Source organism: Phoxinus phoxinus, assembly GCF_949152265.1.
Source record: "Phoxinus phoxinus genome assembly, chromosome: 13".
Taxonomy (NCBI): Eukaryota; Metazoa; Chordata; class Actinopteri; order Cypriniformes; family Leuciscidae; genus Phoxinus; species Phoxinus phoxinus.
Window position 1 is genome coordinate 33,562,125 of NC_136888.1, and position 72,089 is coordinate 33,634,213.

General features: G+C 39.3%; 5 protein-coding genes and 1 long non-coding RNA gene across 7 annotated transcripts in view; all 6 read left to right on the forward strand.

Annotated features, from left to right (window-relative positions):
- Window positions 1-3,163, forward strand: part of LOC307009324 (uncharacterized protein) — a 4,178-nt gene extending 1,015 nt beyond the window's left edge. The window contains exon 2 of one of the 2 annotated variants that reach the window (XM_079633008.1): window positions 1-3,163. This exon is cut by the window's left edge and continues 180 nt beyond it. The gene's annotated coding sequence lies outside the window, so the exon portion shown is untranslated. The other variant, XM_079633009.1, reaches the window with a different exon arrangement.
- Window positions 3,164-8,808: 5,645 nt separating this feature from the next.
- LOC307009478 lies at window positions 8,809-10,177 on the forward strand. Its single transcript, XR_013800047.1, has 2 exons — window positions 8,809-9,358; window positions 9,446-10,177. It is a non-coding gene; the product is annotated as an uncharacterized lncRNA (long non-coding RNA).
- Window positions 10,178-20,155: 9,978 nt separating this feature from the next.
- Window positions 20,156-26,429, forward strand: bdkrb2 (bradykinin receptor B2). The gene is made up of 2 exons (XM_079633274.1): window positions 20,156-20,327; window positions 23,859-26,429. The coding sequence occupies exons 1-2, from the start codon at window positions 20,215-20,217 to the stop codon at window positions 24,937-24,939; spliced, it is 1,194 nt and encodes a 397-aa protein (XP_079489400.1). The 5' UTR covers window positions 20,156-20,214; the 3' UTR covers window positions 24,940-26,429.
- Window positions 26,430-38,057: 11,628 nt separating this feature from the next.
- On the forward strand, window positions 38,058-39,137 carry bdkrb1 (bradykinin receptor B1; the record flags this gene model as incomplete). Its single annotated transcript, XM_079632176.1, has 1 exon — window positions 38,058-39,137. The coding sequence occupies one exon, from the start codon at window positions 38,058-38,060 to the stop codon at window positions 39,135-39,137; it is 1,080 nt and encodes a 359-aa protein (XP_079488302.1).
- Window positions 39,138-52,734: 13,597 nt separating this feature from the next.
- Window positions 52,735-53,619, forward strand: LOC307008900 (G-protein coupled receptor 4-like; the record flags this gene model as incomplete). The annotated part of the gene is made up of 1 exon (XM_079632177.1): window positions 52,735-53,619. One exon carries the CDS (start codon window positions 52,735-52,737, stop codon window positions 53,617-53,619), a length of 885 nt encoding a protein of 294 aa, XP_079488303.1.
- Window positions 53,620-59,483: 5,864 nt separating this feature from the next.
- On the forward strand, window positions 59,484-61,098 carry gpr65 (G protein-coupled receptor 65). Its single transcript, XM_079633484.1, has 2 exons — window positions 59,484-59,607; window positions 59,860-61,098. Exon 2 carries the CDS (start codon window positions 59,870-59,872, stop codon window positions 60,896-60,898), a length of 1,029 nt encoding a protein of 342 aa, XP_079489610.1. The 5' UTR covers window positions 59,484-59,607; window positions 59,860-59,869; the 3' UTR covers window positions 60,899-61,098.
- The last annotated feature ends 10,991 nt before the right edge of the window (window positions 61,099-72,089 follow it).

The window sequence follows — 72,089 nt, forward strand, 5'->3', positions numbered from 1 at the left end:
TCCTCGTTTAGTGAGGCCAAACAATAAATCTACTGCAGGATCTAAGAAAAATCTAATTGTGATTAAACCAGAAAATCTCAATATTAGTGAACAAAAACCATTTCTAAAGCTAGGTCTTCTAAACATTAGATCGCTTACACCTAAGGCGGTTATTGTAAATGAAATGGTCACTGATAATAGCTTTGATGTACTCTGCCTTACTGAAACCTGGCTTAAACCAAATGATTATTTCGGTCTTAATGAGTCCACTCCACCAGGATACGGTTATAAGCATGAGCCCCGTCTGATTGGTCGTGGCGGCGGTGTTGCAACAATCTATAGAGATATTCTTAATGTTACTCAGAAAACAGGCCACAGGTTTAATTCGTTTGAAGTACTTGTGCTAAATGTTACGCTCCTAGATGTAAGAAAGAAATCCCTATTATCTCTAGCCTTGGCTACTGTATATAGACCGCCAGGGCCTTACGCTGATTTCCTAAAAGAGTTTGCAGATTTTCTCTCAGATCTATTGGTCAATGCCGATAAGGCAATAATTGTTGGAGATTTCAACATACACGTTGATAACACAAATGATGCGTTAGGAGCTGCGTTTACAGATTTATTAAACTCCTTTGGGGTCAAGCAAAACGTTAGTGGTCCCACTCATCGTCTTAATCATACTCTAGATTTAATTATATCATATGGAACCGATCCAACCGATATAGATATTATACCGCAAAGTGATGATGTCACTGATCATTACATGGTAACTTGCATACTACGTACGGCTGAAATGTGTCATGTTGCGCCACGTTATCGACCAGGCAGAACAATCCTTCCAACCACTATAGATAGATTCTTGAATAGCTTACCTGATCTATCTCCGCTCCTCAGTGAACCCAAACAAACAGATGAACTAGAGGAAATGACTAGCAGTATGAGCACCATTTTCTCTAGTACATTAGAAATTGTTGCACCAATTAGATTAAAAAAGGTTAGAGAGAAAACTAAAGCACCATGGTACAACAGTGCTACGCATGTTATCAAGAGAGAAACTCGTAACTTAGAGCGCAAATGGAAACAAACTAATTTAGAGGTCTTTAGAATCGCGTGGAAAGACAGTATGTCACGTTATAAAAAGGCTCTAAAAGCAGCCAGGGCTGAGCATCTCCGCAAACTAATAGAAAATAACCAAAACAATCCAAGGTTTTTATTTAACACTGTGGCTAGATTAACAAATAAACAGACATCACCTGAACAAAATATTCCGTTACATTTTAATAGTAATGATTTCATGAATTTCTTCACTGAGAAAATAGAAAGCATCAGAAACACAATTGTAAATGTACAATCTTTGACAGCGTCTTATGATTCAGCCTCAATTATCGCCCCTCAACAACAACTACAGCGCTTTACAACTATAGGACAGGAAGAGCTAAATAAACTTATCACTGCATCTAAACCAACAACATGTTTATTAGATCCAATACCCACTAAACTACTGAAAGAAGTGTTACCTGTAGTGGAAGAGCCTCTTCTCAATATTATTAACTCGTCTCTATCTTTAGGACATGTTCCAAAAACATTTAAGCTGGCAGTTATAAAACCTCTTATTAAGAAACCACAATTAGATCCAAATAACCTAGCAAATTACAGACCCATTTCAAATCTTCCATTTATGTCTAAAATACTAGAAAAAGTTGTGTCCGCTCAATTGTGCTCTTTCTTGCAAGAAAACGATATCTATGAAAAGTTTCAGTCAGGATTCAGGCCACATCATAGCACAGAAACTGCGCTGGTTAAAATTACAAATGATTTACTTTTAGCTTCTGACCAAGGCTGTATCTCAATACTAGTTTTACTCGATCTTAGTGCTGCATTTGACACTATAGATCATAAAATACTCTTAGATCGACTTCAAAATTACACTGGTGTTCAGGGACAGGCATTAAGCTGGTTTAGATCGTACCTATCAGACCGTTACCATTTTGTCCATTTAAATGGGGAAAAATCAAAGATAACGTCAGTAAATTATGGAGTGCCGCAGGGATCTGTATTAGGCCCCCTGCTATTCTCAATTTATATGCTGCCACTTGGTAATATTATAAGAAAACATGGAATAAGTTTCCACTGTTATGCTGATGACACTCAATTATATATTTCATCTAGACCAGATGATAACACTAAATTATCTAAAATGACAGAGTGTGTTAAAGATATAAAATATTGGATGACGTGTAATTTTCTTCTATTAAATTCAGATAAAACGGAGGTATTACTGATTGGTCCAAAAAACTGCCCACAAAACCTCTTACAATACAACCTTAATCTAGATGGACGTCCTGTTACTTTATCCTCTACAGTAAAAGACCTGGGTGTTATACTAGACCGCAACTTGTCTTTTGAAAATCATATTTCAAATGTCACAAGAACAGCCTTTTTCCACCTTAGAAACATTGCTAAGCTACGTAATATGCTATCAGTTTCTGATGCAGAAAAGTTAGTTCATGCATTCATGACCTCGAGACTAGATTACTGTAATGCTCTATTAGCTGGTTGTCCTGCATCCTCCGTAAACAAGCTACAGTTAGTCCAAAATGCAGCCGCTAGAGTTCTTACTAGGTCAAGAAAATATGATCATATAACACCAATTTTATCATCTCTACACTGGTTACCTATTAAGTTCCGTATCAATTACAAAGTATTGTTACTGACCTATAAAGCCCTAAATGGTTTAGCTCCTGTGTATTTAAGAGATCTTCTATCGCCATATATTCCATCGCGCTCTTTAAGATCGCTAAATTCGAGGCTTCTGGTCGTACCTAGGATATCTAAGTCCACTAAAGGAGGGAGGGCGTTTTCACATCTAGCTCCTAAACTCTGGAATAGCCTTCCTGATACTGTCCGAGGCTCAGACTCGCTCTCCCAGTTTAAAACTAGATTAAAGACGCATCTCTTTAGCCAAGCATTCACATGATGCATCTCATACCTTTTATACTACAGTTAAATCAGATCAAATGCATTCATATTAAGAACAGCAGCTACGCTAATTATTTCCCATCTGCCTTTTTTGTTGTTATCTCGGGACGCCTGTCCCGAGATAACTCAAATAGAGTTTGTCAGCTCCAGTTAGTATCCAGCCTCTCATGGAGACTTCAGATGCCCCAACGCCTGTGATGAGACGACTCGTGTTATGGAAATTTTACATTTAGATGTGTTTCTTTTGCTTTTGTATGGGTACAACTTGTATTAACGTTGAACTTTCATTTACTCATGAGAATTTAAAGGAATATAATCATATAAGCAAAAAGCACATTATTAAAGATATAAAATAAAGCTTTTTTAGAAATGCATAAGGTTAGAACAAGCTTGAAGGAACAAAATGTTCACTGGGTTATGTGAAGACTATGTGTGGAAAATGTGTGCGCAGCTTTGATCGAACTAAAGATAGACAAGATGTGTGAACAAGAGCAGCAGCTAACAAACAGGAAACTTTTGCAGACATGACGTTGCTCAGACCAGTTAGAATTTGGGTTGGACATGAGCTAATGAGCTAAGACATCTCCATTTAAGGTAACAAAGGATTTTTACACAGGGTGTGTTAGGGTATATAACCTGGGCGAAAGGGACTAGCCTTCGCCTTCTCATGTCAGATGCTCTCTGCGTGAGAATGCCATGGGCCTTCTCATACTTAGACACTGTCTGTATGTTGAACGCCTATTTCTTGCAAGAAATAAAATACTTTGTTTAATCTTTTGAGAATCGACTTTGTCTCCTTCATCCAGGTTTTAATATTGAGGTAATTTTCCACAACAAATGGCGACGAGTATGCGATTGCAAAACCGATGATCGTCGTGAGGGGAACAGTTGACTGGCCATCCCGAGAGAACACTCTACGGCTCGAAATCCTCAAGTTTAAGGAAAGAGAATTGTTCAACTCCTCACGACGACCTAGGTGGACGCAATTCCAAGAACTCACAGACAGTGAGACTCACAAGACGGTGAGAAGAAAATTATTTACGTAGTAAATAAGAAAATTATTTGCGTATTAAAGTTTCGCCTAAAAGAGTCACGTTTTGGGATAAGCCTAGTAAATTCCCAAAACACCAGACATAGGTTGTCTGGGAAAGACCTACATTGACGAATTTAGGCAAGTTTGAAAGACCTGCATCGACGGATGTTGGCGGGGGCGTGGGTGACCGCGCGAGGGAAATTTAATACGTAGAAGAGAGCGTGGGTGGCTGCGCGAGGAAAATTGATTAGCAAATATAAATTAACAAAATTATAGGGAAATTGAACAAACAAAATTGTTTAAGTAAAAATGGATAACGGAAATTCAAAAAAGAAGGATGGAGAACAGGTTGATTTCTCGAAGGGTTCATACAAAATAATGGACAAAGTAATAGGAATTTGGTATCATGAATATGTGCCGTATTTAAAAGAAAATTATGGGTTCAATGGGGGTTTAAGCGTGTCACATTTGACAAAAACCAAAGAGAATTGGTCGAATCACGTTCTCAAGGGGAACAAAGAAAGACATTATAAATACTGTGGGATAGTCATAGAAAGATGGTTGGAAGAGGCAACGCGCAGACAACAGAAACAAGTCTGCCGAGCCATCGCACCATCATTCTCTGACGAAGACAGAAAAAGCGCATCAAGAAAAGCGCTATCTAATCTTAAAAATGACTGCTCTGACATTGCTTTTTCTTCCTCCCCTTTTGACATCTGCTGTGCGAGACTGAGAGAGGAGGACGGGACGTATCCGGCTCATCTTCCACCTCCTGGCAATCCTAACCTGATTCCGGCTGACGCAGTGACACGGGGACATGCAGTTCCGAATGCTCCACTCCTACAACCACCACCGCTCTACAGTCCTCGCCAAGATGAAAGTAACAACGAAAGTGAACTTCAGGCACCTATGCTTGAGGTGGCGGGAGCAGCGGGACCCATTCTGGTCATGCGACCATGGACACAAGAAGAACTGAAAAGCGCGTCTCAACATCTGCCTAACCTAGAAGCGGGTGGGGCAAAACTGGGCGCTGATCTAGCCATTTTCTGCCAGGAGTTTAGACCGACTCTGGGGGAACTGTGGAGATTGATGGTTCTGAAATACGGACCAGTCCAAATGGCGAAGCTGTCAGGTAAATGGCCCGCTGATTCCCGTTTGAAGAACATCGAGTACAGCCACGAAGATAATGCTGATTATGTGGGTAAGGTCAATTCAATCATTTCAGCACTTTCTGAGGCGTTTCCACGAACTCTAGACGTACAGAAAATCCGTCAGTGCACCCAAGAAAAAGATGAAAATACGGAAGCATTTTTTGTACGGCTGAAGGAGTGCTTTGATCGTTATGGTGGTATTGATAAAAGACCCCCTGCAGCGGAACCAGCAGGAGAAGCCGTGGGGTCAGACCCGTACGATGACTACCTAAAGACTTTGTTTTTAGATGGCTTGGACAGTGACATTTCAAAAGCAATTCAAAAGAGCTGTGTCGGATGGCAACTTGCCTCTACAGCAGAAATTCGACGACATGCAAAACATCATGAAGACGTCATGAAAGCACAGCGAAAAATCAAAGCAGCCAAGCAAGATAAAGACTTTGCGTTAGCCCTAGTGACAATGCAAGGTGTGCACATGAACAACAACAATTCTCAGTATCACCAACAGAACCAGAGAGGCAGAGGAAGGGGTCGTGGAAGAGGACGAAGCTTTCCACAAATGAGACGAGGACAAAATGATTCGGACATATGCTTTAACTGCAGACGTAAAGGACATTGGCGGGATGAGTGCCCACACGGTGAAGGCGGGGGTCAGGCGGATTGAAAGGAGAAGGGGGTGAGCGACGGGGTTCCTGTCTCTCCAGCAGATGAGTATAATTTACCTTTATTTTCTGATTTCTGCTCTATGCAATGAAGACTTGCTTGCTAGGGTTTTTCTATAAGGCTAATTTTTCTTTACCCTTGATAGAAATGACTGTTAATGACGTATCTTTACTATTTCTGCTTGACACGGGAGCTTCCAATTTGGTAATTAAAGCGACAAAGTTTGAAAAACCAGTTCCACTATCTGGGAAGACGACTTCTTCCAAAAGTGCAACTGGTCATGTGGTCATAGAACAATATTCGAAAACACTTGAGTGTTCAATTGAAGGGAAAAAATAAAATAATAATGTGCATTGTTTTTTAATTACTAAGTTATGCCCAGTGAATTTAATGCGAAGGGATTTACTTTGTAAGTAGGGTGTTTTTGTTTACTGTGGTGATCAGGGCTTATCAGCTGACATGAGAATGACGCATGAAACTGAAAGCACAGAGGATTTTTCTCTGTTTGTATATGAATGGCAAATTTCTGACACATGTCTGACCACAAAGCGGCTCATGACAGAGTGTTGCCATCTTCTGAATCTATGAGAGACTCAGATTTACATTGCACTTCTCATGTAAGCACTGATCATGATGATGAATATGCGCAGCGATGATTTAATGTTGACATTGATAATGTTGACATAGAAATTGTGACGACTGACTATGTGTATGGGACTGACCAATGGTGTGTTTTGAATGTGAAATTGACTGACAAACAGACAGTGTTTTATGACATGGAAAATGCACAAGCCTCATATCGCTGGCCAAACCAGTGAAGGCTGAATGGCGTGACGCGGGTCCCTTCATGGCCAGGTGCCATGAACTGACCGACTGGGTCATAATAGATCAAAAAAAAAGAATGATCTGCCAAAATGAAGGTACCAAAAATAGCCATGTCATGAAAACACAGAAGTTTGGGAGCAGTCACAGTGTTGGATGAGGAAGTGAAACTAAACAGACTGAGTTTAACACAACTCCCTGTCATAACAGACGGGTTGGAGAGAGTTTCCAAAATGTTTATGGGCTACTGATAAAAATGATGTCTGATTGCAGATTGTGAGCCGATTAAAATAAAGACCAAATCCGACTATAGACCAAAAATAAAATGCAGTATCCACTAAAAAGGAAGTGGCAGTTTGTAAGTGCCAGGCTCATACTTCGGGTAGTGATGACGTTTCTAAGGAAAACAGGGTGTCAGAGTTTAGCAGCGAAGGCTGTAGCTCGACTTCCTGTTCAGATAACCATAGCAATACAGCTGAATGAGGAACTAGGTGACAGAAGCGATGAAACAACAACGCTTCTGCCTATGATAAAGAGAAATGGAAGAAGGCAGGCCGTGAATATAAGAATGGACAATGGGGCCCCAGCTAATAATAATAAACCATGTTTACCTTCTCATTTCTTTCAGGTATATGCTAAACTGTCGCATTGGATTGGATCACCCAGAAACAAATGGAGATGTTTACTATTATGCAAAATAACTGATTGACCAAAGTTTTTCCACAGTGGCAGCAGATTTTTGCAGCAGATGTTTGATTTGTGGTATTAACAATGTGGGCAGGGGTCAGGCAATGAGACAGGGGGGCATCCCAGGCCGCAGAGACCATTCTCAAATGTAATGCTCGATTATATTGAATTATCAAAATCTGACAAAAAGAGATACTGCATAGTGGCAGTCGACATGTTTTCAGAATGGGTAGAAGCCATGCCAACAACAAAGGCAGATTCAAAAGGAATGGCAAAACTATTCCTACAAGAAATTATCCCACCATGGGAATTTCAAATCCTGAAAATTATTAAGTGGCAATGGTTCACATTTTGTAAACAGTGCAATTTCAGCAGTTGAAGCATTCCTGGGTACATCCGGAAGCGGGAGGAGCTAACTTACATGAGAATGAGAAAGAGGGGACGCGCACAGCTCTCACCATTTGAGATTCTGTTTGCTCGCCCACCTCAGATGGACTGGGAGGCACGAAATCCTCGAACATTGCCTGACACCACTATTTGTGAGCATGACATGTGGCAATATTGTGTTGAGCTGGATAAGGTGTTCTGTGATATCTCAAAACAGGTCCAGGCAGCAGTTCCAGAGCCAGCTGAGACGGCCCTGCACAGCATCCGAGGAGAGTTCGTGTTGATAAAGGATCTGAGACGAAAGCATGAGAAGGCGAAAAGGTGACAGGGACCATTCCAGGTTTTGCTGACAACTCAAAATGCGGTGAAAGTCGAGAAGCATCAGCTCATGCGGCTAGCTGCAACGGAAGAAGAATCCCACTCAAAGCTAACGAGTGCCAAACAGAGATCAGACTAACCAGAGACGTGTCATCCCGTAGGTCACCAATTTGAAAACCACCGTCACTGGAGAGCAGACGAATCAATAGTAAGAGACGATTGTGCAATTTCAGGAGTGGTCAGAACTGTATCAAGGACTTTGTGGAACTTTAACGGCGTGGGCATTGAAATAACCTGTCTGATCATATCAACTAGACCTGCCCTGAGACCGAAAATACATCGAGAAACGGGACTGATATCGTCCAAACAAGAACATTTTCTCGCCTGACAAGGTTGTAATGTGTGGCAATAGGTCACTAAATCTTATCCTCTTAATTAGTGTGGCTGTAAGCCTAGCATGAGATGATAGCATATAGAGGTGAAAATGACAAAGGGAAAATGGGGTAAGACCATGTATTTTTGTAAGGATCCATGTCAAGGGCAATATGTGTACGGGGGTAATCAGGATGCTATCAGAGAGGGTCTATTGACCAAGGCGGGGTATGTCTCACTTCAGGGTGATTAAATTAGAATATTAGAGTGATGCCAGAGTTTTTGGAATTAGAAGAAATCACTGAAAATTTAGGAGAATTAATAGGGTTAATTCCATGTACTATGTAGAAATTACTGAATGTGAAAATTCTATAGAAATCAAATTATCTCCAAAGAAAGTCAAAAGTCAAAAGAGACTTTGACAATGTATGGGCAGTGAAACCACAATTAGGCGACGTATGTTTATGTAAATTAGGGACCCAACAAGGGGCAATAATGGCTGGTACAGCACACTGTAAAACCACGATAATCATGAATAATAACAAATGTATAACATCTAATGGTACAAATATCACATGTCCAGGTGACGACGATGACCTCGGAGAGACAACAGCTTGAAAAGTATGTGCACACCCTTCCTAAGAAATGGATGGGGTGCTATTATCCAGGACTTTTAGATGTAGGAACGGAGGTTTATTTGAAAATATGCAAAATATTAGTAACCTCTTGTTGTTTTAATTTGACTGACGTCTTTCAAAATGTATCAGACATAATAGAACACATGAAAATGGCCATAGCCACTCCAGATGAAATGTAATCTTCACTAGATAATTGGTTCTTGGGCCTGCAGGGGTGGACGAAATTGTTAATAAGTACCATTATGCCAATCGGATGTTTGATTTTCATTTTGATTTTTCTTTTGATGATTCCATGTTTAATGAATTGTATTTCTAGAATCACGGCTAAGGCAGTGACTGTAACAATGATGAGTATGAGAATGAGTCCAGGGGAATACACAACAGTGATAAGTAGAGCACCAGAGGACGAAGTTAAGGTGTTAGTGGCTGATGATGATGAGGATTATGAGAACAAGAGCGAACATGAGTTTGACTAGGAAATTAAGTAACCATGGGAAAATTTACCTGTTGTGAATTACTATGATTATGGAAGAGTAAATGTAAAATTGTGTGTATGTTCTTTGAATGAACATATGGGGGATTGTTATGGAAATTTTACATTTAGATGTGTTTCTTTTGCTTTTGTATGGGTACAACTTGTATTAACGTTGAACTTTCATTTACTCATGAGAATTTAAAGGAATATAATCATATAAGCAAAAAGCACATTATTAAAGATATAAAATAAAGCTTTTTTAGAAATGCATAAGGTTAGAACAAGCTTGAAGGAACAAAATGTTCACTGGGTTATGTGAAGACTATGTGTGGAAAATGTGTGCGCAGCTTTGATCGAACTAAAGATAGACAAGATGTGTGAACAAGAGCAGCAGCTAACAAACAGGAAACTTTTGCAGACATTAAGTTGCTCAGACCAGTTAGAATTTGGGTTGGACATGAGCTAATGAGCTAAGACATCTCCATTTAAGGTAACAAAGGATTTTTACACAGGGTGTGTTAGGGTATATAACCTGGGCGAAAGGGACTAGCCTTCGCCTTCTCATGTCAGATGCTCTCTGCGTGAGAATGCCATGGGCCTTCTCATACTTAGACACTGTCTGTATGTTGAACGCCTATTTCTTGCAAGAAATAAAATACTTTGTTTAATCTTTTGAGAATCGACTTTGTCTCCTTCATCCAGGTTTTAATATTGAGGTAATTTTCCACAACACTCGACGCCTGTGAAGAGACGACCCAACGCCGGCGATATGTTATGCCCTAAATTTCATGATTAACTAACTGTATTTTTGTATGTATATTTTTGAAATGCATTTTCTGTAAAGCTGCTTTGAAACAATGTGTATTGTGAAAAGCGCTATACAAATAAACTTGAATTGAATTGAATTGAATAAGTCATAAAAAAAAATTTTTTTACAGTGTATAGCAACATTTTTTTTAAACATATAAGGCTGCAAATTCCATTTAAACCATTTAAAAATCATAATAAAGCATAGAGCTATTGTGAAATCACAAAGTCTGTGATTCAATTAAATAAATATATGTGCTGTGGGTTAAATTGTTTACATGTAATAATAAATTGTATTTATAATGCACTTTTCATTTGCGAACAAATCCCAAAGTGCTACAGCAAACATATTTCAGAAGTAAAAACAGGGACAAGAATAAGAAAACATTAAATATAAAAACAAATCAATTTTGCATTAATTGTAGCTATTTTTAAATAGAAAAATCTTTAAGTCTTTTTTAAAGTGGTCAACTGACTGTGGAACCCTCAGGTGGTCTGGCAATGAGTTCCACAGTCGCGGGGCAACAGAGGAGAAAGCACGGTCTCCCATGGTCCGGAGTTTGGTTCTGGGAGGACGGAGAAGATTGCCATTTTGCGAGCGGAGGTTTCTGGTTGTTGTTTGCTGGGTGAGAAGTTCCTTGAGGTAGGGTGGAGCATTTCCATGGATGCATTGGTGGGTGAGGAGAGTGATTTTGTATTGAATCCTGGCGGAGATGGGGAGCCAGTGAAGTGCTTGAAGGATGGGGGTTATGTGTTCATATTTACGCACTCTCATTAGGATCCTAGCAGCACTGTTCTGTATGTGTTGGAGTTTCTGCAAACTCTTGCTAGAGATCCCATAGAGAAGTGCGTTGCAATAGTCCAGCCTGGAGGAGACAAAGGCATGGACAAGTTTTGTGGCGTCGGAAAGAGTGTGGGACGGAGTTTGGCAATATTCCTGAGGTGGAAAAAGGATGATTTGCACAGATGTTTGATATGGTTGTCAAATGTGAGGTGAGGGTCAAGTTTTACACCGAGGTTGGTTACTGTTGATGAGAGAGGGATGTCTTTTCCGGAAAAGGTAGAGGTTATCAGGGACGACTGGACCTGCTGAGGAGTGCCGACAAGAATTGCCTCAGTTTTGGAATAGTTTACCTGAAGGAAGTTCTGGCTCACCCAGGCCTTAATCTCCTCCAGGCAGGTGGTCAGTAGGAGTGGTGTGGAAGAAGATGAAGGCAGAGCAGCCGGGAGGTGGGGGTTTAAGTTTATTTTGAGGTAAAGTTGTGTGTCATCAGCGTAGCAATGGAAGGAGATACCATGCTGGCTAATGATGCGGCCAAGGGAGAGCATGTAAAGAATGAAGAGAGTTGGACCAAGTACCGACCCTTGGGGAATTTGATAGTCCTATATCACTGTGGAGGCGGTCGAGAGGGAAGTTGTGGTCGACAGTGTCAAAAGCTGCAGTGAGGTCAAGAAGGATAAGAAGTGAGGGGGAGCCAGCATCGGCTGCCATCAGAAGGTCATTCGTGACTCTGACCAGAGCTGTTTCTGTGCTGTGGACGGACCGGAAGCCTGACTGAAACTTATCATACATGTTGTGACGTTGAAGATGGTCCTGGAGCTGAGCAGCAACTGCTTTTTCCAATACTTTGGAAAAGAATGGAAGTTTGGATATGGGCCTGAAGTTGGCAAGGTTTTCCGGATCCAAACTGGGTTTTTTAAGAAGTGGTGTGATAGCCGCAATTTTGAGGGGGGAAGGAACATGGCCAGACTGGAGGGAATGGTTTATTGTTTTTGTGATGAGGGGACTTATGGCAGAGAGAATTGATTTTATCAGGATAGTGGGAAAGGGGTACAGGGCACAGGAAGATGATTTCATTTTTTTGATGATTCCCTCAATTTCAAGTTGTGAAACTTCAGAGAAGCAATGAAGAGAGTGGAAGAAACCAGACTGTGAACTGACAGAAGGGACCAGAGAGATGCGATCGGATGGAGTCTATTTTTGTTCTAAAGAAAGTGATACAGTTGTTGCAGCGTTCCCCTTTGTTTTCTGTGTGAGTTTTTGTCTGAGGTTTAAGAAGATGGTTTATTGTAGAGAAGAGCAGCTTGGAGTTACCAGGATTGTTGTTGATGATGTCCGAAAAGAACTGTGACCGTGCATCTTGAAGTGACTTGGAGTAGGCTTGTTGGTGTTCTCTATAGGCTAGTCTATGTACAGTTAGTGCAGATGTTTTGAAACGACGCTCAAGGATACGGCCAAGTGCCTTCATTTTCCGCAGCTCCAAGGTGTACCATGGGGCTGAGCGTACGAAGGACACTGTTTTGGTCTTGATGGGGGCGTGAAGATCCAGAAGTTTGCAGAGTGAATTATTGTAAAACGTGACTGATTCGCTGGCTGATGAGAGATTGGCAGAGGAGAGATGCTGGAGATCCAGGGTCAAAGTGTCTGGGTCAATGTTTTTAATGTTACGAAAGCAGATTTGGCGTTTAGGATTGGAGTGAGGGGGCAAGAATGGCAGTTCCATCGAAATTAACTTATGGTCAGATAAGCCAAGATCATGCACTTGCAGGTTATTAATGGAAGCAGAATCAGTGATGACCAGATCAAGAGTATGCCCTCTAGTGTGTGTTGGGACATCAACATGCTGTGTAAGATTCAAGCAGTCTAGTAATTGTAAAAATTCAGCAGCTGAGCGACAAGAGGCGGAGTCAACGTGAATATTCATGTCTCCAAGTATTAAAAGCTTGGCAGATGTGGAACCAAGTGTTGTGAGTAGATTGTGCATCTCATCGACAAAGGCTGAGTTTGGTTTTGGTGGGCGGTAAATCAGTAATATTGTCATCAGAAAAGGAGGTTTGCATTTGAAAGCTAAGCATTCAAATGAGGAAAACTCAGGTAATGACAAGGCGGACAGTTTGAATTTAGTTTGGTGTATTATCACAAGACCACCACCACGTCCAGTGCTGCGAGCTTTCTGCAGGTAGGTGTAAGCAGAAGGACAGGCTTCGTTTATGGCAGAATAAACCTCTGGCTGATGCCAAGTTTCAGTGAGGCACATAAAGTCCGTCCGATTTTCCAAGATGTGATCATGTATGAAGCTTACTTTTCCTGTCAAGGATTGTGTATTTAAAAGTTCTATTTTAATGTATGAAGAGTTTGCGATTTTCTGCACGGGTCTGAGCAGGCTGTGATCCGCTCCTGGTTTTCTGACCCACTCAGTGTGCCTCGCAGTGTTTCCAAGGACACTAGACCAAGCAGTAACAGCGCTCTGATGACGTAACAGTGGTGCGACGTTGCGCTCAGCTGACCAGATAGATGTAGTAGAAGACCTGGTGTAAACAAACTTTCCGCGGGAACTTTTGTGGATGTAACGTGGCCTGCGCAGGAGTCCAGACTGTTTGATGGCTGAGATGCATACTGAAGTAGAGTAGTTGTTATATTTCAGCAGTTGCAGATCGGAGTATATCAACATCATGCCGATCGCGTTGAATGTTCGCCTGATGATTGCCGTTTGCCACAAGTTGGCGGCGCAGAGATGGAAGCTGGGCAGGTGATCCGAGGCAAAACAATGCCAATCCTCACCGAAAACAGCTGAAGGACTGTCCGGGACAAAGCCACTAACAGTGGGAGCTAGAAAGCGCCGGGATTGTCCGGGTCGGTGCCTCTTTTTGCGAGAGAACGATTTGCTGTAAGCCAATATGAGCGAAGAAAGCAGCAGGTAAGCTACACAGTCATACAAATCCAGTGGACAACCGGTCCAAAAAACGGGTAAATGCTTCACCCAGCGATAGCTACAAAGACATATAAGACAGAACTCAAAAAGTTAAAAATCTAAAATCTAGGGTTAAAAATCTAATATCTAAAATCAGCCAAAGTCAGGAGCAGAAGCGGCGAACAATCAGCGTCAGCGTCCTCTGTCTCCTGTCAGAGACAGTCCACACACATGTGTGCTTACAGCTTATGAAAACCTTTTCACAATATTCTAATTTTGAATTTGGGGTTTTCGCTGTAAGCCATAATCATCAAAATTATGACAAATAAAGGCTTGAAATATCTCACTTTGCATGTAATGAGTCTATATAATATATTAGTTTCACCTTTTAAGTTGAATTACTGAAATAAAGGAACTCTTGCACCATATTCTCATTTTTTGAGTTTCACCTGTAAACGAACAGCACAACACTTCTCTATGAAACGCAAAGTGCGTCAGACTTTATATGCGTTCCCAAAATGCAGATTATTTGAAACCCAAACAACAGCATTTAGTGTGAACGGAGCCGCTCTGAGAAACATGTAACCTGCACACATGTAAACAATTAAACCCACAGCACATATATGTATTTAATTGAATCACAGACTTTGTGATTTCACAATAGCACTATGCTATATTACGATTTTTAAATCATAATAGGTTTCACCTGTACATGCATGGAGCGTCTCAAACTCCATCTCTATGGAGTGAATTTGGTTTGCTTTATAACATTCATCTGGGAACGCAACATACGCCCTTTCATCAGATTTGTAACGTAAATAATGTATAAACCGATGCCAAAACAGGAGAATACATCAATATGTTTCCAAATATGTGAATTGTTGCTTTTTTGAGATTTTAAAATAAAAGTTTAAACCCTCACTGTAGCATTTCTACGGTAAGTTGTTATATATTAAATATTATGTGGACATTTGAATTAAATGTTGTTTGGACAATATTAAACGAGGATTTGATCTGCTGTAATGTGTAACAACAACAACAATCACATAATACATTATGTATATAAGTTGATTGTTTATATTATGTATATTACGTTATGTATTTTAACAGTTGTTCAATAAAACCATATGATTACTTGAACCAATTACTGTGTCATTGTTGCTATATAGGCCTATGTATTAAGTCATTTTAAAGGATATTTTTTACTTGATTACTCGTCAAATTAATCGACAGATTACTCGATTACCAATATCATTAGTGACAGCCCTAATTTCTATTTAAAATAAATGCTGTTCTTTTGAACTTTGTTCATCAAAGAATCCTCAAAAAAACACCTGGGTATCCACACAAATGTGAAGCAGCTCAACTGTTTTCAACATTGATAATAATCATAAAATGTAAATCCTCATATTATACTCAGGGTTCCTACGGGGTTTGGAAAAGTATGGAATTTGATTTGAGTAATTTCCAGGTCTGGAAAAGTTTGGAAAAAAGAAAGCAGAGTATGGAAAAATATTTGCATTTCCAGACTATTGCCCCTGTTTAGTTTTCTATTATAGAAAATCTAATAATTTAATACTAATACTAATAAATCTAATACTATTTAAAATAATAATAATAAAAAAATGCAGTGCATTCACGAGTTCACACATACATGAAATCAGATATAGTAATTTATCCCCTCTTTGACTGGGATATAAAACCAGCCAAGAGTGAGGTGATGGGGTGGTGGAGGGATGCTGTGAAACTGCCATGATGGGACACGGACGTGATACCGGCTTAAATCCACTTTTGGGGTGAAAATACTGACATGCCTAAGACTTTTGCACAGTAGTGTATATGATAAACTTTTTTGTGCCCTCGAGAAACTATTCACATGTGCACGTGAATTGTTTTGCATGCTTGCGCATTACAATTTCTGGTTTTATATATAACCTATGTCTACTGACACTACAGCAGAATATATAAATAACTGGCTTAAAATCATTTTTGCTGGGTGAAAATCCTAATTTTGCTTTGGAGGTCTCCTACAAAAAACGCTTTCCTTTTCTCATAATATACATTGCACATCACCACATGTTTCATGATTCTCACACAGGTTCGATGATTCAGTCTATTTAAATCCCTCCTTGTCACGAGCCTACTCTGCTGTGATTGGTCTACACCTTACAGTGCTTATCGGAAGCCCACACCACTACTAAACCTACCCTAACCTACCCATTCGTATTCTATGCACGTAAAAACTAATTCTCGCGTATAAATTGCACGGTAAAAACACAATAGGTGCTAGGGACGCATTTAGTGTGACCGGGTTGGTTACCCAGTGACTTGTAGCCGTCACGGAAGTGGGATTCAAATTCCTGATGACTCGTTTTAAGTGGTTCAAAGTCGATTCTTTCTTTTTAGATACAATAACTTAATTTATTGCGTGCTCTTTCATTTTCATACCTTTGCAGAGAGCTGCATTACACATTGCATGAAAGGGAATATTTGAAAAAGCATAATAGGGGCACTTTTAATATGGTCTGAAAATCTATAGAGAAGATTTGAAATTTGAGTCTGGAAAAGTATGGAATTTTGAAATGGAAAATGTGTAGGAACCCTGTATACTGATTTCTGAAGGATCATGTGACACTGAAGACTGGAGTAATGATGCTGAAAATTCAGCTTTGATCACAGGAATAAATTACACTTTACATTACACACACACTCACACACACACACACACACACACAAACACACTCCAGATCTGATGAAGGACCTGAGCCAGGACACGACGACAACAGTCCTGAAGTGTCTACTAGTCTCTCCCCTGTGAAGGCCTCCTTCTCTTCCCTTTACCTCTGTACAGATAAAACGTTGTCAAAATAGTTCTGGATCACATGGACACGTGGAAGCGATAAATAATTCTGTATTATACATTTTTAAGGCCAGACAAGTAATTTGTTAAGGTCAATTTGTAAAGAAAGACTACACGGCCTGTGCACATATATATTCAAACTAGAGATGCACCGATTGATCGGCTGGTGACCGGAATTGGCCGATTTTCCCATGACCGGCGACCGCCCGCATGATTAACATCGCGCAACATCAGCATCACATGTGCACACCGAACGCACAGGTAGGAAACTGGTGAATTACGGCCGTTTCACACCGCAAGCAGCACGTATTTTTTCTGCTGTGCATGTTAATCAATGAGTGCGTTCACACCGCGAGCAGGAGCAGCGCGCGAGCGTCGCGTGAGCAGCAGTGAAGCGCGGGTTTCGGCACAGAGTCTATTTTTGCTGCGCAACTCACAGTCAATCAAAGTGAAAGCACACTTTTGATGGACAAAATTGAAATATGAAATATGATTTCACACACAGAACTGGAGTAGGCTATGTCAGAAAAGAAAATGAAGACTCAAAAATATTTATAGAAAATGTATCCATTTAAACTTTTAAAACTCAGTTTGGGTAAAAGTATATGGTGTTATATAAAAAAATATATATAGAAAATAAATAAAAATATTAATATTTATCGGCTAAAATCGGTATTGGCAGCTCAAACTCAATGAAAAATCGGAATCGGTCATTCAAACGCGCATACCTACAGTATAAACTAAACACGTAATATGCATGTGCACGATGTCATGGTTTTCACATGTTTGTGTTTTTAAAGCTTGCGCAGATATATATATATATATATATATATATATTTTCTTTTTTTTTTCAAGGCTTGCATCAAGGTTTGTGTTCTCGAGCCACCAAACATTGTTGTTGTGCGGATGAGCGGCGGAGTGCGTTAAGAGTTTTCAGTTAACGCGTGCCGTGTTAGCGTGTAACCCCTAAGTTAATAACTAATGATCTTTGCAACGGAAGCGAATCAATCAAAACGAACTTTAGCTAGACAATAACTTTATTCTAGAGCTGATGTAAAGCCAAAACAATCTCGGTTACTTTAATTTCCTATTATAAAAGCGCTATATAAATGAAGGTGACTTGACTTTACAATATATTCATATAGAAAACCGTTATTTTAAATATAATATATAAATTTTACTGTTTTTACTTTGTTTTTCATCTAATAAATGCAGCCTTGGTAGAGACTACAGTTTGAATGTTTATCATTGCATTATGTATACACTTTAGTACACACCACAGTATGTATTCTGAACACAGCTAATTTAATTTAATTTAAAAGCAGTTTTGCTCACCTGATATTGACCCACTATCAGAGATGCATTAGTGCGATTTACATTAGTGAATGTCCGAAGGCTGCATATCCTCAACAGAGCAATGAAACCACTAACATCATACCAGTAAGTGTTCAGTAAGAGCTAAATGGCGCTCTCATTTGGGCCTATGAGACACTTTTGAGTTTTGAGAAGTGATTTTAATCTTGAGGTTCATAAACTAACAGCTCGGCCTCAATAATATTTTTGTGCTGTCCTCTTGCCTCCGTTGTGTTTTGGAGTTGATTCAAATAAACACTGAATCTTATAGGATTCAGACCTCCATTCAAAACAAACACAGAAACTCTTCCCATCAGAGCTGAGCTTTCATTTTTGAAGATAGCAATGCTCTAGGAAAACTATATTATGATTCTACTAAACGTTTTAAACATTTGTTGTATTTTGGATTGTTTATCACTGACACAGATTTAAAGAACTGATATTAAGATGATCAGCTTTATTGTGCTCATCAGCAACTAGATATTTACATGGTCTGAATAAAATGTGTTGCGGGTCAATTTGACCCGTTTCGATTTTCTAGTCGTTGGAAATACTGGCTAACCTATGTTTTTTTCTTGATATTTTGTGACTTTTTTTTTCTCGTTTATCATCATGAACATGCATGCAAAGTTTCAACATGCTGATGTGTTTTGGCATATACAAACAAAATTACTATTACGTTCGTGATGTTCGCGGGTCAATTTGACCTACATATTTTAACGCTCTAAGCAAGGCAACTGTACCGACCCAAAATAATAACATTTATTGGTCATGTTTTGTTATTGTGGCTTTTTACTACCTTATGAAGCTAAAAAATGAGCTTTTCCATACTTATTTCAATACAGAAAAATATTTTGTCAGCCACAGATTGTAAAAATGATCAATCATTTATTTTTTCAAGCTACCTGAAATAAAATTAAACCTTTGTTTTTTTTTTCTTGATATTTTGTGACTTTTTCTCATTTATCATCATGAACATGCATGCAAAGTTTCAACATGCTGATGTGTTTTGACATATACAAACAAAATTACTATACGTTCGTACTATTACTAATAGTGTCAATTTGACCCTCATAGGCAGCTATTCAAAATAAACTGTACAGACACAAAATAAAAACATTTATTTGATGTATGGCAGGGCACTTGTGATGGTGTGCCCATCCAACTGCGAGAGCAAAACCAGCACGGTGTGTGAAGTGCAAGAAATTCATATGCAGAAAACACACACTTGCTGTGTGCTCATCATGTCAGAAGTAACTTCTTGACTTTATGAAATGAGTCTACAAAACAAAAGTTTAGCCAACTTAGGAAAAGTAAACATTATTTTCACTATGTTCTAAGCATAAAATGTAAAAAAAATATATATATATGAAAAAAAAAAAAAAAAAAAAAACAGTAAACTGTTAATCAATAATAATAAAATTTTGTCAAAACAAAACTGTTTTAAAAAATGGTTAAAAAACATTTTCATAAATCATATGTTCATATTTTTTTTGTTTTTGTAATGTTTGACAAATGTTGATATTAAAAGTTTACAATTTGTACCTGAATCTTTGTTGTTTTTCATAGTGTGATTTTTGAGGAATTGTATTGAATCCAATTAGGGTGAATTTGACCCGCACCATAAAGGGTGTACACAGAAATCGAACAGTGCACAAGGGTTTGTTTCGTAAAACTCAACGCAACAGTGTATTGGGGAAAAAAACAGCACAAAAACACCCCCATAATGATGTCAGCAGCAGCTGGGATGTTGTTGGATTTGTAAACACACTTTCACAAGGTCACATTTTTCTGATACGCAGCATTAAATCTGACTAATAAACATTAAAGAAAGAGTTGAGGGGTCACAGACACACCCCAGGACCCTTCTGACTGTCTTGACCAATAAAGGGACATCCGCTTTATTTATTTAAATCCAGACGGCTGTTTCTGTGTCTTCCAGTAAAAGAACAGAAGGAAAAAAGCAGGAGGGAGGAGAGCAGGTCTGACATCAGAGTAATGTGGAGCTCACACTCATTTAAGAGTCAGGCCGTGCCGAGCGTTCGACATACAGCACACAGCACATCCGCAGCAGAACACACACATCTGGATCTGCTTTTGGAGAAGTTGAGGTAAGATTCAATTACAAGACCGTGTGTCTGCCAACAACATGTCATTTTAAACTGAATGTGCTGTGTGTGCATTAGACGGGATGTGTCCATTGCACTGTATATCTAAAATGATATATCTATATATAATATATCTGGATTTAGAGCAGTTTTGAGTTTTGAAAGAAATTAATAAAGCATGTTCGCTCAAAGGACTTTCCAGGAACAACATGTTCTGCTTCTACAGAAGTAGAAGCACAGGAGGAAGAAAACAAAAGCAAGAGAAAAGGCTAAATGTTTTGGTATTTTTCATTCTGTTTGAAGTTTTAATATTTGACATATTTGACATCAAACTTTTAGTTAGAAATTAAAACATGTACATTATTGTCAGGTTTATGTGTGTTGCTTGGTCTGAACGTCTGCAAAGTATCAAGGCAAGGATATCTACAGCTTTTTTTAATTTGACAATTCATGTACTTTCTCAAATGTTTTTCTTGTGATATATTTGCATCGTGTAAATCAAGAATACGGTACTCAAGCGGGACTGTTAGTATGGTAAACTACTCACTTGATGAACACTAACTTGTGTTTGTGAGGGTCTATATTAACTTAGCATATGCACTCTTGACTATTTTTAGTTTTTCAAAATGTTTGAACCTTGAACTTATTCATCAATGCATCCTTAATATGAACTGTTTTCAACATTGTTAATAATCATCATATTAAAATGATTTCTGAAGGATCATTTCTGAAGACTGGAGTAATGATGCTGAAAATTCAGCTTTGATCACAGAAATAAATTACATTTTACAATATATTCACCTCGAAAACAGCTATTTTAAATTGTAAAAATACTTTACAATATTACAGTTTTTACGGTATTTTTTATTTATTTAACTTTCAAAAACATACAAAAAATCTTACCAACTCCAAACTTTTGAACAGTAGACAGAGTATATTAGTTTGAGTCTTATCATTAGGTTCAGACAGTCTCATAATAATAAAAATACATACACAAAAATGAACAAAAGTTCCTGAACAGCTTATCTAATCACTGACTATTCTTTGTTGATTAGTCATGGACGGTTAACAGTAATTAGTCTGACTAAAAAAGATTCAATCTACTGACTCTACTGACTGCTATTTTAAACGCTGGAAATATTGTGCAACTACACTACGCTTACAACTTCGTGGATTCCAGGATTTACTCATCCACATGTCGTTCCAAACATCTAGGACTTACTTATTTTATTATGTGGATCAAAACTCTGCTTTTTTTACATACAATGAAAGCAAGATATAAGTCTGGAATGACATGAGGGTGAGAAAATGATGAAAACATGATTGCTTTACCAAACAAATAAGATTTTTTTGGAAAAACTCTGCTCACCAAGGCTGCATTTATTTGATCAAAAACACACACAAAAAAGTTTAAATATCAAGTATGGAATAATTGACACACCCGAAAAATAATGCAGACCCGAGGTGGTAATGCAAACGGCCCAGAGTCAATTATTTCACTTTTACTTTTTCGGTTTTCCACACCTAAAAACATAGTTCAGAGGATGTTTTTCAAGACATCTGTCATGGTTTTTGTTCTTAAAATGCTCTTGTGTGTGGGATTTCTTACGCATCTCCTCCCAAGCCTTTGTGTTTTCATCACTCATCAGAGAGAGTGTGTGTGTGTGTGTTTATCCAGCCTGATTTCATGAAAAAGCGTCCCTATCGCATTGTATTTATCGTGTCATTTATACGCGAAAATAAGTTTTTACGTGCATATGATACACAGTTTTCAAGAGAGAGAGAATTACCTGAGTCTGTGTGTCTCAACAGTGTTCAGCATCAGCGTCTCTAATAGTGAAACTGTAAGTTGATCTGCTTCAAGAACAGCGCCGTTATTCCCTCGCTAGTGAGAAATATCATGTAGCTGTTAAGTTGCTGAACTATTTAACTGATAAAATCACCAGAGCAGCGCTGACAACACGTCCCTGCGCGAGTGTCTCCGTGCTGTATGTGTGTGCGTTTGAGCGGAGGAGTGCGGGAGAAAGAGATTGTGCTTTTCCATAATACATAAGTACATCAGTGATCAGTGAATCGTGTGGATATTCCTCGTTCATCGATGCCATTGCTGGCCATGCGGGCCTGTGAGACGTGCCTGGGTGAAAGCAAAAGACGAATAATATAGACTTCACGGGCGCCATTATTGGTCACGTGCGCTTGTGTGAGAAAGACCAGTAGGATTGTTCTAGAGGCCAGGTTTTTTGTTTTGTTTTCTCTTTCTTTTTCTTCTTTGTATTTCTATGTTGTCCTTGATTCTGCGGATGGTGTTGATCTGTGATATCCTGTGAGAAATTTTAAGTTTGATGGCGAACCACCCCGAATTTATTACGGTGAAAGAATCTACTACGGTGAAAGGACAACAATTCGTAAAGAAGAGGACAATATCCTTTCCTTTCTGCTCCAGTCTTGCTTTCGCAAGACTATTCCCATTTAGAGACTATTGAGTTTTTTTCTTCAAGATTTAAGGACGAGTACAGAGACTAATACAAAACTGATGTGCTTTGAAAAGAGTGTTTAAGGGGAAAAAAAGAGACACCACTCCATTATTTTGTTCATTTTATTTTATTTTCTTCTGTCATTGCAATTACCTGTGTATGTTTTGGGGTAAAGGAAGAGTGCACTCTAGGGGAATTTTCATGTTTGAACTGTGTGTATAATTGACTGACATTGTAATTCAACGCTATCTCACGACTAATTCGTACGAATTTGTACGACCTCACTCTTACGAATTTGTACGATTTGTCTAAACCCACGTGATGGGTAGGTTTAGGGGCGGGGTCAGGGGTAGGTCATTCGTATGAATTCATACGATTTTGGCAACTCGTAAAATATGTACGATTTAGCAAAAAACTTACAAATTCGTACGGGCGAGGTTGTATGAGCTGGTACGAATTAGCCACCTCGTAAAATTTGTATGAATTGCCGTGAGATCGGGCTGTGTAATTACCCTTCCTGATTTTTTTCATTGGAAACCAAATTACATACCAGTTCGTATTCAACCTGTGTCGCTTAATGTTTCTCACCACAACCCGCTACCTCCTTTACGAGCTAAAAAAAGAATCTTCTGATGAATTATCTGCACCAATAGCAATTTAATTAATTAATTGTTAAATACTGCAGACACCCGTTACACTATTTTTCTGTTTTAATATAGTATTTTACATTACAAGCAATTCTTATTATCATCAATATTGAAAACAACTAAAGATTTTTTTGGGAAACCATGATAAATGTTTTCCCAATAATTCTTTGAATAGAAAATATATATTTCAAATCTTTTGTAACATTATGAATGTCGCTAAATTTAATTGTCAAATAAAAGCATTACTTTCTTAAAATCTTCATTTAAATCCTCCTTTTTAAAGTGCAGTGTTTCACAGATTCCATAAAAATATTGGCAGCACAACTATTTTCAACATTGATAATAATAAGAAAAAGTCACAATTATTTCATTTAAATTTAAAAACTGACGCTAAACATCTCTTCTCTTCACAGAAACATGGAGCACGACATAAAAGCAACAACATTATCAATCCTTTCAACAATTCCTACGACCATCTCAAGGAACAACCTCACCAATGACACCCAGTGTCCGCATTGGGAAGTGTGGGACTGGTTGTACATCATGCAGCCTGCTTACATGTTCATCATCTGCGTGCTGGGAATTCTGGGAAACGTCTTCGTCCTGCTGGTCTTCGGCTTGCATAAGAAAGCATGTACGGTGGCGGAGATCTACTTGGGGAACCTGGCGGCCGCCGACCTCCTGTTGGTTTTGTGTCTGCCGTTCTGGGCGATCAACATCGCTAATGGTTTTGATTGGCGGTTTGGGTCGGTTATGTGCCGTTTGGTCAACGCCGGCATCAGAATGAACATGTTTTGTAGCATTTACTTACTAGTGTTGGTCAGCGCAGATCGCTACGTTGCACTCGTTCATGCCATGTCGCGCGGTAGAATGAGACGACCACGATACGCCAAGCTCAACTGCATCGCCGTTTGGTGTTTCGGAATAATCCTCAACATCCCAACGCTTCATTTCCGGGATACTCAATTCATCCCGGAGCTGAACGTCACGGCTTGTATTCTGAACTATCCGAGTCCCGCTGTCAGCCTCGCTTGCGACATCCTTCTCATTTTGTTCGGCTTTATCCTCCCAATTGTGGTGATCACCTACTGCACGCTAAAGATCATCCGAGCCCTGAGCGAGCAAGTCGTCGACCGCTTTAACGCGGAAAACACGGAAAGGAAAGCCACTATCCTGGTGCTGGTGGTGCTGTTGGTGTTCCTCGTGTGTTGGGTGCCGTTCCACCTCGTGACCCTCATGGATATCCTGATGCGCTTCGGCCTCTTCGGCGGATGCGACATCGAATCCGGTCTCGACATCTCCAATCAGATATTCACCTACTTGGCTTTGAGCAACAGCGTGTTGAACCCGATACTCTACGTGATCGTGGGCAAGAACTTCAGGAAGAAAGTCAAAGAGCTGATAAAGCAACTTACAGAGAGGAAAGCAGATTCGACAAGCGGTTCTACAAGATCACAGCTCTCGTCAACCTTAAAGACATTCACAACATTTTAAGATAATGTGTACGTTCATAGGTTATTATAAATTATAATGTTTGTTTAATGTGTCAGTTTTTATGTATACTGTAAAAAGTTATTATTGGAGTATGTACTATTTTAGTAAGTTCTACTTAAAAATTTCACATTTAATGCAACGCCGTTTCATTGTAATTATTTGTGAATTTTTGAGTGAAAACGTTTTTTTTAAAGGTCATGTGATTACTCATTTTAAAAGGTGTGTATTCTTCATTTTATGTTTTGAGATGGTGTTTTTTTTTTATGTTGAAGTCGTGCTGATTTTAAAAGTTAATAAGCTCTGAAAATAATGGAAGGACAATTTTAAAATTCTGCCAAATTGCAATCTAACTCACAATTACACCAAAAACTCTAGATGTTTGCATGTCACTTTGGATAAAAGCATCTGCAAAATGAGCAGTAGTTTTTAAAAGCAGTGTTATCAGTACAAAATACCCAAAACAATACAAAGGCACAAGTGTGGTACTTCTTCAAAAAACATGGTAATATAATGCCACTTTATTTTACAGTCCTGTTTCCCATACACCAACACTTATGTGAACATGTCAAGGAAGCAAATATTTTTTTTAACATGGTATTTTTTACATTTATTTATAAATGTAATCGTAAAGACCAGACCATTACGCTGAATGACAATTTTACACTTTGGAGCATTATTTAACTCATATTTGTTCATTTTATTTTCACCAACGTTATTTGAAATATGAAAATAGACACTTTACTTGCATTTTGCATGTAAAGTCATACAAATTTTGTCAATTTAATTTAATGCGGACAACGAAATGGTGACGTCTCGTCTTTGACCCATGTACGTACTATGTACTTACAGTAATTACAAGAACTGGGTAATAATAGGTACTAAACCCATAACCTACCTTATCCCATGTAGTTACCTTATACTACCCAGTACTTTCTTAGGTAAGTGCATTGTGTTATGGAAATTTTACTTTTTAATGAGTTATTTTACTTTTAGATGGGTACAACTTTTATTAACATTGAAGATGTATTGTTTACTCATAAGCATTTAAAGGAAAATAATCATATAAGCAAAAAGCACATTATTAAAGATATAAAACCAAGCTTTTAGAAATGTATAAGTTAGGACAAACTTGCAGGAACGAAATGTTCTCTGGGTCATGTGAAATGTGGCAATATGTGTGTGTGCGCAGTTTCGATCAGCAGTTGAGATCTGTAGCTAAAAGCAGGAAACTTTTTGCTGACATGACATTGTTCTGTCTGGATAGAATTTGTTTTAGACATGAGATCATGAGCTAAGACGTCTCCCTTTAAGGCAGCAAAGGATTTTTTACACAGGATGTGTTCGGGTATATAACCTTGGGGAAACTGACTAGTCTTTGCCTTCTCATGTCAGATGCTCTCTGCGTGAGAATGCCATGGGCCTTCTCATATCAGACGCTGTCTGTGTGGGAACGTCTTATTTCATGCATGAAATAAAAGACTTTGTTTAATCTTTTGAGAATCGACTTTGTCTCCTTCATCCAGGTTTTAATATTGATCATTTCCACAACAAGTGGTACACTTAAGTGCACGTACTGTAAAATAAAGTGCAACCCACTTTCTGTCTGTGTAATGCATATTAAATATCAGATAAAACCAGACGGATGAAGAAGTCTGCAGACTGTCAGACAAAGTCAAAGAGCTGATAAAGCAACTTAAGGCTGGAATCCATTACACGACTTAAAATCTGAACAGATTTTTATACACTATGCATTACAGGGCTCCAGACTGCGACCAATTGGTCGCATTTTGCGACCAAAATTTGAGAGTGTGCGACTGAATTTTACATCCAGTCGCACATGTGCGACCAGTAAATTAGTCCCTTTTTTTTTCTTTCTTTTTTTTTACACGTTAAACGTGGAAGGGGCTTATCAATGAATCCGGAATGTGTGGCAGTGCAAGAAGAATAGGGAATGGCCACTGTAAGTGGCTAATGTGTGGAGGGGGAGGGTCCTAGAGATAATCGAGCGCGCGTTTAAACGTCTGTAGGAAGGAGACGGAGACAAATATCACAACCTGCTGTGTGCGTCTGAGCCACGAGCAAGCGAACTATTGACTCGTTCTGCGGCTAGTGTGTCAGTTAAATTCACTTGCTGGCTTCTCAAATAAAACATTACAACAGCGATAATAATAAAAAAACGTGAATAAAACGATTACTCTTTGTGCATTGTTCAATGTGAGTGCCAAATGCTCGAACATGACCTGTCATTTACGCCGTCATCACCCGGGAGTTGATAACGCACGAGCGCAGGCGAGACCTGAACTGCAGATGTTACCATCGGTGTTTAAACTAAACTCATTTATTTTGCCAATGCAAACATTCAAGAGCAAGACGCGAAAGAGAACTCGCGTCTAGATTTGTGCGCGCGTGTGTGTGTGTGTGTGCGCGCGTATGGGGTTATTATTGTTGCAATATTCCAAATAAATAGATTAATATTCACAAATAAATGTAAAGAGATTCACAAAAATGTATCGAATGCACAAATGAATAGATTAAGATGCACAAATAAATGTAAAGAGTTTCACAAAAAAATATAAAATTCACAAATAAAAAAATGAGATTTGCAAATAAATAAAATATTTACAAATGTTTTCTTATTTTACAAACACAACTCTGCCTGGCATTTATTTGTGAATCGGTTCCTGTGCATTTGTAAATCGCTGCACACATTTGTGAATCGGTTCCTGTGCATTTGTGAATCCCCTCACGCATTTGTGGATTTTGAAACACTTCTATCGCAGACGTGCAGAGAAATCCACAAATAGGTGGACTCCACCCACCGCCTACTCAAGCCAATCAGATAACGGCCACATCGAGCTGGCCAATCGTAGCACGTTATCGCTTCAACCAATCACGTTAGGCTTTACGCTCGGGGCGGGAAGTGGGAACTGACTGATTCTTGCATCAATGAAAGGAGCACTGGAGCGCAGTAGTAGCGCTGGACTGTGTGTGTGGCAAAAACACTCTGTTTTCAAAAGATTGTTGGAGTTTAAGGCCTCTTTATATTTCCATCAGGATACACTCAGGGAATTATGATAATCAGAGATCCCGAGCATCATGAACAGTCTCTACACCGGCAAGAGGCGCGTCACAGCGCGTCAAAAGCAAATAGGCACTGTCTGTTCACTGCTGCCGCTGCAGTTTAAATCATGTAAAACTAGCATGTTTGAAATGTTAACACACATTCCCATGTGACGTCTGCTTAGCTTTATATGCATAATCGTGCTCTTAACGGCTCTGATCGTAGCCTGCTTATTGACTAGTGCTGGTTAAATCATATCGTGATAGTGTACTGGACGCGGGGCATTCATTGATAGTAAACGGATGCCCGCACTTCTGATGTAGCGGCTACTTCACGCAATTAGGACAAATGTTTTTGTATTTATACATTTGGGCTTATATTTGGTATTCTACATTACATTTATTTATATCCTATTGCTATTTGTCACTGCGATTGTGCTTTAAAAGGCAAAATCGTATAGTGTCATGCATCGTGTCTACCCTGTGCGAGGCAATCTACACTGGGCAAAGCGAATGTGCAAAAACATTTGTCCTAATTGCGTGAAGTAGCCGCTACATCAGAAGTGCGGGCATCCGTTTACTATCAATGAATGCCCCGCGTCCAGTACACTATCACGATATGATAGTAACCAGCACTAGTCAATAAGCAGGCTTTTGACGCGCTGTGACGCGCCTCTTGCCGGTGTAGAGACTGTTCATGATGCTCGGGATCTCTGATTATCATAATTCCCTGAGTGTATCCTGATGGAAATATAAAGAGGCCTTAAACTCCAACAATCTTTTGAAAACAGAGTGTTTTTGCCACACACACAGTCCAGCGCTACTACTGCGCTCCAGTGCTCCTTTCATTGATGCAAGAATCAGTCAGTTCCCACTTCCCGCCCCGAGCGTAAAGCCTAACGTGATTGGTTGAAGCGATAACGTGCTACGATTGGCCAGCTCGATGTGGCCGTTATCTGATTGGCTTGAGTAGGCGGTGGGTGGAGTCCACCTATTTGTGGATTTCTCTGCACGTCTGCGCTAGAAGTGTTTCAAAATCCACAAATGCGTGAGGGGATTCACAAATGCACAGGAACCGATTCACAAATGTGTGCAGCGATTTACAAATGCACAGGAACCGATTCACAAATGTGTGCAGCGATTTACAAATGCACAGGAACCGATTCACAAATAAATGCCAGGCAGAGTTGTGTTTGTAAAATAAGAAAACATTTGTAAATATTTTATTTATTTGCAAATCTCATTTTTTTATTTGTGAATTTTATATTTTTTTGTGAAACTCTTTACATTTATTTGTGCATCTTAATCTATTCATTTGTGCATTCGATACATTTTTGTGAATCTCTTTACATTTATTTGTGAATATTAATCTATTTATTTGGAATAGCTATTGCAACAATAATAACCCCATACGCGCGCACGTCTATGTGTATGCGTAGGTTACTCATCTCGGACAGCGCGCAAATATTATCTTTCAAGTTATCTTTCAAGTCTTGCTCTTGAATGGACAAATTCACACAAATAAAGTATGTCAACATGTCCGTCTTGATGAGTATCCTAGCAGACATAGTATCTGTTATGCCTTAAGTGAACATGTATGAAGAAAGACACTCACAGTATCGGTGTAGGCCTACTGAATCAGCTCTGAATTAAATAGCTTTTGTAACTTTAATAAGGATTCATCTTTAATTTATACAGTCAAATATGCAATGTTATTTTACATTTGATTATTTTATTCAATTTCTGTACCTGAAAACTAATGTTAGACCAACCTGAAAAGCATAGTTTATTTTATTAGTAGGCTAGGCTATCTTTGCTCTATTGTATTTATTTGTGCTTGTGCTTTTGCTTGTGGTTAGATTATTTCTTAATTTTTTTGACAGTAGTCTTTTTTTCCCCTGAACATAACACCGAAATCATACCGAAACCGTGAACCTAAAACCGTGATACAAACTGAACTGTGAGCTATTTGAAATGTTGCAGCCCTAGTACAGTGTCACAGTCGGATGATGATTCAGAGTGAGAGGTTTTAGTGGCAAAAAAGGCCGAACCCACCATTTTCTGGAAGACTGGCTGCGAGAATTCAGCTGGTTGAGGTAGTACTGTAAGGAGACGAATACCATGAACTGCGAATGTTGCAGTCGCTAGCCCATAACTGCGGGGAACACGAAGTTTGCCGACAGTGCAGGCACTTCACAGTTTAAACACAATACTCTATTTAATAACAAAGCATAGAGTATGCGGTGTTAATAAATCAATTGCCGGTTGCTTTTAGAAGACAAGAGGCTGTAACGTTAAATCAGAGTGCAAAGGCATTGTAATTTCTGCATCTATTATCAAAGTATTTATTAGTAATACACTGGAAATTAGTAGAAATGTGAATATTTGGTTAGTATGTTGATTTACGGTGTGTGCTCCTAAATTTCCTGGTTGTGCTCCTAAAATTTTCAGTTAGGGGCCACTGTGCTCCTAGGGAAAAAAGTTAGTCTGGAGCCCTGCATTATAGACTTGCTGACTTTGTAAGCGGTTACAGAGAAAAAACTGGGCATCAAACACTTAGGGTCTTTTCACTCCTACCTTGTTTGGTCCGGATTTTTGGACTTTTCAGTTTAATCCGAATCAAAATGACAGGTGTGAAACCTCCCCAAACCACGGTCCGCACCAAACAGACGACATTTGGTCCGATGAAGCCAGGTAGTCTCGGTCCGGATCAAACTGAACAAAGGTTTGGTTAGTTTCTAGTGTGAACGCATTTTCTGTATGGTTTGGACTTTCAGAGCATTTACAGGAAGACCCGGTGGTTCCGATGGCAGGAAAAATATTGTTTCTTGCCAGCGACGAGAAAATTTTTGCACGACGAGGATGGTCATTTGGCGAATTTGAACTAGCATCGCGTATAGTTGGTGCTGCTGGCAGTAATGCCGTAATAATAACAGTATAGTTTCAACGATATGTGTCTGTTCATTCATTGTTGTCAAAGTTACCTGCGGATTTGACAACACACTGACGTCCGACGCACGTCCGTTTACAAACCAATCAATGTCAAGATGCAGCCCACATAGATGATGACGACAACACTGTAAACCCTAACGCTCAAAATAGTTCATTGGTTTGAGTTGGACAAACTTAAATTAAACTAATTAGTTCAGTCAAATTAACTTTTATGAGTATTTAGCACTTTCTTTTTCTTTCAAGTTCACAGAACTGATATATTTTAAGTAAACTGAACTGCTTCATTGTTTTGAGTTTTATGAAACTATTTCTTTTAATTTAGACGAACTTAAGTTTCATTGAAACGGCTGGGATGTCTATTTCCCAGCATGCTTTGCCGATGGCACTCGTAATGGAGAGTAAATGCTAAAATTAAGTGTAATATAATATGGGGTTTTTTTTGTGCAAGATTAACGTTAAGTGGGAGATTTAGTAGTGATTCATGTTTTGTTATGCTAATTTAGAAGTTGTTCTGTTAATGTTGGTGTTAGGATAGTTACATCATGGTGACGAGTGGAGCATGAGATTGATTTAAGAGGAAATAATACCTTTATATTGTTGCACTCATACAGCAAGTGCTTCTGTATAACACACTATTGCTAATATGTTAGCAAGTATGTTAGCAGATTAGCTTGTTAAAGCTAACTAAGTTTATACTAATAGAGTACTCAAACATTTTAATTGTTCTTAACTTGAAATGTTTAAGTACAAAATAAAAATCTGCTGGTTCTGCTTTCTTAAACTTTGAATTTCATAACTTAAAAAAATTTGAGGCAATTGATTGCATTAAATGCTTTGAGTTCTGCCAACTTATTCGGGTTTACAGTGAAGACGCAAGTATGTCATGTAAAGTTCTTTAATTAATGCGCTCGCATAATTGCAATGTGAAACCAAAAGCGAATGTATAAAATGTATCAAAACATGAACTTTGGTTCGGACCTTGGTGTGGACTTTCAGGTGTGAAAACGCCCTAAATTACTTTTAAATAATTTGCAACAAACTCACACAGAAACACACGGCTCGTTGTGAGGAGGCACATGACAGATGAAACGAACATGGATGTGCAGGAGATGAGCGCAGTAGCGACTCTGTGTGCTGAATCACAGCAGAAAAAACAAGTCAAGTGCCCACAGTCTGGGGTGAATAGATGCGGTCACTATACTATGGACTCCACAGATTACAATAGGAATTAGAGTTGAGTGGTGCAGTCAGTGGTTTTATCTGTGCTGAGGAGTCACATCATTTGTTACGCGTGTTAATTTACTTAATTGTATTGTTTTTTTACTGCAACACTGGTAGACACTTCAAAATATGTGACCCTGGACCACAAAGCCAGTCACATGGGTCAATTTTTTAAAATTGAGATTAATACATCACATGAAAGCTGAATAAATAAGCTTTCCATTGTTATGATAGAACAATATTTGGCCCGAGACACAACTATTGAAAATCTGGAATCTGAGGAGCAAAAAACATTGAGAAAATGTCCTTTAAAGTTGTGCATTTATGTTCACGATTGTGCTGCATTCACTCACAAAAATACAAGTTTTATATATTTACGGTAGGAAATTTACTAAATATCTTCATGGAACATGATCTTTACTTAATATCCTAATAATTTTTGGCATTAAAAAAAATTATCTATAAAATTGACCCATACAATGTATAGTTGGCTATTGCCACAAAAATACCCGTGCGACATGTGACTGGTTTTGTGATCCAGGGTCACATATGTTCTAAAATCAGCTCAAAATATCAAATATTTTTTGATATCCTCCGACAGGATGGAATCATAGTCTAAAAAGCCTAATATCTGGAAACTTGTGGAAACCTTCAGCAACTATTGTTGACTAATCTAGACTGCAAATCAGGACATAAATCGTGTAGTCGTGCATTCAGGCCTTTACACAGAAGAAAACGGTTCTAAGATCACAGCTCTCATCAATCAAAGACATTCACAACATATTAACACCATTATATACAATATGCATTCATAGGCAAATGTTTGATAAATATGTCAGTTTTGATGTATGTAGTGTTACTTATTTTAAAACGTTGTACATTTCTTTAATGAAATAAGTTCTTATTTCTTTTATTATCTATGTAATTATTTTTATTTTTATTTCTTCTATGTAAAGCACTTTGAATTACCACTGTGTATGAAATGTGCTATATAAATAAACTTGCCTTGCCTTGCCTTGCCTTGCCTAATGCTGTAGAATGCTAAAAATCTGGGTAACACTTTAGTTTAGGGTCCAGTTCTCACCATTAACTAGTTGCTTTGCATGCATATTACTAGGATATTGGCTGTTTATTAGAACTTATAAAGCACATATTAGTGCCTTATGCACATATTATACATCTCTTAATCCTACACCGTTTTTTTAAAGGTTATGTTATTACTCATTTTAAAAGGTGTGTATTTTTCATTTTATGTTTTGAGATGTTTTCTCAAATTTTATGTTTATTATTTAACTCATATTTTGTCATTTTATTTTCACAAAAGTTATTTGAAACATGAAAGTAGACACTTTACTATGAGACAAAAGTCGTAGTTAATACTGAGAATTGGACCCTAAACTAAAGAGTGACCAAAAAACTGAAAAATGTGGCAAAAAAAGTTTTTAAAAGCAGTGTTATCCTTATGAAATACAACTTTATGTCTGTGTAATGCCTGTAAAATATCAGACAGACACTCCAGCAATGATGTTCCTCTTTTTCCAGCGTCTGTTTCCAGGGTCAGAAAATGACTGGTTGGTCAAATTAAAGAATGTGCGACAGACTTTCCAGTAATGACTCTTCACCCGTTTCTCTGTGCGTCTATGAATAACACCGTCCCAAATAATGTTTTCCCCGTGATACCTCAGACATGTTTTCAAGAAGACTGTGGTCGGTAACACAGCATGTGTGTGGTGTGGGTGCCTGTCCCGTAATCTGTCAGCATTCCCTCAAATAAAGCATATATTTTTGTAAATGAGTGGTATAAATTCATCATAGTCTTTTAAACAAAACCTCTGGCTTTAAAAATAACATCTCTTGGCTGCATTTCCAGAGCTTGAAAGCATTTGTACGTCCCCTGGAATTGATTTTCAGAGGCATTTTTACCTTTTTTTTGTGGGCATATTTCTGTTCTCAAAATATAAAACATCTCAAATATATTCAGGTAATTTAAATAATGAAATAATTTCTCATTCTGGATCATTCTAACAGTTTTCCTCCCCAACAAAATCCACTTGAGCTTCGCATTAAACAACACTCTGCAACTGTAAACTAAATAAGTTATCTTGAAAAAAATTAAGCAACCAGCTGTGCAAAGCATTTCTAAGTTCACTCAACTTAAGTAGTTGTGCTGCCAACGCTTTAACTTTTCTAAATTCATTCAAGCTTCCCCAGAAAGAGCGTATGAATAGTCATGAAGAGTTTGTTAAATAGATGTTTAATGAACTACTACTTTAACTTCATGACATAAAACAACTGTGGTCATGAGACTCCGTAATCTCAGGATCTTTCATCCAGATGCATGATTCACAACACGTCCAAATGTGTATTAATGTATAATGCTGTTATTATATCCAATAAGCCTATTCAGAGGATTTATGAAAAATAACCAAAAGCAACACTAACCATCCTAATGGTCAAACCCTACCACCCTATCAAAACACATTTTAAAATAAAACAGAAATGTGAATATTAATTACATATAATACAAAATAATAATAGCCTAGTAATATTAATGAATAACCGACAAACCCTAAATACAAAACCTCCTAATGCTTTAACCAAACACACAAAAATACATTTTTCAGTGCTAGGCATTATGGGTATTACCTTCATTTAGTTGTTCAGTGCATATACTCTGCAAAAGTAGGCTATCAAACCGTCTGCATATACATTTACTTCAGTCAGACTCAGTATATTTTACTTTAATCTGCTTGAAACATTTGTTTATTTACATTTTTGTGTATTGCTTTATATTGTATTTAAATGTTCAGTTCTTTTAGTTACAAGAAAAAGTTATTAAACCTGTTATAGTACAACAACACTTTTTTTGCAACTTATTTCAATATCGTTCGTGATAATACTGTATACTGTGATAAAAGCTTCAGCAATTATCGCAACGTGAAAATGTGATACCGTCGTCACAGAAGCACTAAACTAAATCTCATCACACAGATTAAATCATTTTTTGGCCATCACACTTTAAATATGTGAGCCATTCTGTCGCTGTCTGTAACATTTGTCTGCCAAATTACAATTAATCTCTGATGCCTTATATGATGCCTCTCTCTCTTTCTCTCTCTCTCTCTCTCTCTCTCTCTCTCTCTCTCTCTCTCTCTCTCTCTCTCTCTCTCTGAAGAAGATCTCATATCGACCTCTGCTGGTAGAAGAGTTGCATTACAAAAGTATTTTACAGGGTAGAACAGCTGAAACTTTATACCACTCTATCTTTCCATCCATCCATCCATCCATCTATCTGTCTGTCTATTTATCTATCTATCCATCCATCCATCCATTTATCTATCTATCTATTTATCTATCCATCTATCTGTCTGTCTGTCTGTCTGTCTGTCTATCTATCTGTCTATTTATCTATCCATCTGTCTGTCTGTCTGTCTATCTATCCGTCTGTCTGTCTGTCTGTCTGTCTATCCGTCTGTCTGTCCGTCCGTCCGTCCGTCCGTCCATCCATCCATCCATCCATCTATCTATTTATCTATCCATCTGTCTGTCTGTCTGTCTGTCTATCTGTCTATTTATCTATCCATCTGTCTGTCTGTCTGTCTGTCTGCCTATCTATCCGTCCGTCCGTCCGTCGTCCGTCCTTCCATCTATCTATCTATCTATCTATCTATCTATATATATATATATCTATCTATCTATCTTTTACAGAAAGATGGATATTTTTACAGAAGTACAAATATTTAATCTCTCAATTAATATGATCTCATAAAAACTGTGTATAATAAAAATAGATTAGAATAGCGTAACACTACTTGACTTCGCAACTGCCCAACTTTTTGTCATTTTAGTGTTATATTTTCTATTATTAATATGTGAAGTACGCCTAATACTTTCTAACAAGGAAACAAACCAATCCGCAAATAAATCAAGCACAATATCCAGAGTTTTGGCCCACAGACGTTGTGTTTGCATTTCCCTGAAGTCTTCATCTATCTCTCTTCAGTGTGTTAATACTGTTTGTGTGCTCAACTATGGAAGACGAAGTCTGAAGTATAAACAGATTCTCACGACACCAGGAGCTCGACGACTGTGGAGGAATGTGTTCGTATAGACAGAGCCGTTCTCCGTCTCTCACTGGACATTCCTTCAGCGAGAACACGGAGATCGGGAGGATAAAGTGAGGAATATCATTCCACTCGCAAACAAACCTACTCCTGGTGGAAAGGTAAGTAAAGTCATAGATTATCTTATGATTTAAAGTGGCTTGGATGATTTTGTCGCGCAATTAGGCTATGTGAACATCATTCATTGCATTAGATCAGGCATAGACACAATGCTTTTCAATGAAGACATTTTGTTTGATTTCAAACAAAAAACAAACTTTCATGAAATGCTTTGTTTGCATGCATTGTAAATTGTTTGTGCAGTGTGGAAGTTTTTTCCTAACATAATTAAAATGAAAATGCTTTTAAAAAAATCAAATAATAAATCAGTCTCAAAACAACTGCATTATTAAACGATAAATCAGTTTCCCAAATTGGGATTTATGTACTGATTAAAAAACAAAAAAGCTAATGATTGACAAAATCATACAAATGTCAAAAATAAGTAAATATTTTTTAAATAAAAACAATAAATAATAAATCACTTGCTAAAAAAAATATATATTTTATGTGTGTACCTGAGAACATGCAAATCTTTTTTCTTTCTTTTTTTTTGAATGACAAAAATGGATAAGACCAAATTTCTACACTGTAAAAAAGATAAATAATGATTATTAGAGCATGTTTTACAAGAACATACTATCCAGTCTTTCAACTTAATTTCATATTTTATTCAAAGGGTTACTTGCCATTTCTTCACAATTATTTGTGAAATTTACAAGCAATTTCTGAGTGAAATTAGTCAATCCTACACCAATATTTTTCAGTGTAATGTCAGTTCAGAACTACAGAAAGACACATTAAACTAGAATTGATACTAATGTGCATCAGAAGTAGGTTTTCCTTAAAGATTTTTTTTAAAGTTATATGAGACTCAACAATAAATATTTTTTCAAAATTGTTTAAATGACTTGTAGCCAATGTGATTAAAATGAATTCAATGCATAATATTAATAGGTTTCAAATTTGAACCCAAACAGGGTTTGAAATAAACTTTTTCACCCACCGGCCAATTTGGCTACAACATTTTTAAGTTACCGGCTATTCATAACTTCTACTAGCCAGAAAAAAATTAAAAAGAGGAAGAAATTAACCAGATTAACTACATCACAGCCCTATATTAAAAATTGGATTTCATATATGTGACCCTAGACCCCAAAACCAGTCACATGGGTCATTTTTTGAAATTGAGATGTATACATCATCTGAAAGCTGAATAAATAAGCTTTCCATTGATGTGTGGTTTGTTAGGATAGGACAATATTTGGTCTAGATTTGAAAAACTGGAATCTGAGGGTGCAAAAAAATCAAAACGTTGAGAAAATCATAAACCAATAAAAAGATTTGGAGTAAAACATTGAGAAAATGATCTTTAAAGTTGTGCATTTATGTTCACGTTTGTGCTGCATTCACTCACAAAAAAACATGTTTTATATATTTACGGTAAGAAATGTACAAAATATCTTCATGAAACATGATCTTTACTTAATATCCTAATGATTTTTATATAATTTTGACCCATACAATGTATTAGTTGGCTATTGCCACAGATATACCCGTGCGACATGTTTTGTGGTCCAGGGTCACATATAAGATTCAACAATAAAGATTTTTTCAAAATTGTTAAAATGACTTGTAGCCAATGTGATTAAAATGAATTCAAAGCATAATTCACATTTGACCCCAAAGTAAACGAGATGTGTGTTCTGCAGGGAGTTCAGGATGCAGCCAGAAAACCTCGTGTCGATGGCGACACTTCCGCCTCCAAATGCATCCGTCACTCCATCATACATGGATTTTTTCAACTCAACAGAGTGGCAACTAGTCTACGCCATTATTCCACCGTACATCTTCATCGTGTGCTTGACGGGAATTCTGGGAAATTTGTTCGTATTGCTAGTGTTCCTGCTCCAGGGAAGCCGATGGTCCGTCCCGGAGATCTACCTCGGTAATCTGGCACTGGCTGACCTTATGCTTCTAGTCTGTCTGCCTTTTTGGGCCATGAACATCCTGAACTATTTCATGTGGACTTATGGGGAATTCCTGTGCAAAGTCGTCAACCTCTCCATCAACGTCAACATGTACACCAGCATCTACATGCTGGTCATGGTGAACGTGGACCGCTACCTAGCGCTCGTCTTGACCATGAAGGCTCGATGGCTGCGGCGGAAACGCTACGCTAAGCTCATTTGTGTTGTTCTTTGGCTGTTCGGTGTGGGAATGGGTTTCCCGACTGCCTTGATGCGAAAACTGGAAGACATTCCGGCTCACCAAGCCGTCGAATGCACACTGGATTATCCCAGCAGAAGTTGGAGAGTGGCTCATTATATGCAGCTAAACCTGGTGGGCTTTGCTCTGCCGTTCCTGATCATCACATTCTGCTGTGTCAATATCGTCCGAGCCTTGAAGCGAAGGAGAGACAACGCTAACTGTGAAGACAGAAACGATAGGAAGGCTACAATCCTGGTGTGCGCCGTCACCCTGTTCTTCCTCGTCTGCTGGGGTCCGTTTCACTTCGTAACTTTCATCGATCTACTCTGTGATCTGAACGTGTTGGATGAGGACGAGTGGAACCACTTTCTGAATATTGGACACCAGTTTTCCGTGTACTTGGCGTTCTCAAACAGCTGCCTGAATCCGGCGCTCTACGTTTGCTCTGGAAACTATTTCAGGAGGAAAGTCAACAGCATCTACAACAGAAGAAAACACTCCTCGGATGTGAATGCTCTGCAGCGGACGGTTGTAACGTCTACGACAACTGTCAATCAAATCAAGCCTGTTGTGTTGCACGAGAAAAAGTAGTTCGGGATTTTTACAAGTTCACAGTGGCTCCAATATTGTTGCAATTATGGTGTGTGTGTGTGTGTGTGTGTGTGTGTGTGTGTGTGTGTGTGTGTGTGTGTGTGTGTGTGTGTGTGTGTGTGTGTGTGTGTGTGTGTGTGTGTGTGTGTGTGTGTGTGTGTGTGTGTGTGTGTGTGTGTGTGTGTGTGTGTGTAAAATGGCATATCTAAAAAATATATATGTGTGTGTATAATACAGTAGCCTATTTTTTTTCCCACTGATTTCACAAGATGATTTTAGATGTTATTAATCCTTGACCGATTTAATTAATATTCATGATATGGTATGGCATTTTATATATATGTGCGTGCGTGCGTGCGTGCATATCTAAAATGTCATATCAAAAAAAAATTGTGTGTGTATTTACAGCCTTTTTTTCTGCTGATTTCACAAGATAATTTTAGATATTATTAATTCTTGACCGATTTAATATTAATTTTCGTGATGTGTGTGTGTGTGTGTGTGTGTGTGTGTGTGTGTGTGTGTGTGTGTGTGTGTGTGTGTGTGTGTATAAAATGCCATATCTAATAAAATTGTATTATTTGTATTGTATTATTATCCATCCTTAACCGATTTAATTAATTTGCTACATTTCCATTACATTTGTAGTCCTAATCATGATAATAACAATAATCACACTTTTTTTCAAATTCCCAGATTTTGCATGACTGTGGGAACCCTGAATTATGAAGATTATACAGGCTCCAAAATAAATTCTAAAGGAGAACAATGTGTCTCAACATTTAACATGAGGCAAAGAATAACCCAGGGTTATGTGCACAACATTGTAGAGAGTCATTCTGGCTTGAATTTAGCCAAAATGTAGTTAAAAGCCTTTGCTGCATCTGTTCTCAACAACATTCTCCTTTCCAAACACCTGTGTTCTGCCTACACAAATAACCGCTTCTAAGGGGACATTCACATTACATAGGATACACTTCCTTATTTAACTTGACAAAAACACAGCACTGTTACCGTGCGTTCACACCGCCGCCGGCGAGAGTGGCAAAATTCGCTCTCGCCGCGCTGCCAACGACACCGTGGAAAGATTCGTGGACGCTCTGACGTAGATCGATTGCTTGGTCTTTTTTTTTACTTTTTTCAAAGAGGCCGCAAAGCAAACAAGCATGTCGATCGTTATTTTAGCAGAAAATTGATCGATGGAAAGAACTTAACAATTATAGTGACATGTTTGCTAACGTAATAAACCAATTAAAAGCCGTTTGTGTGGTGTGGCTTTTGTGTTCATGGTTAATAAGTGCTATTCTAATTTGCATTCCCGCTGAAAAACAAACGTTCTAGCGTGAAAATCTTGCCTAGAAATAGTGTTGCGCTAGCCTGGGTGCCAGCCCGAACCCCGCCCACAAAATGTTTTGGTCGGGAAGTTCGGTCTGGACTCGATCCGTTAAGGAGAAATTATGCTCGGCTCCCAGAAGGCCGAGCCAATCAAATTGCCAGGGCGGGCTTTAATCGATGATGGACAGATGATCTGCGGTTACGTAATCATCACGTCATCAGAGAGCGCTTGGGTTGAAGTGGTTTTCAGCAAAGATGACTGCAGCTGGAGGATTGAGATGTTTAGATTCGCGTCTGTTATAAAAGAAATCGACAGCGCATTCATTTTAAAAGACGAACAGAGAACCGCAATCAAGGCATTTGTCGATCGGAAAGATGTTTGCCGTCCTTCCTACGGGATTCGGCAAAAGTTTAATTTATCAGCTGCTCTGATGGTCGCTAAGAAGACGGGATGCAATAAAAACCAGTGGAAGGGATGAGCTCATGATCTCTGTTCTCTGAAGCCTCAGATGAACACGCTTCTTCAGTCTGGTCTCCTTCGTCGTCTTTACATTTTTTTAAATCAGTCAAGTCGCGTTGCAACCGTGTTATAAAGTTGAGACAGGGCCGACAAATGCCAGAAGATTTATTTGCTTTATTGCTGAGATCTAATCCTAAACGGAGAACTTGTTCGTATATACATACACCTTTTGTATTTCTCTCAAAAATGCTATTCGTGCTTGTAAGTACTTTTTAAATTTAAGTAATTCTTAAATTCTTTTTACAACAACGGCAAAGATCGTTCACACTCTATTAATTTATTAATTTACTACTTCCAGCGTGCGTGCAGTTGAGCTCTGTTGACAACTATGCGTCGCTCAACATACGTCACTTGCTGCGTTGCTCTGATTGGTTGTAGGTAGGGGTGTGACGGTTAGTATATAACCGTGAGACCGACGGTTATAGTTAAACACCGTCATTAGAACTCTATAACCGCCAAAACCGTGTTATTAAAATATTTTTTACAAACATAAAAAAAAATCAAAAAAATAATCATTTTTTAGATAGGATCATAATATGCGCAATACATCGGGAGACATGGTTTTTACCACTTAATGAAGTTTTGTTTTGTAAATCGTCAGAAATTATTTTTACCACTTCATATAAGTTTTGCTTTGTAAGCCTTTCCTTAAAGCGAATTTCGTTTTGTACAAATTGTACCTTAATTTTAATAAATGTTTCATCAACCAATTGCATGTATTTAATAATATAGCAGACAATATAATAACCGTGACATTGAGGCGCCGGCGCGCCGCGTTCACTTGCATTGCGTTGTGAACTAGAGCGCATCTCATCGTAAATGAATGAAACTATGCCTATGCCTCATGCATTAGCATTAAATATCTTTGCTACATCCTTTCTAGACGGGTGCGGCTTTGAGAAATCTTGGAGATCTCCCTAATAAACGGAGGTCTGAAATATCTGCCCCTTTACCGATCAGAGCGCGCGCTGACACGGAGTTAACCCGCTATCTCCAAGAAGAACCAATTGACTCTACGGCTAATCCACTAGCATGGTGGGGAGACACACGCTATCCGCTCTTAGCAAAATTGGCACGTAAATACATGTGTATTTGTGCTACAAGCACAGCATCAGAGTGAGTGTTTAGCCTCGCGGGTAACATAGCCACCCCTGTCAGATCGTCACTAAAACCGAGTAAAGTGAACATGTTGGTGTTCCTGTCACGGAACTTTGAAGTCGAAAAAGATTAGGAATTTAAAATGTCATTGCACTTTTTTTGTTTCCTGTATTTAGTTAGTTTAATTAAGGTATAACAATCGTTGTTCGACTTTTTTTTTCTTTGATAAAGGTATGTAACGTTAGATTTTATCATTTGTAATTTAGGCCTACTCATTCATTTTTATGCAGCTCTTATATAATTTAAGCAGCCTACGTTTTTAAAAGGATTTGTTTAGTGTGTGTGATTTATTTAAAACAAAGCATGTTCATTGCTTTTTTTTTTTTTTAAGGATTTTAAAAAAAACCCGACGGTTATGTTACGAACCGTCACATCTGACTCACATCATAACCGTCATCACCAATTCTGAAACCGGCACACCTCTAGTTGTAGGTCTATCCAATTGAGTGCAGAGTTTTTTTTTCCTGGTTCGGTTAAGGCACGCCTCATAATCAAAGCCCTATGGAGCAGTGTCAGACTCACATTCTGCCTAGAATATGAGTATGACGAAGTCAGGCTAGTGTTGCACGCCTTCTTCAAATTCAAATGATCAACCTCTCCTCTATTTTGCTTGGGAACTAATGTGGTTGGAACCAAAGTTTACACTGCGTTCCCTGGAATCCTCTCAAACGGAGCACTTCTACATTCCGATTGGTTGCCGCCGAACCGCGTCATAGCTCATTACCATAAAGTTGACCTGAGTTCAACTCTCCTCGCCGCTCTCGCCGCGCCAGAGCTCGGTGCGAACGCACAGTTACTGTATATGGTAAGAAAAAAAACGAATTTACCACGTTTGCGTAGAACAGCCAAAAAAAAAAAAAAAAAAAAAACGCAATAAATTTCAACGATATATTATTTTTAATCATAATGTTTATCTGCACTTTTCAATATTGAAAAAAAATATATATATATTACCAAAATTTCTCGACTCATTCTAAGGTTGTTGCAATGCATTCTGGGATAGTCTTCCCCAAGGATGCATACAATTTTGGTCAAAGATGGTGTTCCTGTATATGATGCATTGTTATAGATGTGATGTCTGGCCTGTACATCAGCACGTTCTACATACATCTGCTGCTTTTGCTGTTCGTATAAATGTTGTGCCGCGCAAAGTGAATTACTATCATTCTGCATCAACACGTCAGCTTCAAGTTGTTAGTGGCAAGTGGCTACACATTTTCCCGTTTCTAAATATTTGATAAGGTTACGTAAGTATTTACAGCAGTGCCTTTCAGCAAATGATACATACTTTTTTCCAATAAACTATTTGGTAAACATTTTAATTTAGGTGTTTCCCTCGAGGTTAATAGGCAGAGCTTGTAATATAAACAGGAAGAGCTGGTTTAGAGGAAGTTGCTTTAGATAAGCACAGATGCGCTTACTCAAGCCATCTCTCCAGCTTTGATGCAACTTTGAACAAAGAGCACTAAGAGGTACCATACCTTTATCTTATTATCAAAACAGCAATCTCACCACATTCACACCACATCATTAGAAAAGCAACATGATTTGAAGTAGAGGTCGACCGATAGTGGATTTTACCGATAACGATAGCTAGGTTGGGCCATACTTGCCGATAACCGATTAATGAACCGATAGTTTTTAAAATTGATACTGGATAAAAACAAACATAACACTCCAAGTAAAACAGTGCTGAACTTTATTATACAAATAATAAAACTGTATTGAACCATGAAAACATGCTAAATGAAATGATATAAATGTGAATAAATATTTAAGTCAATAAAAGACATTCATTCAAACTGAAACAAAAAGTAATACTTAAATAACAAATAAAACCAGTTACATTCAAAATGTAACTATTTAACTGTTCTTTTCAAGCCAACTTAATTAATAAAAAAGTAACAAAATTTGTATTAAAGTGAAGATGAAAAAAATAAATAACCGAAATCGAATGCTTTTCTGATTCGTTTATGTTTCTGTCGGCTGTATGAACATATCAGTTTGCTTACGTCTCTAGCTTTAACTATGCAACTTCTCTGCATATTTAATGCATAAAAGTGACCAGCTGGATATGAACTAATGCAAATAGAGGGTAACAATTGTGACATTAAACATCCGGGTCGGACTTACGTTTATGTTTGTCAGTGTTTTAACCGCTTGAGGTACTAGTAATGTTAGCGTCCTCTCAGCCTCGAAGGCAAACAAACATACTGTTGTGCTGTTCTTTCTCTACTAATGCAGCATTTAGTCAACAAATTAATCACTTTATAATGATATGACAAAATGTACTGTATACATACATTTGAGCTGTCGGTGCTTTAAAGGAGAACTCCGGTCAATTTTAACATTGAGCTCAATTTTTAGTAAATTTGGAGTGCTGTCAATACAGAGAACAACGACAAAAATCGGTGTTGCCTACACCGTGTTATCCTATTTTTAAAATTTGCACCCTATTGACTTGAATGGGGCAAGTTTTAAACCTGCTTTTATCCTCTTAACATATTTGATGTGTCATACAAGTGCCCAGCCATGTTGAGTGATTCCTTCAGAGTGAACACGAGTGAATCTGACTGCAGTAGATGTGAAAGATATTAATAAAAATGATGTTATATCAGCCAGCGCACATACCTGTATTTAGTTCCTGTTTTCGGTTGAAGTCCAAAGTAGTCAATTGTCGAGTTCACGCGCGTGATCATAGTAACTAAACCTATGCGCGTGAACTCGACAATCGACTACTTTGGACTTCCACCGAAAACAGGAACTAAATACAGGTATGTGCGCTGGCTGATATAACATTATTTTTATTAATATCTTTCACATCTACTGCAGTCAGATTCACTCGTGTTCACTCTGAAGGAATCACTCACATGGCTGGGCACTTGTATGACACATCAAATATGTTAAGAGGATAAAAGCAGGTTTAAAACTTGCCCCATTCAAGTCAATAGGGTGCAAATTTTAAAAATAGGATAACACAGTGTAGGCAACACCGATTTTTGTCGTTGTTCTCTGTATTGACAGCACTCCAAATTTACTAAAAATTGAGCTCAATGTTAAAATTGACCGGAGTTCTCCTTTAAACGCGCATCTGATGTCAGCGCTCTCCGCGCAGCATGTGCTCTCAGTGCAGCACGCAGAATCACGTGTCGAAATAAACAACACGAGGCACGGGTTTTTATTACACCTCTAGAGGGCGCTCTTGTACTGCATGATGCCAGCAGACCCTTCTCAGCTCTTACACTGTGTAATGAATGTCAGCGCGCGCTTCTCAGCCGCTCCAGCAATGGACGCAACCAGGAAAAACTATCGGTATATATTTTTGCCGATAACGATAGTTCCACCAGTCAACTATCGGTGCGATTTCTCATGAAATTGCTAAACCAAATATGGTGAAAAGACACTTTCAAGCATAATATTTACAATAAACCGGTGATGCTGACAAATGCGCGTCTTGTTCGAAGGGCCTTTGACTTTCTGCCTTTCAGAAAGACAAAGAAATACAAAATCATCAAGTTCATCTTTACAATTAAGCCAAAACACAGTTTTCTTTCCATTATTAGAAAAATCACAGGGACTGTAAATTTGTAAGCTATCAATTAATGAAGCATGTCCAGGGCTCGACATTAAGGCTTGCCCGGGACAAGTGGATTTTTGATTAATGGATGAAGTACAGCTTTTAATAATGCAATCTGATTTACCATTAATACCAAAGGACATGCATTATTACATCGGAGTACATCTCGTTGGAGTTGAGTGTGTCATTGAGAAAGTTTTGAAACACTACAAGTTGCTGAAGCAAACTCTCACGTTTGGAAATCCCAATCTGATTTCTCAACTCATGCATCCCAGCCAACAGGGAACGTTCTCAGAACTGAACGAACCATAAAGTTATGAGCAAACATTGCAAACTGATGCCGGTTAACCCATTTGTGCCCAATTTTTTCTGAATGGTTTCATGCAGTCGTGTTAATAGTGTCCATGTGAACATTTTCTGAATTTTTTTGTGGAGTAAAGATGTCCAAATGTGGAGTAAAAACATCAATAAACTGAGTAAAATTACATTTGTTAAAAAAAATTAAACAATAATTTTGTTACTAAATTACATTTTGTTGCCTGGGGCCCAAAACAGCCCGACAAGGGTTAAAGTGGTGGGAGATAGTGCAGAACAAAGTGCAGGATATGCATAACAGGGCATTGTGTATCAAAAAGTTAAATGAAAATAAACAGAATTAAGAACAAGCGGACAAGTGGATTTTTTTGTAGGACAAGTGGAAGTGAAAATGAGTTGTCCCACTGGACAAGTTAAATTTCAAACAAAATAAAATGCCATGTTACTGCACGTTATGTGCCACTCATTACGTCTATTTTACAGATTTAATTGTACAGATTTGAAACGAACACATTTTTTCCCCCACAATCCGTCGAACCAACTCAGAATGTTTTGATTGGCCAATCAGGATTCGGTCCAAGTTGAAACATTTTTACTTGCCTTAAAGCGCCAGAAAAAGCTCCAAAAACAAGTCACCGTTACACCAACAGCACCATACGAATTAAAACGGGAACGGAAATGTGTCACCAAATGGAAATGAATTGGACTGGGTTATTTATGAAGACGGAGTAATGGTCTGTGGCGTCTGTCGGGGGAAACCCAACCCGGCTGACAAGTAAGTGACGTTAGCTAGCTAGCGTCGGCAGCCGTGTACTGTGAACAAGCATTAACAGCATTTTTATTGGTTAAATGTACATAGTTAAATATTAGCTAATGTTCAGATGTAAAGTAGCTACACGGTTTAAAGTATCCCTTGGTAAATCAGCCTCTGCCGGGTAGAAAGTGGCATTTATCAAAAATAAATGATAAAATTAAATTATAAATCTTTACCCGGACAAGTGACTTTTGTGCATGGACAAGTGAAACATAAATGTACTTGCCTTAAAAAGTGTCAAGCCCTGATGTCATAAGTTGACCACTTTAACCAGTGGTGAATTGATCATCTACGCACCACTATTATTTTTTCACACTTGTAACTATAATGTTGGGTTATTATTGCTTTCCTGTATCTCAAAGAGTAGATAATGGTGCGTGCTAGTGACGCCAAGGTCATGGGTCAAAATCAAGAACTTATAAAATGTAAATGTGTTCCTTGAATGTAATGCATGTAGCTTTGGATAAAAGCATCTGCCAAATGCGCAACTGTAAATGTACATTGGTGCTGCTAACTTGTAAATATTCAAATACTCAAGCCACTGATATTTATACAACGTATAAGCAAATACTGTTCTACTAACCCATACCCATCCAATGATCTCACCAGATGGCTGGCTAATTTATTCAGGACTGCAACATATTAATATTACAATAGTCTGATTCTCACTGATGTAAATGACACCAGCGATTCAAATGAGAGAGATACAAAACAGAAAACGTGACATAACTCACTCAACATCAACATCTGTGGAAAATGTACATGCATTAGGATGCTAGGAAGTATAATGTGATGCTTCTCGTAAAATATTCCTCATTTTAAAAACACAAAATTTAAAATATGTGATTCTGGACCACAAAACCAATTTTATGAAATTGAGATTTATAGCCTACATCATCTGAAAGCTGAATAAATAATCTTTCCATTCATGTGTGGTGTGTTATGATAGGACAATATTTGGTCGAGACACAACTATTGAAAATCTGGAATCTGAGGAGCAAAAAAATGTAAACATTGAGAAAATCTCCTTTAAAGTTGTGCATTTATGTTCACGATTGTGCTGCATTCACTCACAAAAATACATGTTTTATATATTTACGGTAGGAAATTTACTAAATATCTTCATGGAACATGATCTTAATATCCTAATGATTTTTGGCATAAAAGAAAAATGGATAATTTTGACCCATACAATGTATAGTTGAATATTGCCACAGATATACCCGATATCCAAAATAAAATTTGTGTTTACATATGTGTGAACTGTGTGTGTATAATTATTTTGTATATATAAATGTACACATACATGTATATATTTAAGATTTATTTTATGTATATATAAAATAGCCTATTTATATGAATTATAAAGTATGTATAAATATATATATATACAGTAGTTTATATACATGCAAATATGCAAATATTTGTTAAATATATACATGCATATTTGCATATGTGTGTATTTATATATACAAAATAATTATATACACAGTACACACATATATATTATGTAAACACAAACTTTTAACACAATTTTATTAATCACGATATGTCACAGCATATTAAAACTGCAAAGAATGAAAAAGTACTACAGAATATGAAGCAATAAGACATTTTAATCCATTAAATTAAACATTTACATGGTAAAAATAAAAGTATGGAGTATCCAGACACTTCCAAAACTGGTGCATTGTTTTAGATCCCACTACAGCTAATGCAATAACCACTACAGAAGTGACACATCAGAACATCTACTTTTCCATGCAACTTTTCTTCACATAAACCACTCTTGCTTCACATATACATCACATCTGTGAAGATGTTTCAGTTCTCTGGCTTTAATCCAGATGTCTAAACTGTCCATACGTACGGTATGATAACACACGATACATCTGCAGTTTATCAGCCTTAAAGGAATTTGTGCAGAAAGATTGTCTGTCGTGTGCTGAGAGAGAGAGAGAGAGAGAGAGAGAGAGAGAGAGAGAGAGAGAGAGAGAGAGAGAGAGAGAGAGAGAGAGAGAGAAAGGAGAGAAAGGAGAGAGAGAGAGAGAGAAAGGAGAGAGAGAGAGAGAGAGAGAGAGAGAGAGAGAGAGAGCGCGTAGGGAGCGAGAGAGAGGAGAGCGAGAGAGAGGAGAGCGAGAGAGAGGAGAGCGAGAGAGAGGAGAGGAGAGCGAGAGAGAGGAGAGAGAACGTAGGGAGCGAGAGAGCGAGGGAGAGAGAACGTAGGGAGCGAGAGAGCGAGGGAGTGAGCGAGAGAGGAGAGCGAGAGAGAGCGAGAGAGAGGAGAGCGAGAGAAAACGTAGGGAGCGAGAGAACGTAGGGAGTGAGACGGAGCGAGTGAGAGGAGAGCGAGAGAGAGCGTAGGGAGCGAGAGAACGTAGGGAGTGAGACGGAGCGAGTGAGAAGAGAGCGAGAGAGAGCGTAGGGAGCGAGAGAACGTAGGGAGTGAGACGGAGCGAGTGAGAGGAGAGCGAGAGAGAGAGAGAGCGTAGGGAGAGAGAGAAAGTAGGGAGCGAGAGAGAGGAGAGCGAGACAGAGGAGAGAGAGAGAGAGAAAACGTAGGGAGCGAGAGAACGTAGGGAGTAAGAGAGCGAGGGAGCGAGAAAGAGGAGAGCGAGAGAGAGAGAAAACGTAGGGAGCGAGAGAACGTAGGGAGCGAGAGAACGTAGGGAGTGAGAGAGCGAGGGAGCGAGAGAGAGAAAACGTAGGGAGCGAGAGAGAGCGAGGGAGCGAGAAAGAGGAGAGCGAGAGAGTGAGAGCGTAGGGAGAGAAAGAGAGAGAGAGGAGAGCGAGAGAGAGAGAGCATAGGGAGAGAGAGAACGTAGGGAGCGAGCGAGAGAGAGAGAGGAGAGCGAGAGAGAGCGAGAGAGAGAGGGAGAGAGATTGAGAGAGAGAAAGAGAAAGAGAGAGAGAGAGAGAGAGAGAGAGAGCAGTTCTGTCTGTTAGCTAGTCAGATTAGTCAAAAAAACGAATTAAAGTGCTGATTTAATACAATGTAAAGTGTTTCCATTAAAAAGTGTAGTGGTCTTATATGCAACACAGATGAGCTTATAGGCTTTTTTTCCCTTGGTCGAACATTATTAAAGTTAGAGATTATGTAAGGGTTAATGGGTGTCCATTGTCAGGTATTAATGGACGACGGCGAGGCGGGATGGTTGCCTCCGCTGAAGGCCATTAATACCTGACAATGGACACCTCGAAGGGCATCAACCCGCTTATACCATGTTCACTTGCCAAATAACACATTTTTTAAACATTAGTTTATATTTTAATTAGTTTTACAATCGAAATCTAACGGTTTTAATTAGAACTCCTTTACTAGGTGTCCTACATCACTTTTTAATGGACACCCTGCAGCCAATCAGAATCAAGTATTCACCCAGACCGCGGTATAATTAGAGATATCAGCCGAATGGCTTAGCTCAGGCGCTAATGGATCCAAGGTTGTATCTCGTAAATTACCGCACTAATAATGCCCGGAATGGCACCGAACTTCTACAGATTGCAATAAAGGTATTTTTTAGGATAAACTCCTTGAGAGATGAACCATCTCGCTTTCAATGGGGTCCTCGAACACAACACAATAAAACACATTACACACAATACGATAAAAGAAACAAAAAACACACATAACTCAACAAATCAACAGTCAAACACTCAACACTGATTACAGTTTTTCTCGATTGCTAAGACACATTTCTTGAAAGCTGCTCTCCTTTTCTCTAAACTTTGAACACAAAACCCAATTTTCAAGCTACATTCACAAAACCTCAGACTCTTCTTGCAAAACCAAACTTTCACCTCAAAACAGTTCAATCTGTGCTCAAAACTGGTCTATGTTGTCAAATCGTGCCCCGAGTCAATCAAAATTAAAAACACTACGGAACAGTCACTAAACACTACGTAGAAAAACAGAAAACACAATGCTCAGGACATGAAGCTGGAGAAATAAATGTTTATTGTTCACTGTAGGCTAAATGCATGTTGCAAAACAAAACAAAACTGTGCATTTAGCACTTGTACAAAAAGACAAAACAGAAATCTTGTGCATTTATTTACACGTAGCACTTGTAAAAACAAACAGAAATCTTATGCGTTTGCCACTTGTGTACAGTAAGCCCATGTAAAAAATAAAGTACAAAAATATACAAATAAGTGCATTACTCAGACACAGCATCATGTCTCCGTACTGGGTCAGGCCACATGACTGCATCCACATCACAGGCCACATTTTGTCTAGCCAAAAGTTTTGATTTACCCTGGTGTAAGATTGGCGTTCATACACCTTCCACCACCATGAGGAGAAGAATTCCTCAATGGGGTTTAGGAAAGGGGAGTACGGTGGAAGGCAAAGATTGATAAAACCTTGGTCCAGTCTTTCAATTCTACAAAAAGAGAACATGGAGTTACAAAAAATATACATGGAATACTATAGGCCTACAAACAGTTAGACCAACCCTCCATTACAACAGTACATTGGTACAGTGATGTCCTGAAACATATATTTACTTACAGTATACTGAGTATATAGTATGTCATACAGTAATTGCTGTCAACATTTAGATACTGTACTATAATGTCAAAAAAAGGTAATTACCTGTTCTCTTCTCTAAATCTTCGGATTATGGTGGACACAGTGAATCTACTGATGTTTGGTTGTACCCTTTGTCCAGCCTCCCTCATGCTCATACCATGGACAAGAACATGGTCAATCACAGTAGCTCTGATTTCATCAGATATTACTGTTCTTTGTCTTCGCTGACCTCCTCAACCTCCTCTCACACAAACTCTTCCTCTCAGATTTCTATCCATTGTATGGCCTCACAAACCAGTCCTCTCTGAACTGGCTTACTGTATATGTCCCCTCACATCATTAGCCACAAGTGTGATCAATTTTGAGTTGTTGTGTTCAAATGGTGACACATGTGCTTCAATTGTGTTTGACTTTTGTCACCTGTGCTCACCATTATGCAGCACGGGTGCATCACAATGAAAATGTGTTGGCAAGTTGTGCAACGCATTCTCATCCTTGGCAAATCATCTACATCCAACGCACATGGCACCCTTTAGCGTCAATATGAGACGCACAGAGCTTTGTTCGGTTATGGTTGGGTTTAGGTCTGGGGTAGGGTTAGGGTTAGACCGCTAGGAGGCGCCTTCTGGCCCATATCTATCTGCGTCTCATATTGACGCTAAAGGGTGCCATGTGCGTTGGATGTAGACGATTTGTCAAAAGCGTCAGTATATGACGCCTTGGGATGAGATCGGGCTGGTCTAAACAGGTGAAAAGTGCTTATGGTTTTGCCAAAAGAGTGATTGATTCAATCAGTGGGTTCAGGCAACTGAGCATTTGGTTCAGACAATAGGGTTTAGTGTTTTAGCAATTGAGAAAAACTGTAAAATAGTTTTAGAGGATTTAATACATGTAAAGAATTACTTAATATAAAATGTAATATGATAATGTAGACTAACATGATGTGCTTAAAAGGATCACTACCCAAACATATAAATACACAAAACATGTAATAGGCTATATGAATAATGTAATATAACATATTGTATTGTACTATAGAAATAAAGATATAAGGAAACTGGGTAGAATTATTTCCCCATATATTTAAAGAATTGAAAGACTTATACAAATTACACAAATACACAATATTCCCTCTTTAGCATTTCATCCTGGAAATCAGCAGCCATGCTGAACTAGTTTCTACATGATTTGCATATGGCTTAGTGTTTCCATGAAGGCAACGCCTACTCACAGTATTATATGTTGAGAGGATGAGAGTTGCACCTTTAGAGGAATAATGCCATGGCTGACGACGCTTCTTCAAACTGGACAAACTGCACATACGCCGACACGGTGGAGCGGTACATGTACCCGACGGCTTACTCGATATTCTTCATCATTGGATTTCCAGCCAACTGTTTGTCTCTGTACGTGGCCTGTGTTCTGGTGAAGAAAGGCAATAGTTTGGCGGTTTACCTGATTAACTTGTGTGTCGGAGATCTGCTGTATATTCTAACTCTGCCCGTCTGGATCGCGATTGCGCTCGGGCAGGCGGTGGGTGGCGGTCTGTGCAGTGCTATTGCGGTGGTCATGTTCAACAGCTTCTACGTGGGCTCGGGGTTTCTGTGCTGCATCTCGATGGATCGATACTTAGCCATTGTGTTCCCGCTGCATTTCGTACGGGTGCGGGAGGTCAGGACCGCTGTGATGGTGAGCGCCATCGTATGGCTGGTGGAGATTTTGGTTCATCTCAGTGTTCTGGCGTACACGGACGCGATCGGGAACTTTTCTGCCCATCGACTGTGCAAGGAGCCGATGATCATGGACAAAGCTCCTGCCAACATGGCCATCACACGAGCCGTCCTGGGGTTTCTCATTCCTGTGCTCATTATGAGCTTCTGCTTCATGGAGATCATCAGGGCGCTGAATAAAAGCACATCTACTGTGGTCAGCGAACGGAGAAAGATCTGCTTTCTACTTCTGTTTCTTCTGTTCACCTACTTGGTGGCGTTTACCCCGTTTCAAGTGGTGATGTTCATCCGAGGACTGCTGGAGCCTGGACACTGCAGTGTTGCGCATCATCTGAGAGGGTTTTACATGGTGTTTGTGGCCACCACGACAATAAACAGTGTTTTAGATCCCATCATTTATTGCCTCATCAGTGAAAGTGCCAAAAATGAAATGAAAAACCTTTTTAAGTGCTGTGGGAAACAACTCAGCAAGATTTATTCATCTGTGGTGAAAGCCTGAGTTTATAATAAAAACACTGGAAGACTGCAAATATACTGTATATTAATGTCTTGGAGAGACTCATTTGTTAGTATTCACAATGCTATACAGTAGCAGCCAAAAGTTTGGACACAATTGACTGAATTTATGTTACTCATGATTTTAACCCTGTAAAGCCCAGAGCCGGACAGTAATGGAGTACATTTACTTGAGTACAGTACTTAAGTACAATTTTGAGAGATCTGTACTTTACTCGAGTATCATTTTTGGGGAGTACTCATGACTTAAATATAAATAAAATATTGTACTCTTTACTCCACTACATTTCTATCCATAACCGTGAGTACCCGTTACTACTACTTCTAAAAAAAAAGGAAAAAAAACTCGGTAACTCTCAATTTGTTGTTTCCCTCTCAAACGTGACTTGACTGTGCAGGCGCCACTGATTGGGACAGCCTATCAGCAATCAGCTTTCAGGTTCAGATGTGTGTCCGAACATTGCCTTATTGCCTTCTTTGCTGGTTTATGTTTATTGATTTGATTGATGAAAAAACAGAGAAACTCACATGTACACAATTGTTAGCTGAATTTTCTTTTCTGATATTACACATTAATGTAAGCTGAGCATTTGCTTTGATGTTCTTGAGTATGCAGTGTGTGTAACACAGTCAGGTTCAAATGTGGGTGCAAAAAATCCATTACAACTCTAGCAAAGGTTTGTCAGAGCGTTGCCATTGTGCTATTGGCTTGTGGGCATCTGGGCAAGTGCGAAATGTTAAATAACGCAACATGGTAAAAAGATGAAAATTACTTGATTTTACTTTCAATTCCTTTTACATTCTCCAAGGTATTAACATTAACATTTTTCATAACTCCATGTAGGACGTTTCTGTACATAAATGTAAGCACTGTGGCAGTAGTAATGCAATATTTAGAAGATGTACTCTTGTACTTTTGATACTCAAGTACTTTTAAAAACAAGTACTTCAGTACTTTTACTTAAGTAGACATCTGACTGTAGTACTTTTACTTGTACTTGAGTAAAATTTAGCAAGGGGTATCTGTACTTTTACTCAAGTAATGAAGCTGTGTACTCTGTCCGCCTCTGATAAAGTCTGACATATGAAATCATAGAAAGAAAAATATTTTTTTTCAAAAGTGAAAAGTTAGCTGAATAAAATAAAAAAATGTGCATATGTGTTTTTTGTTCAGGTTTTTGTGGCTCAAAGAGTATGATAAAGTGAAATAAGGGGGGGGGGGGTTAGTTCAGAGACTCAAACTGAGCAAAAATATGGAATTTGGTGCAGATGCTGATATTTATATGGACAAAAATATTAAATTATTTTGAGATCTTTATAACAGCATAACAGACTACTGACATAAAATGCATATAAATATCAGTCGTCACTAATAAGATATTTACATGCTTAGTTTTATGATCAAATCTCTGTAGTTTTAAAACATATAATGCAATGCAACACAATGATGATTGAGAAATGAACAAATAAACCTTCCTCAAAAGCCTGAAAATCATATTTGAACAAGATTTTTAAAAAATAATGTGGAGATAATCAAGTTAAATGAAGTTGCTTCAGTCCGGTAAGTGTTGATCTTAAGAATATTTGTAATATTTTTCATTTTTACTTGATAAAAATCTGTAAAGATTTCACAGCAAAAAGAACCATGAGCTTGAAGGTGGACGTTTGTACAATTAGCCGGTTTTTATTTTCAGCAAAGTTGTGATCATATTGATAGAAATGTGTCTATCAAATATGATATAGGGTTAAACCTAAAGGCTTCTGCTTAGTTTGTGGACAAATATAAATTGTGCATATGTGTGTGAACTGTTGAGATGTGGAAAATGTTCATTACGAAAGTGAGCAGGTGTGTCCAAACTCTTGAGTGCTGCATTTGTTTGCTGTGTGTGTGTGTGTGTGTGTGTGTGTGTGTGTGTGTGTGTGTGTGTGTGTGTGTGTGTGTGTGTGTGTGTGTGTGTGTGTGTGTGTGTGTGTGTGTGTGTTTTCAGATAGCAAAAGGTTTCTGTGAAATAGATGCAAACGACGCAAATCCACTATCGATACATCGTCTGTGGTTTCTGAGAGATGTTTGACTCCACACGAGCATTAAGCGGATACACAAAACCACTGTCATCAAAACAAGTGATGAGAGAATTAAATGTATTATTTATTGGTGTAATTATTGCTTGATTATTGCATGTTGCTTGACTCTCTTTCTTCGAAGCCAAAGAACACAAACAAGGAGAAATTGATCATAATGATCACGCTGCTCTATTGAAAGCAGAGGTGGACAAAGTACACAACTTCCTTACTTGAGTAAAAGTACAGATACTACTGGTAAAATATTACCGTTACAAGTAAAAGTTGTAAAGACCGATTTTTACTTAAAGGGGTGGTAAAATGCCATTTTCACAAGATGTAAAATACATTTCTGATGTCCCCAGAAGTGTGTATGTGAAGTTTTAGCACAAAATACCCCACAGATATTTTTATATAGCATGTTAAAGTTGTCACTTTTTGAGGATTTGCAAAAACGCACCGTTTTGTGTTTGGCCCTTTAAATGCAAATGAGCTGCTGCAGAGGGCGGGGTTTCAAGAGCTCATGTGTGTGTTAGCAGCTGCTATTACCTCATGCAGACACACTATAATGACAGAAACTGTTCTGTCTTTAATGTCAAAACGGAGTCAGACAAAGATGGAGAGACAACATGTAGAATGCAACAGGACGTCTCTGAAAGGTTAGTTGATGAATTTATGTTGCTGATGTGGCGTTAACTATCTTCAATTAGCATATTCTGTCATGGTAATCTATAAATCACTCGTATAAAAACTGTTGTGAGATGCACACAGAGTGACTTTCGATTGCATGTGAAAAGATGGATGCTAAAGTTTGAGCTGACTCACAAATGTGACAAAATACTATACAAATATTACAAATACAAATATTTGACTTGTTCCCTCAACTGCGTGTTCCCGGGGGCGGGGTTTATGTACATTTTAGACTTGCTGATGTCACTAAACCCGGAGGAATGTCGTGTAGTCCCTACCAGCCGTTTGTTGTAGTCCTTAAAAAAACGATTTCTTTAAAAGCAAATATCTCCCTTTGCTTTGAACTTTGAGCGTTGTAACTTTGCAGATGTTGTTTATGCTCAAACAGCAACATTACACACTAACTAAAGTTGGAAAAGTGAAATCATACTTTACCACCCCTTTAATTTAAAGTACAGAAGTACTCATTTTTAAAAGTACTTAAGTATAAAAGTAAATGTCAATGCAGTGTTTTATTATTGTTGCATGTAATACTTACAGTACCTTATGCCTCTGAATCTCTGCCTGCCTACCGTCATATCAATATCACATTTATTTCTAGAACACAGTTCCAGTCGTGAGATTGAATAAGTCACTCAATAACGTCCACAATGGTTTCAGACACACAAATGGCTGTTCCCAGTTTTTTGGCCTTTTGTATATGTTAGCCTTACTGTTATCTATAAGCTTGTGTGCTCCAAAACAATGACAAAATTCACATTTAGAAGACCAAACCCAACGTTGAAAATTAAAATCATGTTGATGTCAGAATCCAATGTCAGATTGACGTTGATCTCCAACGTTGGACAGACGTTGTATTGTGGTTGAAAATCGGTTGACGTCAGAAACCAACATCAGTCGAGTTCTGACGTCAACCAGACATTCATTTCCAACCAAAATGCCCCCCCCAAAAAAATTTTTGGGGGAGCAAACAGAAACTGGAGCTCCCACTGGACTCTGGAGAAGGACGGGTACTGGACTCACTTCTGGGCACTAGGTAAGGATGAAGTCCGGAGTCATTTCTGGAATGAGGACGAAGACTTGCACAAGGGCTCAGGCGCGACGGCGGCCATCTTGGATGAGGGTTCAGGCTCGACGGCGGCCATCTTGGATGAGGGTTCAGGCGCGACGGCGGCCATCTTGGACGAGGGCTCAGGTGCGGCGGCGCCCGTCTTACACGAGGGCTCAGGCGTGCCAGAGGCCATCTTGGACGAGGGCTCAGGCGTGGCGGAGGCCATCTTGGACAAGGGCTCAGGCGCAGCGGCCGCCATCTTGGACGAGGGCTCTGGAAGTGTGGTCTCGACGGGACGAGGGCTCTGAAAGGGCAGCAGCCATCTTGAGACGAGGCTCTGGAAACACTCAATGTTTTTTGCAACATGCATTTAGCCTACAGTGAACAATAAACATTTATTTCTCCAGCTTCATGTCCTGAGCATTGTGTTTTCTATTTTTCTACGTAGTGTTTAGTGACTGTTCCGTAGTGTTTTTATATGACAACATAGTTCAGTTTTGAGCAGGGCCGTTTGAAGGAATTTGGGGGCCCCAAGCAAAATTGCCACACAGAATAAAGTAACTGTTCAAGGTCCATTGGTAACTTATAAAAATAATGTCATATTTGCGTAAACTGTTACTACCGTATATCACACGACACTAGCACATTAAGATAAGCTATGAAAAAAACATGTTCCTCTGCCTCTTTCTGGTTAAATACTGTTTATAGATGGGTAAAAAGACTGTTTGCTAACTGTTAAATGACAATTAACTAAAGATTAAATAACTAGTGAGGTTATTATAAAGATTATATGATGGTTATTATAAAGTGTTACCGAAAAGATATGTTAGCATTTCCATATTTTGATATTAGAAGGGAAGGGATGCAGCTGCTTTCACAACTAGCCTACCAATGCTTAAAAACATCCCAAGCTAATGTTTGATGCACATAATTTATTGTGTGGTTTTCCTAACCCCCATAAATAGATTATCACGGTGGAATAGTTAGTAGGCTATAGCATGCCACTTTCATCAAAACCTATTACAAGCTATAGCAATGTCATGTCATTAAATACGATAAACAGTGATTCTGGAACAGATCTGTGTCTTCCTTATCCCGTTAAAAAAACATATTACAGCAAAAGAAAAGTTGCACTAACTGTTCGTTACCAGCAGCATTTGCCGTCAGGCAGGTAACGTTAGCTAACATAAACATATTTTTGCTAGCCTACCTGCTGCAAAATGACACAATTTGTACGAGACAAGTAGAGCTATTCTATCCAGTGTAATTTATCACTTACCACTATCTTGTTTTCCGCTTCATTATGACTACCGAGGAGGTTTTGTATTTTGCCGGCCGCAGAGATTGCGTGGTTGGCTGGCTGCTGTCAGCGAGAGGGGCCCTCTTGAGGGGTATCCCGGTAACAGTGTCATTGCACTTTACTGCATTGACTATCAAAGGGGTGCTCACGCAGTTTGTCGTTGCATTTTATTCTTAACCAGTCGTTGTCTTGGGGCCCCAGGCCAGCTCGGGGCCCCAAGCAATTGCTTGGTTTGCTTGCCTTGTCGCGACGGGCCTGGTTTTGAGCACAGATTGACCTGTTTTGAGGTGAAAGTTTGGTTTTGCAAGAAGAGTCTGAGGTTTTGTGAATGTAGCTTGAAAATTGGGTTTTCTGTTCAAAGTTTAGAGAAAAGGAGATCCGCTTTCAAGAAATGTGTCATAGCAATCGAGAAAAACTGTAATAAGCAGTAAATATGAGTTTATTGATGCAAAAGGTTGTTAATAGTTAAAAGTGAGAATTGGACCCTAAAATAAAGTGTGACCAAATTTGTTAGCTTAAAGTCCATTACTGCAGTCTTACACACTGATAACATAACTCAGAATCTAAGAATCTAAGAATAACAACAGTGACTAAAAGACTTAGGCTATATATAAGTATACAAACTACAAATATGACAAATCATGTTTCAGGAAGGCAGGATGCTGTCACTACAATGTCACTTCTTGGGTGTTTTGTGGTTTCTATCCAATGGAGTTAAACTAAGTAACGTCAAACAAGGAAGTGACATTTGCCACTCTTGCTTCCTCCCATGTGAAGGAGATTGTTGCAATGTGTGCAGTTCCTTCGATGATATCTTTGCAGATAGTTTATCATATTTTGTCATAAAAACATCCTGAATTGCTGCACTTATGGTGAGTAGATTTGATCTAAAATATTTAGCACATGGGATTTTGATGCTGTTAAAACGCATGTGGATTTCAAAGGTTTGGTTGGTTGATTTCTAGAGAAGATAACTATTGTATAGCTGTTGTATATATTGTACATAGTTTTGTTCTCAAATCTGCTTAAAAGTTTAATTACTGAAATAAATTGTTGCTATCCTACTGTCAGGTAAAACTATTACATAACAAATAATGATGTTTATAACTCCTCATATAAACTAGCTGTCTTGAGATGAATAAAACGGACGGCCTGAATGATTCTGACAACTGCTCCCCGTCTGAGGATCCAGAAAAGAGGGTATTCGTGGCGTTGCACTTCGCTGTGATCCTGTTCGGCATCCCGTCCAACGTCTTCTTCCTATTTGTGTCATACCAGCTCATCCGTCAGAAGATCGACTTGGGCGTTTATCTGTTTAATCTGGCTCTCTCGGATCTCTTGTTCATCGCGTGTTTGCCCGTGTGGATTCAGTTCGCTCTCAACGACACGTGGATTTACGGAAAGACCGCGTGTGTCGTGTGCGTTTTCCTGCTCTTCACGAACTTCTACACCAGCGCCGTACTTCTGAGCTGCATCGCTGTGGATCGCTACTTAGCCATCGTTCACCCGCTACAGTTTTGCAAGATTAGAAAGCGCAGGATTGCAGTCAGCGTGAGCATTGCCGCTTGGATTTTTACCGTCATATTCAATGCAATCACAGTGCATCCAAATAGTATCTACAAGGAGATTGAGGATTATACAATCTGCTTGGACCTATTTCCTTTGCCACAACAGCAAAAATGGGTCAACGTCGCTCGTTTTGTAGTAGGCTTCCTCATTCCTGCATTGGTGGTGGGTTTCTGTTATTGGCAGATCTGTTCGGACGTAAAGAAAAACCAAACTCTGGGGTCGATGGAGCGCCGGCATGTGTTCAAGCTTCTCGGAGGCATTTTGCTGACTCTTTACTTGTGTTTCGGGCCTGTGCACATCATGATGATTTTGAGGGTTTTGCTGGAGGAGTGTCCGTATCCCAACTGGCTCTTCGTCGGATATAAGGCCAGCGTCTTCCTCTCGACGCTCAACTGCCTTGCCGATCCGCTCCTGTACGGCTTCACGAGCAGAACGGCTCAAGCCAGTGCTTCAAACCTGTTACTCATCTTCAGGAGAATAGGGAAAAAAGACGGGCAAAGAGAGGCGGGACCGCAAAACAACCAAATCCTTGGAACTGGAGTGGATTCCAATCACAAAATCTCTATGTACTGTACATCTGAATTACAGTTGTGATTAGATAAAGCTGATGTTTATAGAGTTTTTTTGTGTGTGTGTTTTTTAAAAGAACGGGACTGAAACCAAGGAGTGAAATGAAAGGAAGACTTATACAGTCAAAGCAAAGTGTTTTCAGACCCCTTCAACATTTCTCACATTATTACAGTTTATTCGCTATCGTTTAGAAAATGGTAATAAAATATGACAAGAACTCAGTTGATATTTGACTGGTTTTGTCCATCCTTCTGTTAGACGGTCTCACACATGAATTATGTTGAATATCTGTCAGCTGTTAAATTTAACTACACAATTAGATAATACCAGTTAAGCTCAACCAATAACCAAGCAATGCTTTATTTTGTTCAGTCTGTAGTGTAAAAAGTTCACACTAGGTCAGATAAAAGTGTCTGAATAATTTTTGGTCCCAAATTTTCATACATTTTACTGGTTGTCAGTCACTGTATGGAGAATTATTGGGGTATAATATGCCACAAGTTTACTTTATTTTGCTATCCTCACTTAGCCTAGGTGTAAAAAGGTCACATTAGCAATTAAAGAAAAAACACTTCAGCAAAACATGGTCAGGTCAAAGTGTCTAAATATTTTTTGGCCCCCAAATTTTCATACAACACCAGTATGACACCAGTTTTGATCATATTGATAGAAATTTGTCTATCAAATATGATACAGGGTTAAACCTAAAGGCTTTACTGTATTTTACTGTATGAAGAATTTTTGGTTATAATAAGTCACAGTTTACTTTATTTTGCTATCCTCTCTTAGCCTACATAAATGAACTATAATGTCCTGCAACCACCACTAGTAAAAAAAAATGTTTTTTTTAAACTATATCTGGTGTCTGAATAATTTTCAGTTTGACTGTACATTCAAACACAAAGACGGATCTATGAACTACATCAACGTCAAGACAACTTACGATAACCCTTGCTTTTTTAAGAAATGAGAACAGCATTTCAACATAACTTCCTGTCTGTCAAATAATCCAGTGTAGGTACTTAACGCACTTCCTCAGAAATACCTGCGAGCTTTCATTTGTACTCCCCCGTCTTCACTAATACTTTGCACAACATATTATAAACATCTAAAGTGTGTTAAATCTATTTTGAGTGTGCATCCAACAATGCATTTTTTATTGTTTTTCAATGGTATTATTGACTTTTTCAATAATACCAATACCATTAAACTAATCTCCTATACAAACACTTATATATTGCACGATTATTCAAAAGTTTGAAGTCTGTAATATTTTTTGTAACAAAGGAGTCTCTTCTGCTCACTAGGCTGCATTTATTGATCAAAAATACAGTAAAAACAGTGAAATATTATGACAATTTAAAATAACTGTTTTCTATTTGCATATATGTTTTTAATGCATGAATTTTCAGCATCATTATTCCATTCTTCGGTGTCTCATGATCCTTCAGAAATCATTAAAATATAATGATTTGCTCAAAACAGTATTTTGTGGAAACTAATGATATATTTTTTTTATGAATCTTTGATGATTCGAAGGTTCAACAATGTAAAGGGCTTTACTGTCACTTTCACTGTCAGTTTCTTTAAAAATATATATATAATTTTTTTGAGGACATGTTGTCCCCACAACATAGGGTACACCAGGCCACACACACATGCACACACACACACTCATAAACAGAAAGGGGAAGAGTTCATTCAGGAAGTGCCAAACCACAGTCTAAAATTAAACAAATGTTCTCCTCTTAAGTGATCTGCTCTTACACTTGATTATGGTTTTAAATGATTGTAAATAGTATATTTATAAACATGTAACTGTAGTTTTTAGCTTTTAGGGCCTGAATTTCGTTTTTGAAAAATGGGGGGAAATCCACTCTGACAATTATTTTTTTAATTAAGATTAAAAAATATTTTTTTTCGGTGAGATAAAAAAATGTATCTCACCGAAATGTTTGCATTCTAACAATGGGGATATTGTGATGCTGAAGAGTTTACATAACACAAGGAAGCTTGACTTATTGAATAGAAAAGTAGCACAAATAAATACAATAGAATAAAGAGAGTTTGAGGAACGGTCTAACACTAGTATTCAGGTACAGGAATAGGCTACTAGAGAAACGGAATTAAAAGTAATCAGATGTAAAATAACACTAGATAGTCTTTTAGTTCTGTATGAATTAAATACACAGGCTATCATTCCTGATTTCTTACAATTAAAGCTATCTTTTGCTGTTTTATCAACATTAATGACAGACACAACAGGGTTTTCATTAGGGGTGTAACAATATATCGAGTCACAATATATCGCAATACAAAACTGCATCAATATGTAGGCTATTGTGTATAGTTAGTTCACAAAATAAAAATTACTGTGTGAGAAAAAAATTCAAGTTTACTGAGTTTTAGTGTCAGTACTACATTAAACTACTATATATAATGTTGAATATAATGTATAATAATGCAATGGAGAATATTTATGTGTCCTGATAATGCCAAATATCTGATGTTACCAGTAAAAAGTGGCCTATATTATTTCAAATATATCTAGTCAGTGACGGAGTGCAAGCATATTTGTGTAAAATAATTCAGTATTTTCAGCTTCAGAATCATGAATATTGTTATTCTGGCGTCTCTATTGTCCTGTGCTTGGGTTACCCAGCACCAAGTCCGAGAATATTAATTTACATCCAATTGTCACGTTTTTGGGTTTTGTTTCTTGTTCTTGTCATTGTCATGTTTGATTGCGTTTTGTTAATAAATTGCGTTTGGGATCTCACTTCAACTTGCCTCCCGTGGACTAAATCGTTACACCCACAAAGTAATACCAGATTTAGCATTTTAATCAACAGTACATTTTTTGTTAAAGGAACACGCCGACTTTTTGGGACTTTAGCTTATTCACCGTATCCCCAGAGTTAGATAAGTCCACACATACCCTTCTCATCTCCGTGCGTGCCGTAACTCACCCACCGCTAGCCTAGCTTAGCACACAGACTGGAGGTAAATGGCTCCAGCTAGTATACTTCTCCCAATAAGTGACAAAATAGCGTCAACATTTTCCTATTAACATGTTGTGATTTGTATAGTCACTGTTCGGTTCTTTAAGAATCTCCCCACCGAACGGGGCGTCAGAAGAGGACACGTTGTTTTAACTCGTTGTAGTTTTTTATTCGAACTGTTTAATTTTCCACAGACAGTTGTTTTGTCCACAAATAGCAGGTTATAAACCTGTAGAAATAGAAATAGATAGTCACATAAATATATACCAAATATTCTGAAAAATATAAAAATATAAATACAAATATATTATAAATACCAATGGTTTCATATTTCATATAATAAGTATTATAATACACTTAGTGTTTAAACTAAATGACTAAAATTACATGCATCTAAACACAGAAATGCAACAATCTCACACACCTCAAATGTACATAAATGTCAATGTTACACATTAAACCAATAGCCCAAAACCACACAAAGTGTTCTCAGTGCATTGGCCCAAAGTGAAAACCAGTGAGTGTAGTTTTAAATAGCCACGCTGAGCATAGTAATCTGTTGCCAATGTAAATCGATTAACTACATTACCCATCCAGCACCGCAAACAGGAAGTAACTCGTGTGAAAGGGAAACGCTCGAATTTCAAACACTTGCTGGAATATAGCCACGGATACTATCGCTGACAACATTAAACATTACATCGCAACAGACCGTAAACAAGGTTTTATCAGCGTGACCAGAGTAACGGTTATTAAGCATGCATACAAATCGCACACATACACAGCGGCAGCGCAAACAGACAAACAAATTAAACCGAAGCTCAGTGGATAGTAACAGCAAGCTTACCGGTGGCGCATCTCTCCTGACGAGACAACATGTCAAGCCTAGTACTCGCTTCCGCTTATAGCCCGTGCTTATTCATTACTAGATTTAATACACCTGTTGGGGCTTCAATCAGGTAAGTGAACCTCCCACCTATTATCCGCGTTAAGTTTATGCTGAACACCTGTGACGTAGTGAACGCGACACCTCCCACTTGACCGACTGATCATGTGATTCAAGGCGGTCACAGACAGAACATTACATTACACCACATAATGTATAATTATTATTTTTTTTTTTTTTTTTTTTTTTAAGAAGAATAAGACACCATTGTCACTGTTCGGGTACCTTCCCTGACAGATGTGTGGTATTCTGTCAGGTTTGGTCATATGGGGTATGTACTCTTCATTCTTCGTGAATAGTGGTGCAAGTGGGGCCGAAGGCAGCATAGATACGTACCAACCAGCGAGGAAGACAGGGAGAGAGAGAGAAAGAAAAGGAGAGGTATCCTGAGGTAATGCCTTCAGAATCAGTGGCCGAAGAGACGAGGTCTAGGGGTCACTGGTCTTCCACAGGAATAAGGACTATCAGTCTCCTCACGTCTCTCCGTAGGATGACTGACGTCAGCTGCTGAGAGTTCCTCTTAAGTTGCCCAACTATTAGGGAGGAAGGGGGGCCTGCACACGTCTTAATGTCTGCGTCTCTCACAAGTCCTTTCTTGTCAGGGTACACGGCCTGGATCCGTCCGAGCCGGAATTGCCCTCGCAGTGCGTTTTGATCAGCAATCCAAACAATGTCACCGATTGCTACATTTCTATGGGTCCGGTGCCACTTTGGTCGAACAAATAGGTTAGGTCCGGCAAGTTCACTCCACTTCTTCCAGAACATATCCACACCAATCTGGATGGATCTGAGACGGCGCCAGGGATGGGTGCACAAGTCAATTTCTCCTGTATCTCCTCCTTGTCTGGTCCTCCCGAGAAGCAGAGTATTGGGAGTCAAATACTCTATAGAGTCCTCTTGTTCTTGTGCCCTGGCGTCAATCGGCCTTTCATTGGTGAGGTTAGCTGCCTGGTAGAAGAGGGTTTGGAGTTCACCCCAGGTGAGTGAGCTTGTTGTCCCTCCGAGGCTAGTGAGCGCCCTCTTTATGAGCTTAACTGCAGCTTCCGCAGCCCCGTTGCGATGAGGTGCATCAGCCGGATGAAAGTTCCATGCCCACACTGTCCCATTCTTGGCGGCTTTGTCCTCTATGGATGCTTCCCGTAAGGTAGCCAAGTACCTATGCAAGTCTTGTAGGGCAGGTTTAGCTCCAATGAAATTGGTTCCCCTATCGGACCACAATTTTCTGGGATGACCTCTCAATGCTATAAAGCGAGAGTAAGTTTGGAGAAAGCTTTCAGATGATTGGTCGTCAACGAGGTCCACATGAACTGCCCTTGATGCCATGCAACAGAATACTATGCCCCAGACTTTTTTTCCTGTTCTTTTCTTGACAGCATCCTTGATTTCAAAGGGGCCAAAGAGGTCAAGTGTGGTATACTCAAATGGGTTAGCACGCTGTGAGCGTTCTGGCGGCAGATCACTCATCATCTGCTGGCACATCTTCCCTTTCAGTTTGCGACATGTAATACAGTCGTTCGCAACTTTCTTTACTATTCTCCTTCCTTGCACAATCCATCCTTTTCTTCTGGTGCGCAGAAGCGTGGCAGCAACACCTTCATGGTTCTCGTCATGAGCTTCTCTCAACAGTAGCGTTGCGAGCCATGAACGAAATGGAATTAAAGGAACAGCTGTTCCATCTTCTTTCCAGGACTGGATTCGTCCTCCACAGAGAAGGATTCCTGTGCTCTCGTCCTTGTGGACCACCAAGCGGTTCAGTGTTGAGTCCAGGAACTGACTGCCGTCTTGGGCTGCGAGGACCAGGTCTCTGAAGGCTTGCGCTCTTTCCTCAGTAGACAGGATAGAGCGGTTTGCCTCCCACTTTGAGGAGTCTGGTGCCTGGCGTTTTCTCAGCCAGGTTTCTGCAGCCCGTCGAGTCCAGGCTATGGAACCGCACAGTTTGGTCAGAGAACTGAAGCGTTGAGGTTCCACAAGGCGCACTAGTCCATTTGCCCAAGGCCTTCTCTGTCTGACTTCCGCTGGTGTTGCACCCGGGACAGCTGGTGATGTCGGTCTACCCTTGACTCCTTCATGCCTGAGGTCCGCCTTGACGTCTGGCCCGTTAAGGCCAGTTCTTTCTTTTGACTGGGCCCTGGTGACCACTGCTGAGAAGGCTTTCCGCTGAAGTTTTCCCACCTCTTCAGCAGCAGAGGGTGTAATCTCACTAGCCATCTTCATAGGCCAGTCGGTCTTGGGCAATTTCAGGAATTCAGGGCCTTGCTGCCATTCTGACCCTTCATTAAGCTCCTCAGGAGTTGCACCTCTGGTAAGTATGTCAGCAATGTTTCGTCTGCCTTCAATCCACCTCCAATCTTCCCCATGTCCGGCTTTCTGAATCTCACCGATTCGATTTGCGAAAAAGGTCTGGAAGCCGTAGCTGTCCTTCTGGATGGCTGCCAGAATTGTTTGGCTGTCCACAAAGTGAATCCATTGCTTTACTTTAATGTGGCAGTGTTTCTCAAAATACCTTTTAAGGCGGGTAGCGAAGACAGCACCACAGAGTTCTGCCTTGATCACATCTCCCTTTTGGTCGAGAGGGGTGAGTTTAGCCTTGGATTCCACCAACTTTATTACAACTTTGTCTCGGGTTTCCCACCGTAGATAGAGTACGGCTCCATAGGAGGATTCGCTTCCATCTGAGAACGTGATCCCTGTTGGTGGGCCTATGGCTCCAGGCGGCGTGAGGCTTCTCTCAAACCTTACCTGGCCAAGTCTCACGAATTCTTCAAAGAGCGTTATTGCGGCTTCTCGAAGTTTTAGTGAGAGAGGGGCATCCCATGTGTCTTTCGATGGGCTGTCCTTGCCAGCTTCCTGGAATGATTCTCGTACCAACATAACTCCCTTCTGTTTGGCTGGTGAGGCAAGACCTACTGGGTCGTACAATGCGGCAATCTGGCTAAGAAGTATGCGTCGGGTAAGGGGATTTGGTGTTCCTTCCCTGACATCCTCCATGCTCAGATTAAATCCTGTCCTCATTTTCCCTCTTTTCTTAGAGAAGTTGATAGAAGTCAGCAACCGAAGCTTGTCAGTCTCAGGTTCGTAGCCGACCCCAAGTGCTTTGTTCTCCCCATCATGCATTTGGTTGGGCAGTACCAAAGTCCTGGGTACAGTTACTTCGGCAGGGGCTCCCCTCCTCCCACTTTGGCGTGACAGAACCCACGGTTTGAGGAAGAAGCCTCCTGCTTTCAGAATCTCCTCCACCCCTTCGGTGATCCTTTCTAGTGTCTTGAGGTCATTGTGTGAGGTCAGGATGTCATCCACATAGCTGTCCTCAGTCAGAGCTCGCCGTTCTTCAATCATATCAGCAAACGGAGGAAGGTTGACTGTCTCCTTCATTGCAACTTGGGCAATACATCCTGCAGGTTTATCACCGATATTGACTCTGACAACTACAAACACCTCAATGTCGTCCTCAGGGTTGTCTCTCCAGAGAAACCGGTGGAGGTGAACTTCATTATCTTTCAGCCACACCGAATTGTACATCTTTTTTACGTCACCCAGTGCAGCATGGAGTCCACTCCTGAACCTCAGAAGGACACCTCTGATGGGATTGAGTACATCGGGACCCTTATGAAGGAGATCATTCAGACTTATGCCTCGGAACTCTTGGCTACTATTCCACACAATTCTCACAGGGGTTGAGGAAGAGTGAGGGTTCGGTGCAACCAGATGGCTGATGTACCATTTAGGTCCTCTCCAGTTGTTAATTTCCTCCCTTGTGAGTTTTGCAGCAGCCCCTCTTGAAACCATTTCATGTATTTGTTCTTTGTATGCAGCCTTCCACACAGGTTCCTTCTCCAAACGTTTCTCAGTGTTTCTGAAGGTTGCCTCCACTGCCTGCCGATTGTCTGGCAGCGTTGTGAGTAGGGCTGGGCGATAAAACGATAACGATAATTATCGCGATATAATTTTTCTCGATAAAACGATATCAAGAGTTCGATAAATGTTCGATAATGTTTTTGCGCCAAAAGCGGAACGAATCTCATTTGAACCGCGCGCGCCACACGGACCGTTTATCCGCTCGGCTCAAAGTCCAAACGGCAGCGCAGCGCGAGTTCACTAGAGCAGACGCGTTTACTCTGATCGGTCTCGGTCACGAGATCCAGTGAGAAGCGCTTGAATTCAGCGAGGAACACAAAATGTCTCAGTGATTTAAACCAGTTTAAAGGCAGATGAAACAGCGCTGACGAACATGAGAAGCACTGTGCGCAACGATACAGAGAAGGCTTTTCCGTCTACACATTCCCATCATTTACCACGGATTTAACGTTACTGTAACGTTAGCCTAGTAATATTAACTGCATCATGAAATGTGGGATATAAATATATTGAATTGTATAATATTATTAATGTAGACAATGTATTAAAGGACTAATGGAATATAATTACAGTTTTTAATAATGTATTTAGGCTACTGGTTTTCATAAATACCATTCTCACATAGAAACCATAAAGTTACATTTTATCTGTGGTTCTCATGATCTAAATGCATGATGCTGGATGACCAATGGTTCATTTTAATAAAACTAAAGAATATTACATTTTACCAAATAAAAATAATGTTGTTACTTTTTTTTAACAGATGTTACTGTTTTTGTTAATGAACATAAATTGTATAAAGTAAATCTGCATCCTAACTCAAGCTAATACTACTGAAATAAAGATATTTATTTTGTTAAGGAAAAATGACAAATGTTTGAATGTTCTACCTCGGATTTGTGAATGTTCACCTGTTTGGCTAGTGTTTGTCATGATATGTTCTGACAATAAAGAGTAGTTTAAAAACACAACGCTCTGGTTTCTACAGCTTTCACTTAGGAGTACAAATCTGTCTTTAAACTTGAAATAAATAAAGATTTGACTTTTATCGATAATTATCGATATCGACTGATATAAAAAAAAATATCGTGATATTTTTTTTTGGCCATATCGCCCAGCCCTAGTTGTGAGGTCTATCTTCCAGGGATAAGCTGTGTCCCAGTGGGGAGAGTTGCTGTGTTTGTCCGCCAGCACGTATGTTAGGCATTCTTTTATCTTTTCCAGGTCCCGCTCTTCCTTGAGGGTCATTTCTTTTCCTCCAGGGGGGCACCTACCACACTTGCAGCCGCCACATTGAGGACTGCACGCAGCTCCGATGCTGTTCCACCTAAACCACTCGAAGACCTCTTTGTTGGCGGTTGTGGTGCTCCGGACAAGCGCATTACCTTCCTCTTCTTGAGGTATGAGGGTCTCTTTATACGCCATCGAGGCTGATCTCATGGTCCTTGCCAGGTGAGTTTCAGAGTGGTACACAGCCAGGTCGACTGTCTCAATGAGATCGGGATGGGTTCCCCCAACAGTCTTTCCCAGCGGACCGTCCCAGAGGACGAGGTCTCCCACAATCCTGATTGGCTGGGGAACAAGACGACCTTCCCGGTGACTGATAAGAAGGTCAATCTTTGTGGGACGAACCAGTTCGTCTCTGGGTACATTGGGGAAGAACTTCCGTAGTTGCTCGGGAGTGACTGATTGAGTCACCTCCGCGATGTTTTCCAGGCCATAGCAGAGAATTCTATGCTCTGCCACTTTTCCCTTGGATGTCTTCACCTTCAGTCGCAGGGAATATCTTTTAGTCAGAACAGTCTTCTTCATCCCCCCGATTCCATGGACTATAAGCCTGATGTTCTCACCGCACAGTCCAAGGCGATAGGCTGTTTCATTGGTGATATAATTGGTGTCAGATGCGAGGTCGATTAGGGAGCCAACAAGGCAACCCGAGTTTGTTGTCACTTCCATCAGCATCATCACCACTGGATGTTCTTGCAGTCTATCTCCAGCCTTGGCGCATACAGTTGATGATATCTTGTTAGAGAACGCATTCTTATATTTCTCTCTTTGTTCTGGAGTAAGCTCTGCCAGAAACTCCTCTTGTTTGTTGGTTAGACCAAGTTTCTTTCCACCAAATTTTATGGTACTCTGCTCCTCACTGCCGCTGTCCCTTTTTGGAGTCAGTGGCTTAGGACACAGAAGGTAATTGTGGTCCGACACACCTCCTTTCCGAACACTTGGAGCACAACCCTAGCTTCTTCACATGGGCCCTTTTTCTAAAGAGATCTTGCTCCCTGAAGACCTTGCACGCAAATAGCTTGCCGGCATGGGAGTCATCTCCTTTCCAAACACTTGGAGCACAACCCTAGCTTCTTCACATGGGCCCTTTTTCTAAAGAGATCTTGCTCCCTGAAGACCTTGCACGCAAATAGCTTGCCGGCATGGGAGTCATCTTCACAGACAGTACAGCTGGGATAGTCGTCCTTCTGACCTGCTGTGGATTTAGTAAAAGCCTGCCTCCCTCTCTTATCTGGGTAGTCTGCAGCACCCTTTTCCACAGGGCCTTTGTCTGCAAGGCTTGGCTCCAACTGATCCAACTCTTCCAGAATCTCCTCTTGCTTCTTCAAGAATCCTAGGAGGCAATCAAAATGATACAGTGGAGAGAACCTGTTTGCCGGGTCAGTTTTGTGCATAATCCACTCCTTCTTGAGTGAACTGGGAAGCTTGCTTTCAAGAGATTGAGCAACAACACGGTTCTTCACGGCGTCCTCTTCACCAAGAATCTGGAGGTTACACAGTGCCCTTTCCACAGCCTGGATCAATTCAATGGTTCTTCTTGGATTGTTTCCTTTGACGGAGGGAAGAGACTGGACCTCGCTGGTGATCATTAGAACAATTTTTGCTCTGTTTCCGTATTTGCTATCCAGCAGCCTGAACATATCGTCGGCGGATCCACAGCTAGCTAGGACGAGATCCTTCTTGACTTTTTCGTGGAGACTATTTAATAAGTGGAACTTTTTTATACATTCCACACCTTGTGGGTTACCCAATTCTTCTAGGTCCTCCCACTCAGTCTTCCAGCGGTAATAGTCCCTCATGTCACCAGAGAAAGTGGGTAGCCGCGCTCTTTCAAGGCTGATTTGAGGCTTGAGATTTGAGTTTCCTCCTTTGGACCTTTCCGGGCTGCTTTGCTGTAAGAGGGGCCGGGTGCTCATGTTTAATGCCCCCGTGTACGTTTTGGGCTTCAGCTTGATTTTGGCAGACATGTCAGGGAGAGAAAGGAAAGAAGCATCTTGTATCGGATCACCAACCGCACTGCTATCATCTCCCAGGTTTCTTTCTCTACCCTTTCCCTGGTCTGCTTCGTCCTCCTCCAGTTTGTCAGACAATGCCAGGACCCTCTTCTTTAGTGTCTTGTGGCGTG

What these genes read in the sequence shown, in the direction of transcription:
- bdkrb2 (XM_079633274.1), top strand. Translation starts at nt 20,215, where the DNA reads ATGTGGAGCTCACACTCATTTAAGAGTCAGGCCGTGCCGAGCGTTCGA. An exon ending in CTGCTTTTGGAGAAGTTGAG is followed by an intron (nt 20,328 to 23,858) that starts GTAAGATTCAAT and finishes TTCTCTTCACAG; the next exon opens with AAACATGGAGCACGACATAA.
- gpr65 (XM_079633484.1), top strand. Translation starts at nt 59,870, where the DNA reads ATGAATAAAACGGACGGCCTGAATGATTCTGACAACTGCTCCCCGTCT.